This window comes from Lathyrus oleraceus, chromosome 2, assembly GCF_024323335.1.
Source record: "Lathyrus oleraceus cultivar Zhongwan6 chromosome 2, CAAS_Psat_ZW6_1.0, whole genome shotgun sequence".
Taxonomy (NCBI): Eukaryota; Viridiplantae; Streptophyta; class Magnoliopsida; order Fabales; family Fabaceae; genus Lathyrus; species Lathyrus oleraceus.
Window position 1 is genome coordinate 80,545,901 of NC_066580.1, and position 72,089 is coordinate 80,617,989.

A 72,089-nucleotide genomic window follows, 5' to 3' on the forward strand; every position below is an offset into this window, starting at 1 on the left:
TTCAGACGTCCTGAGCCTGAAAGATGCCTTTATCTTCAAAAGAGTTCCTTCTACTAGACTCTCATGGGAAAAATTCATATGGAACAAGGACATTCCCCCTTCCAAATCAATAATAGTCTAGAAATTGATGCTTAGGATGGTCTCCACTAATGAGCGGCTTATGGTGCTAGCAATGCAACTAGATTAAAAAACATCTCTTCTTCTTTCATTAACTGAAGCCTTTAGCCATGAAAATGAAAATCCGGGTTCTGGTGGTCTCTTCAGAGACAGTTATGGAGATCTAATCCTTGTGTTCTCTGAAAATGTAGTGCGCCCCTCATTTTTTCATGCTGAATTCGGAGTTGTCATTAGAGAAATTCAAATTGCCTCTGTTAGATGCAATAAGAATTCAATAGAAAACAACTAACAATACTGAAATGACTTGTTTATTCCTTGTGAAATGCTGTAAAATAAATAGGGAACAAAATGAACGTGTAGTAACAAACTACAATCTACTTCTAACTAGAAATAAGGAAACAAATTTGACTAAATCAATTCAACAAACTATCCTAAAAACTAGGATTCTTATTTGACTAAAGACTTATTATTGCCTCCCTTAAACTAGACTGCATTTGCAGCTAGTTAACATGTGGTAGTTCACACACTCCAACCCTCCTTCTTAGCTCCCGAAATAGCTCCAATTTGATCGGTTTGGTGAAAATGTCGGTTATCTTCTTCCTTGTACCACAAGATTGAAGCTGCACAACTCCATCATTCACTAGCTCTCGTAAGAAATGGTAGCGCACATCAATGTGCTTGCTTCTGTCGTGCATCACCGGATTCCTCGCCCCTTTAATTGTTGAGCTATTGTCACAAAAGATGACAGTACTCTCACTGCCCATGTAGTCAATCTTCTTTAGCACCCGTTGCATCCATATTGCTTGACAACTACTTCCTACAGCTGCAATGAATTCATCTTCGGTTGTGCTTAGTGTTACGATCGGTTGCTTTCGAGAAGACCAAGTCACAGCTGCTCCACTTAGCATAAAAACATAGCCTGAGGTGCTTCTTCTATCTTCCACTGATCCGGCATAATCGCTGTCAGTAAAACCAATCAACTCATTACTTCCTCCCCTTTTGTTACGTTTTTCACAAATTCCAACACTACGGTAGAAAACCCCTTTTATCATGATTGATAAAAGGATACTATCGCGGATTATCAACCGTTGTGAGATTGGTTGTGATTGTATGTGTGGAATTTATGGCAACGTCCTATTGTTTGTTGTAATAAATAGAATAGCGCGCTGCATATAACAACGGTTCTTATAAACAAACATTGTGAAATAATTTATAAGTTTTGGGTTCGATATCCAACAACGTCATTTTTGGCGTTTGTTATTCTGGATAGCGTTATGCTTATAACAACTGTATTATTAAACAATCATGTTGAATTGTTTTTAATATATTTTTATTTTATTTTATAGAATTCTCAATTTTTTAACTTGGATTTTTCTGAATCATATCAAATCAGAAACAACAATACACTCATTTCTGAATTGAATTAAACAAAAAATTATATTATATCAAAGACAAAATTCTATTAAGAACCAACAATTATATATTAAATCAAAACTAAAATGACACAAAACAACGTATGATTTAGACATCATTACATCAATATCATGTGTACATTACGTGGCCATTAAATTTGATTTTGACTAACTGAGTTATCAAAAATGACAAATGTGACTAGGTTTGAAAAAAAAAAACTAATTGATCTTTTTAGAATTTAAGAAGCAAAATAAATCTGGAATTTAAGTTAGACAAAAAATAATAATTACCCAAATTTAAATTATAAAAACTTAAACAAAAAGGTAATATCTAAAGAGATAAATGTAAAGTTAAACCAAGGGGATTGTCATAGACTATTCTTTCCTCTCACAAAGATAATTTTTTGAATCTGTCATTGTTGAAGGCATTTGACTCCCGGTCACATATAACATGAATTATTGCATGTAGATGACAGTCTTTTGATGTCACCGTAATGAAGGGTATGAACAAACACTGCTCTACGTGATAATTCGGAGACACGTGTCAAAATACATCATTATTCATCTTTCAGCAGTAGCCAATAAAACATAAGGTTAGTGGTGTCTTAGGTTTGAGGATGAACATAAGGTTAGTGGTGTCTTAGGTTTGAGGATGATGCCATATTATGAAGGGTAAGTTTATTTCAGCCTCATATAGAGGAATAGTGTTTAGTGCGATGCAATGAAGTGTCATTTTCAAATACATTCGATAGTGTAGTGGCCCAGTGAATTCTTTTCGGTACGCGATTCTTCAATGTCAATAGATGCTCCATAATTATTTATATATCCATTTGTCGCAATAAAAATACTATGTGTTATGTGTATTTTAGCACAAGAAACCTTTGTTATTGTTATATGTATATATGAAACAAATGGAACATAAGGCTTTTATTAAAATTGGAATCCGAGTTAGTTAAAATAGTCTAACGAATGGAACATAAGGCTTTTAATGAAATTGGAAACCTTAATTAAGATAGTATGTCATTTGCAAATCAAAGCTAAGAGTTATTTATATATTATACTTAATCATCTCAATTCAACTAGATTTTTTTAGAAACAAAATCTTGAATATAATCTAAAATAATATATTCTCCTTCTCATAATAAGTGATTTAATTGATTACTTCATATAAATTTTAAAAAAATAATAAATGAAAGATACAATAATAGTTTTATTAAAGTACCTCTTATTAATTACTGAAAAAGATAAAAATAATACTTCATATGATGAAGAAATAAATGAAAGAGACAAAATAATTTTGTTTGAAGAATATAAACTTTTCTAATTTGCTTTTCTGAATCTGGAATGCTTAATTTATAGGTCAAACTGATATTGTTTCATAAAATTGCGACATTTGATAAAACAGATACTTGCAGCAACACTTTTGCTAAATGTTATATTGTTTCGCCTACAACTGCACATTTACCAAATGTTTCACTGTTTCGCCTACAACAATAATTTTCAAAGGTTGCATTGTTTCACATTCTACAACACTTCACAAAGTGCTGCTTATTACTGAATTCAAACATACTGCAACACTTCACAAGTGTTGAATATTTCTGAATTCAAACCTACTGCAACATTTTGTAAGTGTTGTCTATTTCTGAATTCAAAAATTAATCTTCACTTGAATTTTTTTTGGTCATTTTGGAACACACTTAAAATTATTAATTGTCAATAATTTACAATTTCCCAGTTGTTCTAATAATGACAAGATCAATTCCAAAAAAAGAGAAATAAAGAATGTTAATATAGTTAGATATCTTTCGATTTAAAACTTAATCTTAGTAAAGAAAACGCAAAGTCTAATCAGAATGTTAGGTAACAATGCTTTTAAACCATTAATCCATATGATTAGACCGACGTTACCTTACACACATTCTTTAAGGGTTTTCCCCCTACTATCTCGCTTAACAAATCTTTATACTTTATGTGTCTTTACTAATTCTCTGACCATTGTCGATCATATATATATATATATATATATATATATATATATATATATATATATATATATATATATATATATATATATATATATATATATATATATATATATATATATATATATATATATGTGTGTGTGTGTGTGTGTGTGAATGAATGAAATGATTACATCATTAATCAATTTTCTCAGTAAAGAATGTCTAAGTCGTAGTTGTTTGTCTAGACTTTATGTTATACACTTTTTCTATGCTCTAGGTAAAGTGGTTTAACTATCGCAATATATCAACACCTTTGAAATATTGTCTTTAGCCAATGAAACTTCCAACAGAAGGTCCTTCAACCATTCAGCTTCTTCACTAGCGGAAGCAAGAGCCTCGAACTCTGATTCTATGATTATTAAGAGAGTGATCTACCATTGTTTCTTGCTCTTCCAAAAAATTGCACCGCCGACTAGTGTAAATATCCATATAAATGCAGAATTATGATATTCAACACTTGATATCAAACTCGCATAGGTATGTCCTTCTAATATGACAAGAAATCTACCATAATGGAGACCAATTTTTTATTTTTTTTCATAAGATAGCCAAAAATCCTAATGAATGCCTTCTAGTGCTCACCATTTGGATTGCTAGTAAAATCTACTCATTTTGCTAATTACAAATGCTATGTCGGGTCTAGTACATTGCATGCACTTTCATATTCTAATTGAGCCACAACTCTTTCATCACTCTTTTGAAGTTTGACACTAGGATCAAACAGAGTACTCACTTTCTTGAAATATAAGTGTTTGAACTTGTCAAGTACTTTCCCATCATAATGTGTTTGACTAAGTTCATAACCCCACTATTCCACTTTACTTTGATCCCCAAAAGTGTGTCAACTAGTCCAAGATCATTCATCTTGAATGTGAAAGTTAGAAACCTCTTTGTTTCTAAAATTCCATTCATCTCATTTCTAATGATCAATATATAGTCAACATAGAGATAAAGGAATATCACAATATTCTCACACAATTTTGTTTACAAACACTTGTAACAAGAATGAAATGAAGAAGATTTTTAGATAATCATGTATGATGATGCAAGTAGGTTTTTATATGAAGTGATAAATGAAATTATGAGAAATTTCAAGTAGTATAGTATAAATTGCAATGAGCACCTTATTTATGTTCGCTTGTCTCAAATCTTCACTTGAATTTCTATGCTAAACCTTCTTGACCAACTTCATCATTGATGTGCATGAAGCTTTTGAACCTTTTCTTCTTTGATAATCTTTGTCGTCGTCAAAATTGAACTAAATATAAGATGTATTCCTCACAATCTCCCCCTTTTGATGATGACAAACTCTTTGAATTCAAGTTTTGATAGGATTGAAAAGTCTCCTCCTAAGTTGTGTGTCTTCCCATTAATTTACGAATCTTGCAATGACAAAGTCAAATTTTTTATTTCATTTTTTGGTGCTTGTTTTATTCCATACAAAGATTTGACAAGTTTGCACACCTTTTGTTCATTACCAAGAAGCACATAACATTCCAGTTTCTCCATGTAAATCTCCTCATCGACATTTACATTTTGGAATATATTTGATGAACTATAAGGTCATGCAAAAAAAAACTAATGAAAACAATACTCCTAATTGTCGTCGTCCTTGCTAGTGGCGCATATGTGTTGAAATAATCAACACATTCCTTTTGTCTAAAACTCTTGGTCATTAATCTAGACTTGTAGGTGTTTAGTGTACCATCACACTAAGATGCTTAATTCTAAACAAGATGAGTCTCTTGAAACTATTACCTCCTTATAAGTCTTAGGATCATCTTCCACTTGAAGAATAATAGGAATTTTATGAACAAAATTCTTACTATTTTCTTCCATTAGATAAAAGATTTAATCGACTATCAATTTTGTTGGGTCCTAGGTCTTAAGCCTTTCGGATTCTCTTACTTATTCTAAGTTCTAGTTATTTTTCAACAATCGGTGACGAACTTTCGGTTTGTGTTTCAATAATCCGTGGAAAATCTTCCTCATAAGGTTCTTCATTTGTGGGAATCTTTGATTCCTTATCTTTCGTGATAAAGTTTTAAAGAATTCCTCATCTCGGAATTCAATAATTACTTTAGATTCTAAGTTCAAAAGTCTATATAATTTACTATTATGTGCATAGTCTACAAAAACATATTTGACCCCTCAGGACTCAACTTCAAATAAACTATATTGATTATATGACAATTCAGAATACATTAACATGCAATTTATTATTTGTTGATATGTCATGTTGTTTCTATTTGAAAATCACTTCAACATTTCAAATAACAAATTAGTTAAGCAATTAAGAATTAAATTCATTTTAATTGAATCAAAAAAATAATATTTTCAAAATACATATATGATATGTTTTATTTATACACACAGTAAATAAAATGAACCATCATTTTTCAAAATTGTAACATGAGTATACTTTAGTTTTTTTTTTTATTAAAGAAACTAATTGAAGGTCACTATGCATGTATCATTTCAAATATTCATATATCATTTCAAATATGTTAGAAGTAAATACCTTATAGGATTTTGAAATAATATATGAAATATTGTATAACTTTTGAAATATTATATCATTTTAATTTACGCTCATCTCTTTGATGATTTTTATAAGAACCTTTAACATTAATCATAAATAAAAGATCTTCATGACTATTAGGAGGAAGAAGATCTTGTTTTTGGTTCATCACTTAGATACTTGAAACATAATTAGATACTTGAAACATAAGCCTCGATTGTCATTGTTTGACATACTTATAAGATTGTTAGAAAATTAATTTAAATTGAATTGATCGAGGCTAGAATCGTGAACGAAATCAATTTCTTTATAAGCATTTTAAGCACACTCAAATGTTACACTATTTCTGGATCTGGAATGCTCAATTTATAGGTCAAACTGGTGTTGTTTCATAAAGTTGCGACTCTTAATGAAACACTCACTTTCAGCAACACTTTTGATAAATGTCACATTGTTTCGCCTACATCAACACTTTTCAAACGTTACACTATTTCGCCTACAACATCATTTTTGCCAAATGTTGCACTGTTTCGCCTATAACATCATTTTTACCAAATATTGCACTGTTTCGCCTACAACGACAATTTTCAAATGTTGCACTATTTCACATTCTTCAACATTTCACGAATCGTTACCTATTTTTGAATTCAAACATATTGAACATTTCACAAGGGTTGTCTATTTTTGAATTCAAACCTACAGCAACACTTGTGAAGTGTTGCCTAATTTTGAATTCAAAAATTAATCTTCACTTTAATATTTTCTTGTCATTTTAAAACACACTCAAATTATTATTTGTTAATAATTTACAACAATGATTACATAGTTGATCTCAGAGTTATCCCAATAAAATATGGCAACACATTGAGTTTGTCTCTTTATCTAATCAACTAACATACATTTTTACAAAACCTCTTCCTAAGAAAAAAAATTTCTTCATAAAAAATAAATTAGAAATTTTAAATCAAGCATACATGGATGATGTTTCCCCATTCTTCTTTTTCTTACCTTTTTATAGGCATTTTACATGATCTATGTGTTTGTTTCTTCTTTTCCCATCTTTTTTATTATCCTAAAGTGGAATAACTATACTCACAAAAGGAATAGAATATAATTTCTATATTTATGAAGAGTTTAACCACTCCGATCACTTACTCTTATATTAAAATTTAGGTAAAAATGTAAAAAGATGTTCCAAATTTTCAATCTTTAAATATATTTTTCTATATGTTTTAAGGATTGCATATTAGTATATATTAAAAATCTTTTGTTTTTTATATCAAATTCTTATTAATTTGAAAATTTTAAACAAAATATCCTAAAAGCCTATACTAATCCACTTTTCTTTTTCTTTATCAAAAGTAAAATGATATTTTTTCAAAAAAAGTGGAATAAGTGTGCATCACTTATTATAATCCAAGGGTCCCACCCACCTGTTCACATTATTCTATCATAAATAGTACTCATTGGGTGTTAGCCTATCTGTCAGACACATCCAGTAAATCATTTTACTTCTCTTTTTGACATTCAATTGGCAGATATGGTCTCTCTAAGGCCATTCTTTCTCTTTCTCCTAATCTGCTTTCAAATTCATCAAGCATGTTCCAATGATCGCAAGGCAAATATATATTTAACATGTTATTTTACTTTATTGTTTTTTTATCTAACTCATTTTTGTTATAACAGTTCTATCTATCAAGCAACCATTGTTAATAGTTATTTTAATAATATTTATTAGATTGATAACTTCAGAAACATTTAATTAAAAACAAGATTAAATAGTAATTTAATATTATATAAATTTATGGATCCAATGCACCTAAATTAAATACTTAAAAACTTGAGTTTAACATCTTAATTGGATACCGGTTCATGTTTCAATTTGTAGCTATCAACTAAAAAATACAAGTTGGAAGATTGTCATTATATTTCTATTTAAAAATTTCAGATATGTGTGTGAAGGCAAAACTACCCATAGTTTTTTTATATTGGTTCATTTCAATTTTTCAACATACATTACACCAACACTATAGAAATTGCTCAAAAAATTATATTTGGTAATTCAATATCTTTTTCTGAATACAGACTTACATTGTCTACATGGGTGATCATCCAAAGGGCATTGATCCAGCCACTTTACCTTCTCTTCACACCACAATGGCTCAAAATGTCCTTGGCAGGTTCAAATTGTTATTAATATTTGAATCAAATTCAATACTAGAAATTAACTCTACCAAGTAGTGTAACAATGTGATTACAATTTTTTTCTCATAATTTGAATTTGTCCAGTGATTTTGAACCGGGAGCTATACTTCACAGCTACAAGAAGAGTTTTAATGGATTCGTAGTGAAATTGACAGAAGATGAAGCAGAAACTTTGGCCGGTAAAGTTAATTAAATTTTATAATTATGTTAATATCATATAAAATATATAAATTAAACACATTTTTAATCACTTGTTGATATTGCCATAGAAATGGACAATGTGGTGTCCGTTTTTCCAAATACAAAGCATTATCCTTCCACAACAAAATCTTGGGACGTCATAGGCCTCCCACAAAATAGCAAAAGACTGAGTTTGGAGAGTGACATAATTGTTGGAGTATTCGACTCTGGAATTTGGCCGAAGTCGAAGAGCTTCAGTGATGAAGGATTCGGTCCACCACCAAAAAAATGGAAGGGATCATGCCACAACTTCACTTGCAACAAGTAATTCATCACTTAACTTTCGTTGTTTTGCGTCTTCTCTTAAAAAATTATGACAGTAAAAATGATCATACACATTTTATGCAGCAAAATAATTGGTGCGCGATACTTTAATATCGAAGGTTCGTATAGCAAAAAAGACATCAAAGATCCAACAGATGTAAATGGTCATGGGACACATTGTTCGTCCACGGTCGCTGGAAACGTGGTTAATTCTGTGAGCCTACAAGGCTACGCCTCAGGAACAGCGCGCGGAGGAGTTCCCTCAGCACGCGTTGCTATGTACAAAGTATGCTGGGAAACAGGCTGTGATCAAGCTGGTATCCTTGCAGCATTTGATGAAGCAATTCATGACGGAGTTGATGTTATATCTGTTTCTCTTGGATCAACTCAAGTAGTAGTAGTTCCATATTTTCGAAATGGGATCGACATTGGAAGTTTCCATGCAATGAAAAGAGGCATATTTACGTCGAATTCTGCTAATAATCTTGGCCCAAATATTCTCACCATGACAAATTTTGCACCTTGGTTACTTTCTGTTGCTGCAAGCACTTTTGGTAGAAAGTTTGTTACAAAGGTGCAATTGGGAAATGGTGCCATTTATGAGGGAGCCACAATTAACACATTTGATCTCAAAAGAAAAATGTTTCCGATCATTTTCGCAAGAGATATTCCAAATATTGCTGGTGGATTCAACAGTTCTCAATCCAGGTATCACCAATATATGCAACTATATGCATTCTTATGATTATTCTAAAAATAATTTTTTGGTTGGATTTAAATTTCATATACATATTATTTCCTAGATTATGCTCCAAAGACTCTGTCGATAAACAAGGCGTAAAGGGAAAGATAGTCTTATGCGAGGGATTTGTGTCTGCTTCAGATGTAGGGTTTTTCTCGGGAGCAGTTGGTATAATATTTGGAGACACTTATCCACAAGATTCGCCATTTATATTTGCATTGCCAACAACATTGTTGAGTCTGTGGAACTTTAGAGAAATACAATACTACATGAAATCAACAAGGTATTTCTATAGTCTTTTATTACTATATTATGAATATATTGATAATTGAAGTTTATTCAACTCAATGTTCTCCATTAGTTTATCATTTTACATTTTAACAGAAATCCAACTGCCACAATATTTAAGAGTGAAGAAGTCGAAGATTCGTTGTCCCCTTATATAGCTTCGTTTTCATCAAGAGGTCCAAACCCAATTACACTAAATACTCTCAAGGTAACATAAAATGATATATAAATCATGTCAATTTTTTGCCTTCAACATGTAAAACACTTACTAGCTACAATTATTCTTGTTGTTGCAGCCTGATATTGCTGCACCAGGAGTTAACGTTTTAGCTGCATGGACTCCGCTCGACCCAATTTCAGAATTTGAAGAAGACAATAGAAAATTGCCATATCAAATTCTCTCTGGAACTTCAATGGCATGCCCGCATGCAGCTGGAGCAGCTGCATATGTTAAATCATTTCATCCCAATTGGTCTCCTGCCATGATCAAGTCCGCCTTGATGACCACTGGTAAATGACTCAAACACATACACGATCAAAAAAGTTCGTTTTAACTATAGATATGATCAAATCATTTTAAACTAAATCGTTTCGAATTAACAGCTACTCCAATGAGCTCTGATATTAACGCTGAAGCTGAATTCGCATATGGCGCGGGGCTTATTAATCCTGTTAAGGCAACAAATCCAGGACTAGTATATGATATTAGCGAAGCAGATTATGCTGAGTTTTTGTGTGGTGAAGGGTATACATCAAAAGAACTACGAGTTCTTACTCAAGATAAGAGTAATTGCAAGGGAAAAGATAATGAGAAAGCTGTATACAGCTTGAATCTGCCATCATTTGCACTTTATGTAAACGGAACATTTTTCGGATATGTTTATCATAGAACCGTTACAAATGTGGGATCAGCAAAATCTAGTTATAAAGCTAGAGTAATATCACCACCTTTGTTGGAAATTGAAGTGAAACCTGATGTTCTATCTTTCACATCAATAGGACAGAAAAAATCATTCTCGCTTACAATTGAAGGGAGAACCAATGTGGAAGTAATGTCTTCTACTTTGATTTGGGATGATGGCAATCATCAAGTTAGAAGTCCAATTGTAGTGTATGGAGGGGATGGAAGCTAAGCGTGACTTCCCTCTTAGCATAAATGCGCCTTAAATGAGTGTGAACCATGATAATACTATTAATGGTTAGTGAATAAAGTTGTCACACTATGGTAGTTTAAATGTTTGAATGATGTGTGAGTTGCTTGTATGTATTATTTTGGCTTCTAGTTAATATGAGCTTGTGTGGTGAGCTATAAAATTGAATAATTCCAAATTAAACTCTATTATTCTTCCTTAAAGACTTTTGGTGATTGATTAAGTGAATGTTATAAAATCGGGAAAGAAAAATGGGTTATTATGTCTGGTTTAGTGTGTATGATTGAATGAAAGGAAGTCATAGAAAGACAGAGCAAGATGTATAATAATATTAGAATTAGAATAGACCTCCATAAGTAGAAGAGTACTAGTAGTGGAGTTTGTAAATAGTTACCAATTTTTTGTGTGTTCCACTTCCAACATTGTCCTACTTGCGCTCACCACTTTGAGACAAAAAGAAAAACAACAAAAAAAGTATTAATTGTTCAGCTGTTGGATTCCACATTAAGCTCATCACTTCTGAATGATAATCCACTATGACAGACTAGATTCACTATGACACTCAGACTAGATTCACTTGGAAGTACTTTTGTCCTGTGAGAATCCACTATGATAGGGTATTTTCATTTCGATTCGATGATTCTAGGAGACCTTCTAGGGACCACCTTGGAGCATAGTTCATACCTGTGAGGGGGATATGGGTTTTTCTTGCAAGAAACCATAAACTCTACATACCTTGGTTCTCATATTGCGTCGAACCTTTGAACTTACAACCAACGACATATACAGATTATTCATAATGTATCAGAACTTTGAATTTATGTGATTCGTATCATCCCATCATACATTATCATCCATCATAATAAATCTTTTTACATATGCATTTCTTTTCCAGGAATCCAAGAGCCAAGTTTGTTGACTAAGTATCCAAGATGAAGCATGACTTCCGAAAGAAAAAGCTTTCACAGTTACAAGCTCGTGGAGCCACAGTTGAATGTTTTGAGAGGATCAGGGGCACAGCTGCGCCACAACTGTGCACACCCTTGTGCAATTCTATGACCCTCTGCTGAGATGTTTTACCTTTTAGGACTATCAGTTAGCACCTACTTTGGAGGAGTGCTCTCATATTTTGGGTATTGGGATTAAGAACGGAGTTCCTTATGTCTGCACTAAGGAGCTCCCTCAATACCATATCCTCACTGAAGCCCTTCACATAAGGAAGAAGGTAGTGGAGTTGAACTTGAAGCTTAAAGGTGGGATCCATGGTTTTACCTTAAATTTTCTGGTGGATAAGGCTACTAATTTCGCCGATGCTGAAAGTTGGACGACTTTCAACGCCATTCTAGCTCTACTTATCTATGGGATCGTATTGTTTCCAAATCTGAAAGAATTTGTGGACTTGACTGCTATCCATATTTTCCTGACTCAGAATCCCGTACCCACTATTCTTGCTAACACTTACTACTCCATTCACGTAAGGACTCAAAAGAAGAAGGGAGCCATCGTTTTTTGTATTCCTTTGATGTATAGATGATTTATTTCACATCTACCTAACAAAGGTCCTTTCTTGGAGAACAAAGACAATCTGAAGTGGCCCCAAAGGATCATGTCTTTAAACGCCGAAGATATTTCTTGGTATTCTAGAGTTTATGATAATGTCAAGGTTATCCTCAACCGTGGTGACTTCCCTAATGTACCTCTTCTTGGTACAAAAGGAGGAATCAACTACAACCCGAGATTGGCATTACGACAGTTGGGATACCCCATGGTGGACAAGCCTGATTCCAAGAGTGTGGAAGGTTTTGTTTTACACTAAGAGGTTGACAATCCGGAGCTACTCAAGAAGACTATCAAGGCTTAGGGAGAGATATGTCCTCAAGGAAGAGCATAAATGGGTAAGAAGAACTACATATCCAAAGAAGCTTATACCAGATGGGTGAAAGACAGAGTCAAAGAAATATTGTTGCCATTTCCGTCAGAATAATCTATGAGCATCAAGCCTTCTAAACCTACCATCAATCATATTTCTGAAGTCGATGAGCTGAAGGGAATTATCAAGGCAATAGAGAAAGAGAATGCGGATATCAAATCTAGCCTTGGTAAGATATCATTGGAGAAGGAGAACTTGAAGTTTAATCTGAATTAGAAGAGAGATATAACACTTCAAGCAGACAGCAAGGTGCAAGCTGAGTTGTACAAAAGAATAAAAATGGGTGAAGCACTAAAGGGAACTTGTGCTAGTCTGTCAGCAAAGAAGAAACAGCAGCAGAGACTCAATATCAATCTTGTAAAGTGGAGCTTAACTACAAGGAGTAAATCAAGAAACTTCAAGACCATCTGGTAGCTTACAAGAAAGGGCTGAAAGATGAACAAAGCCGTGTCAAACAGCTAGAGGTTATTCTTCATCAGTTCCAAAGTGATTTAAACTAGAGGTTTGAAGAGATTCGCGAGCCAAAGGATCAAGCACACGAAAATCTGGAGAACACCAACCTACTAAAACAAGAGAATGATCACCGGGAAAGGCACAGTGGACATCTTCAAAGGCTCCTAGACCAAAAGGAGACATTTTTGAGAGACCTTCTAGATGGACCTGATCACACTTTATTGCACAACCTTCTTAAGGACGCGCAATATTGGAGGGAAAGGCATGCACGCCTGACCCACTTTGTTGAACATGCCATGGAAGACCTACCAGAAGTGTAAAAAGAAGCTTTTGCTGGAGTGTTTTCGTATAACGTCCCTTAGGCTGTATTTCATTTCATTTATGTTTGTAAGGTGGTGTTTGATAAGCTGAGATTATTGTAGCCCGTCGGGCAGACTCTCGATATATATTTATACTCCACTTTCTAATATTGAATAAAAGAGTTTCTTGGTTATTGACTTCATATACTGTCTCTCTCTTTATGCTTTATGATTCCTTGTGTTGATAAACAAAACTCAAGGATTCCTTGGAAATTTTTCTTTAAAAAAACGAATGTTAAAAAAAACAAATAAATATGCACATGTCAAAACTCTTTGCATGCATTCATGCATTCACACATTTATTTTCTTAAGCCTCCAGAAAACAAAATGCTTACCCTATCAATCTTTCCACAGCAACTATGACGACTCATCATTGCTATTTTACTCAGGCAAACAAATCCAAACTCATGGCTGATCTTGAAATTGAGAACACTATTGTTAAGAAAACCTTGGCTCGGGTCCAAGGAGAGATGAACCTCTTCCGAGGTAACATGGAGTCCATTCTGGAATATATCCAAACTCATAGGGTTGCTACCTCTACAAATCCTTCTTCTACAAATGTCACCAGTGCTGTTGTGGCAACTACTACTGCTGATGTCGTTGCCACCGCCGAAACTCCCGTGTAGACAGTGGTACCGACTACTGTGAATCACCACATGTTCACTTCTTCTTCCAACAGGCTTGTTACTGCCTACCCGTGGGGAATGCCCCCAAACTTCGCCTCTCAATTTGCTAATGGGGGTACCTTTATCCTTCATCAAGCTCTTGTCGCCCCCACTGCTTCTGGGAACTCTACTTTTCCGTGGGGCATGCCCATGGTCCAAACTCCTCAGACGGTTGATGTTGCTAACCCTGAGAACACCCAAGGTCAAGTTCTTGCTGGAACTCCTGGCGACGAAGCTGAGTACCAAGGCCCGCGCCTCCATTTTCAGATTCCTTCCCAGGCCAATCACCCTGCAAACCCGAATCACTTCCAAGGTACTTCATTTGCCTATCCTGGGGAAACTTCAGTTACAATGCTACCATACACACCTATCAACCCTGCACTCCAGTATGTGCAGGCTGGCGCACCTCAGGTCCCTAATGCTCAAGCTGGAGGGCAGTTCCCTCATATGATGAACACTGATTCCCAAACAGTGCCTCCCAGTTTATCTTATTCGCCAAAGATGTTGTTTGCTCCCCAAGTTGTGCCTGTTCAATCATTTTCTCAAGACACCTTTCGACCATCCAGAAGGTCGTCGTTCCTACTCCTAGTCCATCTCGGCCAACAGACTACCAACTGTTGGATGATAGAATAAGGGCTATCGAAGGTTTCTATGCCTTCGACATTGATGCAAGAGATCTCTGTTTGGTTCCAAATGTGATACTCCCTCAGAAGTTCAAGGTACCATATCTATCTAAGTAGAAGGGGTTAAGTTATCCTCGAAGACACATTACAATGTATTGCAGAAAAATGGCATCGTATATTGACAACGATGATTTGCTGATCCACTGTTTCTAATACAGTCTTTTCGGGGCTTCCTTGGATTGGTACATGTGCTTATGGCGTACGAAGATTAGATCCTAGAGAAACTTATCTGATGCGTTTCTAAAGCAGTATAAGTACAACCTCGATATGGCACCGACCAGATTGCAGCTGCAGAATCAGTCGCATAAGTTCAGCGAGACATTCAAAGAGTATGCTCAGTGTTGGTATGAAATGGCTTCTAGGGTCAGGCCATCTTTGTTTGACAACGAGCTCGTTGACATCTTTATAGGTACTATTCAGGGGCTTTAATTTGAAAAGATGATTGGCAGTTCTTCCACCAACTTTGCAGACATTATAACCATCGATGAAAGAATCGAAAATGGGGTTAAATCGGGAAAGATCACAGGTACTGTCGCTCATCCAACTGCGAATACGAAGTCGTATGGGGGGTTTACAAAAAAGAAAGAAGGGGAGATGAGTACTGTAACAGCAAGTGTACACCCTCAGTATCAATTTCCTATGGCTCTCAGGCCGTATTATCCGTATCAGTATGTTGTCATCGCTCAGTATCAACAACCTTTGTGTCAGTATCAACCACAAAATCACAATCAACAACCAACATTGGCTCAGAATGCTCGGAATCAACAAAACACTCATGACTATAGAGGTCAAGGACAAGGCCAGAACAACAGGAATAACTATGGAAAACGTCCTCACATTGATAAGATACTGGTATCATATGCTGAACTGGTACCATATATGATTCATGTGGGGGCCCTCATACCAAAGGAACTTCCTTAGGCTATGCCTCCCTATCATCCTAAGCACAATCTTAATGCCTCGTTGTTGAAATGTATGTTTCGTGTCGGGTTTTTGTTATCGTATCCACAGAGATTGTAAGATATCGCCGTCGTTCGATGGTTGTTTTAATCTTAACTTAATGTAACAATAGGGTTTCGATTTTAATCGAGTTATCTTGCATAAAAAGTAATTAATTGCGGTAAAAGTTATGTTTTGATTAATATGAGAAATATTGTCAAAGTTAGGTTTCAATGATCACTTTGCATGTATTTGCTCGGTCAACAATCTTATAAACTCCTTTAGATGATAAATCATTTCACAAAGTCCTCTCAAAATGTTTCTCTCGAACACATATTGTGAGTTTTGCCATTTTGATCCATTGTTTCTCTCGAACACAATCTATCAAAATGACAACTTTTTGGTTCAACCTTATGGTGAACAAAATCATTCGTTACTATCTCTAGCTAACAAACAAGTTTGGATGAAAACCTAGGTCAAGAGTCGGTAAACATCTCTCGATCATAAACCAACACAAAGAGTTTTAAATAGAAACAAAGTTTTCATCATATATTTACTGTTAAAGAGTTTACATATGAGGATCCTTACATTTACACACAAAGCTAGTAATCACCTACATCTAACCTTGACAAATGGATGACTTAGCTACTCATTTTCATGGTAGCTTGGTCGGCAAGTAAGGAAAGAAGGTTGATCAACATCCAAGTCGGATAATCGAAGTTGGATGGGAATCCACCTTCTTTTTGTGGAAGATGGTTGCTAGATGAAGAGAAATGGAAATTAGGGCATAAAAGCTCCCAAAACAATGCTGCAAAAATATCTAGAAAAAGTACAGAAATGGAAAAGTTGGTAAAAATGAGGTATGGTGCTCAAAAGTGGCACCTGCTACTTATAGACCTCAGCTGGTCTGTCATGTTCGCTAGGCGAGCAGAATAGCTCGCCTAGCGAGGGTCTAAAATGGGCACATAAGGCCCCTGCGCCCAGAGAAATCAGGGTCTTGGTGAACTGTGATGTTCGCCTAGCGAACGTACCTTCGCCTAGCGAAGGACACGCTTCAACCTTCGCCCCAGCGAGGTTGAGAGGTTTTGCTACTGTAATGCTCGCTGGGGACTCGCTAGAGCTTCGCCTAGCGAGTGAGTGCTGGCTGCGTTTTTTCACCAAAACAGAATGAACTCGCTACCACATTCGCCTTGAGCTCGCCTAGCGAATTAATTTGCTAATTTACTGGAGCTTTTCGCCTGGAACTCGCCTAGCGAACCAAAGCTTCGCCACAGCCTCGCCTAGCGAGCAGGCAGATGAAATGCTTGTATTCTTTGGTTCCTTTGCCAATTTCTTTGTGTCTTCATTTTCAATTAGTTCATGTCTTTCCTGCACAATAACACACAAATCAAAGGCACCAAGCTTGTTTATCAATGTAATGCATTCCATGTAAAACAAATGTGGTTTTGACAATTTTAGCAAGGAAAAAGAGTGAAAAATGCCCACATATGATAGCTCAAATAAGCACTTTTGGGCATCTAACAACTCTCCCCAACTAGATTCTTGCTTGTCCTCAAGCAAAGTATGCCTCTTGAAGGACAAGAGGATTTGCTTTAAGAAACGGTTTCTCCGAAGTTGGATAAACGGCTCAAACACAAGCGAAATCAGCAAATACAAGTTCCCAACGGTTCGAATAAAATAATACATAAGAACTAAAACTTAAATAGCAATGCAAAATATTTATCTATCTACAACAATACTATTCTGAATGAATCATCCTATCTCTCCTCTTCGAATAAGGAATGAAGATTTTGCGCGTTTGCAACCGCGGGACTGATCTCACTCACTAACAAATAATGAAGATATCAAATAGATTCATACAATGTCTAACAATTAAAAATGGTATTGTGGAAGCATAAAGATCACTAAGGACTTTTCGGTTGAAGCTTGGTTAGGTTAACAAACAAGGGTCATTTCTAAGGCCATTGAAACGAAAGTGCCGATGCAAAAGAGACATTCACAGTATTATTCACACTACTCGACTTTGTTTCATTTGTTTCTTATTTGTAACCTTCACAACACATATTCCACAACTCCATTTTTATTATTTTTTTTTTCTTCCAAGCAAGCATTCATTTTCATTCTTTTATTTTTGTTCTTTTCTTTCACATCATATATACAAACAGATGTTTCTTTTCTATATTTTCTATACATATATTTTTCTATGCTTGCTCGGTTTTTCTTTTCTTTTTCAAGAGTTGTGGTACTTACCAATTCTTTTTCGTTCTCCCCAACTTATTTCTTCCACACCCTAAGTGAATGCTCTTAACTTTTTACGGCAAAAGAACAATAATCAAGATTTTCCGGGTTGTAAAAAAAGATTTTTGAGATCTCGCTTTATTTCAAGCCGAGATTCAACTATTTAGGCTCAAAGGGGTTAACAAATACTCTCTCTGCTCACAGGTAAGTTGTTTTTGGATGTAGTTGTGCTCAAAAGAAAACAAGTGCCTTGATCATTTCTAATTGCTTCCACAATTTCACAATAATAAAAGACAAAGAATGAATCACATGAATCAACAAAACTTATTAGAATCCAGCATTTAAGTGTACAATGGAGGTTTCCTCACAATTTGTGGTTTTAAGTTCTAGATGAAGCATTCATTCAATTATGTTGCAAAAAGACAATATTCAATTTACCAAAAAGAGTAAAGTTCCTAATGCATTCTAAAATTCTAGCCGACGGTAACCATGTACCTTAGCTTCATTCACTTGTTTATTCTTATCATTGCCATCCAAGCTCGGATGCACCTTCATTGGGTACTTCTTGAGGAGCAACCAATCTAGAAGGGTTTGCCACTCAATCAACCAAAAATTTATTAAACACACAAAATTAAAAACAAAAATAAATAACATTAACTGAAAATATAAATTTGTTCGTGGGGGACAAAACACCCCAATAGTACAACACCATGGTCAAAATACAAAATCCGAAGATACAAATAGAAATAACATAAAAACTGAAAACACACAAAAACTTAACCCACAAAGGGCTCAGGACTCCTCTTCGCTACCGGCCTCAGAACCGGTAGCCTCATCATCAACATCATCATCATCAGCATCAGCGTCCACCCCCTCACCATAGACTGGCCTGTCCACAGGCCAATTAGCGTTAAGCATAAACTGCTCACGCGCTAACAATGCTCGAGCACCGGAGGGGTCATTACCTTGCAGTTCCAACCTCTGCATACTGTTGTGCATATCAATCATAGCTCGCTGGGATGCTGCCATCCACTCAAAACTGTAGTCACACACCGCTCGTAGGTAGGGATCAAGCCCGGGAGTAGAAGCACTAGGACCATCAGTAGCCCTAGTACTTCCTGAGGCTGCACTGCCACCGGTAGTCTTTGGCCTACAATATTTAGCCACATACCTATCATCGATAGGTGCCGGGATCCTAACCTGCCCACGAGACGGAAGTCTCACCCTAGCCTGAACACATAAGCTCATAATCAAACACGGGAAAGCCAAGGGACAATTAACACGAGCCCCTGACTTAAGCCCGCTCTCAACCACAGTCTTCAGCTCATTGGCGATTATCCTCGCCACATCAATCTCAACATTTGTGAGGATGGAATGGACCAAATGTGCCACTGGGATCGGCACAGTAGAGGTGTGTGATTTGGGCTGGATGTTGGTCAAAACCAAGAGCAGTATCAGCTGAGCCATGGGAGCCATGTCCTCCCGGTGATACCGCACTGGAACCCCAGATGGGTTCGGCTCAACCGATTTCCCAGGTAAAAGGAGGTCGGCGGTAATGGCAGGGACATCTCTGTGAAGCCTGAGGTCGGTGTGGTATTGGTCTCTCTGGTCAGCTCCCAGCTGGAGCGGTTCCCCTAGGACTCGGTTGATAGCATCCCGGTCAAATGGAATTGCACGCCCGGCAACTCTAGAGACCCAAGTAAAGGGCTCGTCGTCGTCGGGCAGTGCGTTAGCATAAAACTCCCGCACTGTCGCAATGTCGTAATGCTCTAAGGGACTTATCAACCTATCCCACTTCTTGGCGTCTATCAACCCGGCGAAAGTTCTGTAAGTGCCCTGTGGGTTGATCAGAAAGCGCTTCTCTGGAAGTATTTTTCGCTTCTCCAGAGCTATGTACCGTGCAGCCTGTTTTGGACCGACAAACTTGTCGGTATCGAATTGAATCGGCACAGTCCTGGAAGTAGATGCTCCCTTTCTTTTCTTACCAGCTCCAGATCTAGACTCCATCTGCAAAATATACAAAGAAACAACACACACCAAACAACAGATTAGCCAACAAAGCAAAGTTTAAAATACTGCCTTGCTCGCTGCTGCTTCGCCTAGCGAAGTGGCAGCGAACGCTCGCCCCAGGTTCGCCTAGCGAGTGCTAGCGAACCTTACGGGTTTTGGGGTTTTCTGCATTTTCAAAGATTTTTCCCCCAATACCCATACTCTATTGGTTCCCACATCAGAACCTAATGATTTCTCATGAAAATTAATCGTTCTATGCGATTGGGGATTGCCTAATTGCATGCAAAACCTAAAGTAACACTAAATCCCCAATTTGAAAACCTAAATCTCTCTAAAATTGCAAACTCCAAAATACCACATGCAACCTCAATGTTCCCATTCCACACTCATCCTATTTGTCATACACATTTGGAAATTAAGAGTTCTAACAAAAAGACAAATGTAGTAGGGCAAACCTTAGTTACACGGATTTGGAAATGTGAAGTGAGATGAGTTCGCAATCGACCGAAACGAGCGAGTGTTGGTGATAAAGATGCAAATGAGAGAGTTTGAGAAGCCTAGCACAAAATCCTCAGCAGAGCCGTTCAGAAATTTTTTTTGAAGGTTTGGGGCAAAATGGCCCTGCTGAGATTTAAATAGTAAACAGTACTGCAGCGCTCGCTGCTGCCTCGCCTAGCGAGCAGGTAGCGAGCTTGCTCGCTACTGCCTCGCCTAGCGAGCAGGTAGCGAGCTTGCTCGCTACTGCCTCGCCTAGCGAGCGGCAAGCGAGCATGACAGCAAGTGCAATGGCAAATGCAGCACTTGCAAGTCATCCAGCATGGGTTTAGCACAGTGTACTCAATACAACATAAAACATAAAACAGTAAATACTTACAAAGTTGGGGTGCCTCCCAACTAGCGCTTGTTTAACGTCGGCTAAGCTCGACGGTGCGATGCTCACAGAGGAGCATCGAGCGGCTGAGCACAACTCTCGCGATCCACATGACCGCCGAGATACACTTTCAATCGTTGGCCATTCACGGTCCAACTATCTTTCTTGTCCATGTCTTCAATGACAATGGCCCCGTACTCTTTCACTTCCTTCACCCGAAATGGCCCGGACCATTTTGATTTCAACTTCCCGGGAAACAACTTCAACCGGGAGTTGAACAATAGGACCAATTGTCCGGGCACAAATTCTTTGTTACGGATCTTCTTGTCGTGATACTTCTTTGCTTTTTCCTTGTACAACCAACTTGAGTGGTATGCGGCATTGCGCATCTCCTCCAACTCAAGTAGTTGTACTTTCCTTTTGTTACCGGCCAACTCATGTTCAAAATTTAAAAACTTTAGGGCCCACAAGGCCTTGTGCTCCAATTCAACCGGCAAATGGCAAGTTTTTCCAAATACCAATTGAAACGGAGTTAGGCCAATTGGAGCTTTAAAGGCCGTACGGTAGGCCCATAAAGCTTCGTCCAATTTTTGGGACCACTCTTTTTTAGAATTAGACACGGTTTTTTCTAGGATTCTCTTAATCTCACGATTGGAGACCTCCGCTTGCCCGTTAGCCTGAGGGTGGTACGGAGTTGTCACCCTATGCGACACACCATAATGTTTTAAAATAGTTTCCAAAGGTGCATTGCAAAAGTGTGACCCTCCGTCACTTATCAACACTCGGGGGGTTCCAAAACGGGAAAATATGTTTTTCTTTAAAAATTTTATCACCGTTTTGGCATCCGCCCGAGGTGAGGCAATCGCCTCAACCCACTTAGAGACATAATCAACAGCAACAAGCATGTACTCATTCCCATAAGATGGTGGGAAAGGTCCTACGAAATCTATGCCCCAACAATCGAACACTTCCACTTCTTGGATATTTTGGAGAGGCATCTCATCTCTCTTACCTATCCCACCACTTCTTTGGCAACTGTCACAACTTTGCGCATGGGTATGTGCGTCTTTGAAAATAGTTGGCCAATAAAATCCCGATTGAAGAATTTTAGTGGCCGTTCTTACCCCATTATAATGTCCGCCATAAGGCGAGTTGTGACAATGCCAAAGGATGCTCTGGGCTTCATCACCAGTTACGCATCTCCTTAACAGGTTATCGCTACCCAACTTAAACAAGTATGGGTCATCCCAAACATAATACTTCGCATCCGAAAGGAACTTCCTCTTTTGGTTCGAAGTTAGGTCGGCAGGCACAAAACCACTAGCCTTGTGGTTTGCAAAGTCTGCAAACCACGGCCTAACTTGAACCTTAAACAATTTTTCATCAGGAAATTCTTCCCGGATTTCCTTTTCAGATGCGGTAACCTCGACATTCACTAAGCGGGATAAATGATCCGCTACCAAGTTTTCCGACCCCTTCTTGTCTTTTATTTCGACATCGAATTCTTGTAACAAGAGGATCCAACGGATGAGCCTTTGCTTCGAATCCGGCTTGGTTAGCAGATATTTAATCGCCGCGTGGTCGGTGTACACAACGACTTTAGACCCTATAAGATAGGACCTAAACTTTTCTAGCGCATACACTATTGCGAGTAGTTCTTTTTCCGTTGTGGCATAATTTATTTGAGCCTCGTTAAGAACCTTACTCGCATAATGTATCGCATGAAAAGTTTTGTCTTTTCTTTGGCCAAGTACCGCTCCAACAGCATAGTCACTCGCGTCACACATTAGTTCAAAATTTTCATTCCAATCGGGAGCGACTATTATTGGAGTGGTAACCAATTTTTCTTTTAAAACCTCAAAAGCTTGCAAACAATCTTCGGTGAAGAGAAATACCTGGTCTTTGGCGAGCAAATTGCTCAAAGGTTTAGCCACCTTTGAGAAGTCCTTGATGAAGCGCCGGTAGAACCCTGCGTGCCCCAAAAAGCTACGGATGCCCTTCACATTCACCGGAGGGGGTAATTTTTCAATTACTTCAACCTTAGCTCTATCCACTTCAAGCCCCCTTTTAGAGACTTTGTGGCCTAGCACAATCCCCTCGGTCACCATGAAGTGACACTTTTCCCAATTTAGCACCAAATTGGTCTTCACACACCTTTCCAACACCGTCTTCAAATTTGCCAAGCATAGACTAAACGTCCCACCAAATACCGAGAAGTCATCCATGAAGACTTCCATTGTTTTCTCTATCAGATCGGCAAAAATGGCTTGGACACATCGTTGGAAGGTCGCCGGTGCATTGCACAGCCCAAAGGGCATTTTTCTGTATGCGAACACTCCAAACGGACACGTGAAAGCCGTCTTCTCATGATCAACCGGGTCAACCGCAATTTGGTTGTACCCGGAGTAGCCGTCCAAAAAACAATAGTATTGTTGGCCCGATAGTCTTTCAAGCATTTGATCCATAAATGGGAGTGGGAAATGGTCCTTACGAGTCGCGGTATTCAACCGTCTATAATCTATACACATTCTCCACCCCGTGGCAACTTTAGTCGGGATCAATTCGTCTTTGTCATTTTGGATTACGGTCATTCCACCCTTCTTCGGAACCACGTGCACAGGACTAACCCACGGACTATCCGAGATCGGGTAAATCATTCCCGCATCCAATAGCTTCACCACTTCCTTTCTTACAACCTCCTTCATCGTAGGATTTAAGCGGCGTTGTGGTTGAGCCACCGGCTTAAAATCTTCCTCCATCAAAATCTTGTGCATACAATAGGATGGACTAATTCCTTTTAGATCGGAAAGAGTCCAACCCATAGCTTCTTGATTGGTTTTTAGCACAATGATTAGACGGGCTTCTTCTTCTTTTGTCAAGAGGTTGCTTATGATGACCGGCTTTGCCTCGGTCTCATCTAGAAACACATATTTCAAAGTCGAAGGTAACTCTTTTAATTCAATTGGCGCTTTCTCGTCAATGACCTCCTTCTTCAAATTTTCTTCCTCTACTTCCCACGGTTGTAGGTCTTCCAAACTATCAAGTTCCTTTAAGCATTCCTCAAGAGCTAGCTCCTCTTCAACAGTGAAAACCTCCAATGAGTCGTCAAGAGCTAACTCCATAGGAGATATCTCATGAATATGCTTTGAAACCTCTATAATAGCGTCTTCGATCACATCGATGCGAAAGCTATCATTTCTATCCTTGGAATGCTTCATCGCCTCGAATAGATCAAAGGTGACTTCCTCATTTTGAACTCGCACCTTCATTAAGCCGTCATCAACATCTATCATCATTCTTGCGGTCTTCATGAATGGTCGGCCCAATATGAGCGGAGCATCATCATCTTCCTCCATATCAATTACAATAAAATCCACCGGGAAAAAGAATTTGTCGACCTTCACCAACACATCTTGGGCTACGCCATGAGGATGGGTAGTCGACTTATCCGCCAATTGCAATGTCATTCGGATGGACTTAATCTCGATGTTGCCAAGCCTCTTGATAATTGACAAAGGTATAAGATTAATACTCGACCCCAAGTCAATAAGTCCCTTTCCGACATACACATCACCAATTTTAACCGGCAATGTAACTCTTCCCGGATCAACCTCTTTCTTAGGAAGCGTCCTTTGAATAATGGCACTACAGCTCGCATCAAGGACGATGGTCTCCGGTTCCGTATACCTCCGCTTTTTGGTTAGTATGTCCTTCATGAATTTGGCATACTTTGGCATTTGTTCCAAGGCTTCAGCAAACGGAATGTTGATTTGCAACTGTTTAAAAATATCCATGAACCGGGCGTAATGCCGTTCATTTTCCCTTTTGGAGGGAGCATGAGGGTAAGGAAGATTTTGGACCGGAGTAGCGCTCACTACCTCCTTTCCCTTTGCAATTCTAGCACTTTTCCATCTAGGCTTCTTCACTACCTCCCTTATTACCTCATCACTTTTATTTTCCTCAATCTCCACACCTTTTTCTTTTTCAACTTCACCATTATTTTTACTCTTTTCAACTACTTCCTCATCACTCCACACTCCTACTTCACCATCAACATTTTCCTCCACTATTTCCTCCTCAATCTCCTTCTCTTTCTCTCTTTGTTCACTCTCAACTCTTTTTTCATTCTCACTACCCAACTCCCTCCCACTTCTCGTCATAATCGCCTTACAATGCTCCTTAGGATTTGTTTGCGTATTAGCCGAAAAAGAAGGACCGGTTTGTTGTTCAGCGAGTTGCTTGGCAAGTTGCCCAACTTGAGTTTCAAGATTTTTTATGGCCGCGTCATTACTCTTTTGATTGGCCATTGACATTTGCATGAATTGCGTCAATGTCTCTTCCAATTTAGAATTGCCGACCTGCGGTTGTTGAGGTTGATACGGATTTTGGGGAGGGTTTTGACGGCTAGAAGAACCACCTCCATAACCTTGGTTATGATAATAGTTGCTTCTAGGTTGGAACCCTTGGTTCCCTTGGAATTGTTGTTGTTGTTGTTGTTGTTGAGGGTGCGGTTGATAAGGTTGTTGTTGTCTCGGTTGATAGTCCCGTTGATTGGCCATGTAGTTTACTTCGTCAAAACCGGGAGGTGGACAAAATCCGGTGTCATGTTCACCTTTACAAAGTTCACAACAAGCTATTTGTTTAGCTTTTGACGGTTCTCTTAACTCTTTGATTTGTTGCGTTAAGAGTTCCACTTGTTGTGAGATGAGCTTGTTTTGGGCTAGGATGGCATCATTCGTCCCTAACTCAAGCACTCCCGCCTTCTTCAAAGAATTTCCACGACTTTGACTCTGAAGATCATTCAAAGCCATTCGATTGATAATGTTGGTGGCTTCTTCGGCACTTTTTGACATCAACGAGCCACCCGAGGTGGCATCCAACAACGTTTTGCAGTTTGGTTGAAGTCCATTTCTGAAGATATGGATTTGAGTTAATTCATCAAATCCATGCCCTTTACATTTCCTAAGCATGGACTTGAATCTCTCCCACGCTTCATTCAAAGATTCACTGGTTCCTTGAGAAAACACCGAGATGGCCGTCTTTGATTCCATGAATCGGTTATGGGAGAAAAATCTTTCAATGAATTTCTCTTCTAACACGTTCCAGTCTGTCATTACGGCAGGTGTTTGATCGAGATACCAATCCTTTGCTTTACCGAGCAAAGCGTGGGGAAATAATCGTCTGAACAACGGAAGCTCCTGAGCCTGATCCACTCCGGCAGCCAATGCTATCTCATAAAATTTTGTGAGAAAAGCAAATGGGTCTTCATGGTCCATTCCGGTGAATGGACTCCCATATAATAAATTCAGAGTTCCCGTCTTCATCTCAGCTTGCCTTCCTGTTTGGTTGGCAAACTGAGCGGTGTTCCTTGGACTATTGATACATGGAGTAGAAATAGGTGGTGGTGGTTGTGGCTCCATGTTTGGTATGAATGGGTGTGGATTTGTGGTCGAAGAACTTTCTCCTTGCTCTTGGCGTTGTCTAGCCTGTTGCCTCCTACGTCTCGTTTTGCTATTGAGCCTCCTTGCGGTTCTCTCGATCTCAGGATCAAAAAGAAGTTCGTCCACAGGGATTTGCCCTCGCATAAAACGTAAGTTGCACACTAAACCAAACAAATTACAAGCACAAGTCAAAAATTCACAAGCTAAAACTTAAACAACCATTGCGATGCTCGTAATATCAATTTACAATCCCCGGCAACGGCGCCATTTTGTTGAAATGTATGTTTCGTGTCGGGTTTTTGTTATCGTATCCACAGAGATTGTAAGATATCGCCGCCGTTCGATGGTTGTTTTAATCTTAACTTAATGTAACAATAGGGTTTCGATTTTAATCGAGTTATCTTGCATAAAAAGTAATTAATTGCGGTAAAAGTTATGTTTTGATTAATATGAGAAATATTGTCAAAGTTAGGTTTCAATGATCACTTTGCATGTATTTGCTCGGTCAACAATCTTATAAACTCCTTTAGATGATAAATCATTTCACAAAGTCCTCTCAAAATGTTTCTCTCGAACACATATTGTGAGTTTTGCCATTTTGATCCATTGTTTCTCTCGAACACAATCTATCAAAATGACAACTTTTTGGTTCAACCTTATGGTGAACAAAATCATTCGTTACTATCTCTAGCTAACAAACAAGTTTGGATGAAAACCTAGGTCAAGAGTCGGTAAACATCTCTCGATCATAAACCAACACAAAGAGTTTTAAATAGAAACAAAGTTTTCATCATATATTTACTGTTAAAGAGTTTACATATGAGGATCCTTACATTTACACACAAAGCTAGTAATCACCTACATCTAACCTTGACAAATGGATGACTTAGCTACTCATTTTCATGGTAGCTTGGTCGGCAAGTAAGGAAAGAAGGTTGATCAACATCCAAGTCGGATAATCGAAGTTGGATGGGAATCCACCTTCTTTTTGTGGAAGATGGTTGCTAGATGAAGAGAAATGGAAATTAGGGCATAAAAGCTCCCAAAACAATGCTGCAAAAATATCTAGAAAAAGTACAGAAATGGAAAAGTTGGTAAAAATGAGGTATGGTGCTCAAAAGTGGCACCTGCTACTTATAGACCTTAGCTGGTCTGTCATGTTCGCTAGGCGAGCAGAATAGCTCGCCTAGCGAGGGTCTAAAATGGGCACATAAGGCCCCTGCGCCCAGAGAAATCAAGGTCTTGGTGAACTGTGATGTTCGCCTAGCGAACGTACCTTCGCCTAGCGAAGGACACGCTTCAACCTTCGCCCCAGCGAGGTTGAGAGGTTTTGCTACTGTAATGCTCGCTGGGGACTCGCTAGAGCTTCGCCTAGCGAGTGAGTGCTGGCTGCGTTTTTTCACCAAAACAGAATGAACTCGCTACCACATTCGCCTTGAGCTCGCCTAGCGAATTAATTTGCTAATTTACTGGAGCTTTTCGCCTGGAACTCGCCTAGCGAACCAAAGCTTCGCCACAGCCTCGCCTAGCGAGCAGGCATATGAAATGTTTGTATTCTTTGGTTCCTTTGCCAATTTCTTTGTGTCTTCATTTTCAATTAGTTCATGTCTTTCCTGCACAATAACACACAAATCAAAGACACCAAGCTTGTTTATCAATGTAATGCATTCCATGTAAAACAAATGTGGTTTTGACAATTTTAGCAAGGAAAAAGAGTGAAAAATGCCCACATATGATAGCTCAAATAAGCACTTTTGGGCATCTAACACTCGTGCGCATCCACGCCGGGTATATAAGACACTTTACAAAAGACTATTGGACTCTTAAAAATAAAATCCAAGAGTTGATTAACCAGAAGGTTTTGTCTTTCTCAGAAGAGAAGCCTACTATGAAAACAAACTCTCTGCTTAATCACGGTGGCCCAACAGTCAGTGTTGTAATTGAAGAAGAGACTGCAGAATATGTCAAGAGGGTTGATGAGGTGAAAACTCTGATGTCGGTGGTGTTGAAAAAGCTTGAACAGTTTGGGTTTCTGGTCGGTATTCATGATGATTGTGTCGTGTGTGAATCTGATCCCGATAATTATGACATTCTAAAGGGCTGCGTGCAAGAGTTGATGAATCAAAGGCTGATACAGTTCTCCAGATCCAAGGCAGTTGAAGAGATTGTGGTGATTGAATCTATAACCATTGTGTACAGGAAGAAGAAGAGAGAAGCGCCTCCCAAGAGGATTCAACTTATCCATATCCGTGTTACTGGTCCGTTCCCGTATCAAAATACCAAGGCAGGGCCTTGGAGGTATGAAACGACTATGTACGTGGGTGGAAAGGAAATTCAAATCCCTGACACTGAAATTGTTAACCCCTGACCAAAAAGAAGGAGAAGAATTAAGATTAATAAGTATCTCTAAAAGCGAATCACCTAAAACTAAAGGGTCAACCCCAATCCATAAGCAAAACTTGGTCTATAAGATGTTGGAAAAAGAACAACGGTAAAATAAGTGCTTTGAATCTTCATCTACCGAAAAACATAAAGGACAAACCACATAATGAGCTCCTCTAATAATACCCCTCTTTGCTAATTCCATTCTAGTAGGCAACTTGTTGAGAATTAACCTCTAACCATAAATAAGAATTTTACTATGAATTTTGGTCTTCCATAATTGATCGAGCGCTTTAACTTTAATATGATTCAAAATATGCTCCCTCAAACTAGACTCAAGAATCCTCTTGTAGCAAACTTTCACCGAGAAACCATATTTGTGTCTCCACCAAACAAAACGGTTCTCTTCATTAGGCTTAGGCTTCATGCCTATAAAAATGGAAGACAAGTCATCTAATAACAACAACTTACCATCACCAGAAGTCAACCCATTGAAATCGAAATCCCAAACCTAAGATTCATTGATCCAATGCCCCACCTTGACCACTTTGGAACAAGTCAAAAGGCTCAACCTATGTAACGAAGGAAATAAATCTAAAAAGGAGGATGAACCACACCAATGATGTCTCTAAAAGTCCAAAGTTTTACCGTTCCCAAGCTTACAAGAAATAGAAGAAGAAAACCAATTGGAATGTGAAGCATTAACACTTGGATCCCCTAAAGCACATAAATCCCTCCACCACAATGAAACTTTCTATAGAGATGTCGATCCCCCCAAAACCGCACACTTAACATCCCCATACCGTGACCCAAACAAATCGGCCCACAATGAAGGTTCATCACTTAAGATCCTCCATTTCCACTTAGAACGTAACGCCATATTGAACATATCACAATTTTTAACCCCAAGACCCACTTCCTCCTTAGGCAAACAGATGGTATTCCAACTCACCCAACACACCTTCTTCACATCTTCACCCCCTCCCCACATAAAAAGTTTTTGAATATTGATTATTTCATTTATAATAACATTGAGAGCCTTATAGAAAGAGAAGAAGAAGATTTGAATATTTGATAAAAACAGAAATTAAAAGAACCATTCTATCTCCAATAGATACAAATTTATTATGCCACACTATCAACCTTCCTTTCATCTTGCCAACAATCGGTTCCCAAACCTCTTTTCTTCTAGAATTAATCCCGATTGGAATGTCAAGAAACACAAAAGGAATCAAACCAAAATTACAAGACAAAAAAGAGTCGGTCGCCTGCAAAAAATCGGAATCAAGATTAATACCAAATAAGCGGCTTTTGGATAAATTTATCTGAAGCCCCGACACCAACTCAAAGCCTCTAAATAAAGCTTTAATGGTCCAAAGGTTTGTCCACGAACCCTCTCCAATCAAGATTGTATCATCCACAAATTCAAGCAATTCAAAATGCATATCATCATTAATGTGAAACCCTTTAAAATCCCCTAAAGCAACTGCTTGATGTAATAAACTAGCAAATCCTTCCGCTACCAAAAGAAAAAGAAAGGGGAAAAAGAATCCCCTTGTCTAAGGCCTCTAAACACCTTGAAATCCATCGTTGGGCTCCTATTAACAAGAACAGACATTGAACTAAAACACCAAAGCTTCTAGCCAACCACACCACCTATCTACGTACTCCATCCTTCTTAACATGCTACGAAGAAAATTTCACAACACACAATCGTAAACTTTTTCAAAATCCATTTTAACCAACATATTTGAATAAATATTAAAATATTTTAACTAATAAATAAGTGCAGTTGTTTTGCTTAATTTTCATATCTTCCTTAAATGTTAAATTTGAATGTTTAGTACAACATATTTTAAGATAGAATTAAAGTAAAGAAATATAGGAAAATTGATTCTTGGTGTCGCATTTTAGTTGCCCAATATATGAATATGAATATGTCTACAAGAGAGCAGAAATGAAAACAGGCTGAACAATACTAAATGAAGAAGATACTTACATGTATCATACGTGTCATATATTAAGTTAAAAATCAGATAATGAAGATTGCGAGTTAATTTTTAAAATAAAAAATAAATTATCAAGACATAACTTAAATAAAATGGATGATAAATTTGATTTACATATAACTTGTTTTTTTATATAAAAACTTTATCACTATGTTTCAATTTTATTTTTAAAAGTTATTTTAAATACGTGTTAATCCTTAATATAATAGTAAATTTATAATAGATTAAAAAAAAAATTTACTATTATATTTAACACTTAATTTCACTGATTTAAGTGTGATCAAACTCTACTTTACTAAATAACTATTTTTTGTTATTAATGTTGCTTTAATTTACATTGTATAATTTATATTTGTTAATTGATTAAAATTCTAAATATGTAATTGGCAAGGACAAATAATTATTGTTACTGTTAAGATAAACAAAGCCAAAGATACACCGAAATGAATCTTGTCCTAAAAAATTTATCTCAATATAGATTATTAATATAGGAAATCTATAATTGAAATCACGTGAAATCTATAATTGTACTAGTATCTCATTATGTGACTATGAGAATTTAGAAAAGTAGCCATGGGAAAGTGAAATCTTCTCTAACCAATTTGTCATATAATTTAGTGGTTACAGTTTAGAGAGTGATTTTACATTTTCCCACTTTAACGTTTTTATATAATTTTGAAGATTAATATTCATTATAATTGTTTTAGAGCTTATAATTATTTCAAAAATTAGATTTTATCTTTTTTATTCAGATTTATTTTAAAATTTTAAATAAATTTATCCTAAAAATTATGATACTCTTTTCTTTTTTAAACAAAGAACATGTCTACTTGTGTGATATACATATCGATTATGTATAAAATTATTTTAAATGATTATATTTTTAATATATAACTTAATATAATTTTACGTTTTTATATGAATATTTATTTAAATTTTAAGAGTTTGATCTAATAATTAAAAAAATTGAGATTTGCAAGTAGTAAATTTGAATTCCATTAGTCCTTTTGATAAGAGAGAGATTAATATAAATATTTGTATTTGTAAGTGTGTTATAAAATATAATATTTTATGTCACTTGAAACACCAACTTTCACCTTAAATTTGTTTGTGATTAAATCTTAAGAATGGATAAACAATGACTTTTTAAAATTGTATATTATCTAAAGCTAATTTATAAATTCACAAGTTCAAACATCGCCAATCTTTTAAAATATGATATGGAAATTAATTTCATCCATTTAGTATAGTATAATTGTATTTATAATTTATTAATATATTTACCAAATTAAATTTTAGTTAAAATTACTATAATTCAATGCTTAAGGTATGTAAAATTATGTCATATATGCATTACGTGAACTACTTATAAACCAAATTTGATATTTTAAATGTAACAAATAGCAAATTTAATCATTAAAACTACTATTTATTTCATAAAATAATATAAATTCTAAATATCATTGATATTTTAAAAGATTAATTGAATATTTGACTACCTAAAAAAAACATAAAATAAACAAGGTAGAGGAGAAATGAAATTGTAAAATTAGAATAGATTATTTTATATATAATAGAATATAAAAGATTAGATTTCTATAGTTCGTTTGTGTGGTAAGCATATATAATAAAAAATATTAGAAAAAAATTATTAATTGTAAATTTTATTTAATAAGAAAATACATACTTGTCAACATGGTCGCTATGTATGACATATCAATGTAAGAAGAGATATACAAATTTATTTTAAAAATTAATATTAATAAATTTAGTTTTAACAAAGTATTTGTGCTTTAAAATTATATATATGTATGTGAGAGTTATTAAAATAAATAAAGCTATGTTATCTCTTATGTTTAAATAATAATTAAAATCAAATGATTAAAATATAAAATGAAATTGTATTTTAAATACTATTAAATAATTAAAATATTGAAATAAATAAAAAATGAATAAAAAATTTCATATCTCATAAAAAATGATTTTAAATATTATTATATTATTAGAATATATAAAATAAATATGTTGAATATAAATTATTAAAATAAATATTTTATAGAAAAATGGAGTCGATTCGAAAATAAAATGAATTAGAGGCTGTGTTAATATTTTTAGATGATGATAAAGTTGAATAAACATGTGCCATTTATTGTTACCCTTCTGTTCAGCCAGGTTCACATTCTTCCCATTTATTGACCCTGCCACGTTACCTTCTCTTCATTCTACAATGGCACAAAATGTCCCTGGCAGCTTCAAATTATTATGTTTCTTCTCTAATTATTATGTTTCTTTCTCTAAATATTCATTGATTTTCAGACTTTTTCATTACTATATCTTACAAGGATTGGTTTACTTTCACTATTTTTTTTGTCTTCATTTAAAAAAATCACGATGGTATATAAATTAAATATTTTTTATTGTTTTCTAATACAAAAGATGGTTGTCTAATCAACAACTGAAACAAAGTATATTATCCTCACTAAAACTTCAAGGTCAATTTATCAATATTAAATGTGATAGGAAAAATATAATATATCTATCGAAGAATTCAACTTATCATGAGCGAACCAAACACATCGATGTGAGACTGCTTTTCGTGTGATAATCGAGTGTGGAGAAGTCAAATTGCTGAATCTTTTAATTGATGACAATGTTGCTGATATGATCATCAAGACATTGTCAAGTCGCAAGTTTTTCCACTGTATGCAGCTGATAGGGCCGCATGATGACAGTTAGTTGGTTTCGTGGTTCAAAGTTTGTTCCAGGGTGGAGATTTATAGCTTATTGGTTATAAACTAGTGTTGTACCAAACTATGTCGACGTTGAATAGCTAGTGTAGTTGTCGAAATATGTTAGTTTATTATTTAAAAGCTTAATTCATATTTGATCCCTTAACTTAATTTATTGTTTTTCTTTGGTCTCTTAGTTAAAAATTGTTACATTATAGTCCCTTAAAACGGTTCCGTTAGTCAAATTAATCCATTACGTTAAATTTTGAGGAAAAAAACGTTAAACTGTGCATATATGGTAGTCTACTTGACCGTGTATTATCTTACATGGCTTTTTATTTTATTTATTTTCAATTTATTATTATTTGTTATTAAACATGTGAAACAGTCTAACCCTAATTTTATTCTCTTACTACATTGAACCACATGTTGTATTTAATCTAACAAGGGTTGCCTTTCACCGACAAACGTACAAAGACTCCTAGATCTCATGGAAAGAAGTTTCATGTTTCAGTGGAAGAAGAAGTCACTAAATTATTGGTAAGCAAAGCAACACAAAGTTTAATTTTGTTTTAAATCTGGATAAATTGAAACTGAATAATAATTGAATTTATTTGCAGAAAAATGGAGTTTGCGGTAGTAAAAGCTTTGAAACCGAGTTTAAGAAGGGAGTTTGTTTATCAACAAATGCTCGACGAGGAACTTTTAAGCTTTAACTCGAATACGGTGATTGCCGGTGAAGATTTCTCCATTGACGAACTCCTTGACTTCTCCAACAGCGATGAACAACACCACGAGGAAGATGAAGAAGAAAAATATGGTTTATTTTCACAACTAAGTTGCTAGTTCCGGTGAGTCTTTGTCTTTGTAAAATCTATCTTCTTCTCTGCCTTGTAACTGAAACTGAAATTAGGAATTTTGTTTACAGGATGATGACGTGGCAAACCTTGAATGAGTTTCTAACACAATGTTTCTACATAAATTTTGAATTGGAGTCATGATTTTTCAAGAAGATTTGTGTTGTTGATTAATTTTGTTACCAATAGTGTTTGATTCTTCTTATTTGGTGCATCACGTGAGTTATATATTATATAGACGAAAACTGCATATAATAATAGATCGTCGTTTCTTGAACTGCTCAAATTTGTTTAGTTTAATCAGAGGTTCTTCAATTGCTCAAATTTGTTTTGTTTAGTGGCAGGGATGGAAGACTTAAGGTGATCGGCGGTGATAAGCTTCTATACAAATGTGAATTATCAAAATGTTTATATTATGTGAATTATCAAAATCAAAATGTTAGCTAGCTAAGCTTTTATATGAATGTGATGTTGATGTTTGGATTCTTTGCCATTTGCCACTCCTACAAAATCAAGGGCATTTAGTTGGGATCTTAAATGATAATGATATCCAAGTATCTTTACTTTTCTTAAATTTTATTTTCTGGCTTTTGTGAATCTCATTTTCTAATATTTTTAGTTTTATTTTAATTATTGAAAAGAGATGAGATCATTGAAGAGCAGAGGAAGAATGTTTAGTACTAAACACGATACTTTAGTGCATGTAAGAGGTAATTTTAGTGTTCATGTAATTAGTATGTGAATTACTGTGATGCAAAATCTGTAATTTTAATGTTGGGTAATCAATTTTGCAGCTATTGACACCCAATTGAGACCATTACTAAAAAAATGACTGCTGAAATAACCAAATTTATTTGCAAAGATCAAGGAACGAAGTTCATCCAGAATTAATGAAGATTGACATATGCGTTTTTTAGGAAGTAATAAATTTAGATTTGAGGAAAGATTAGTTCAGTATTTAGAATTAAAACATAAGATTATGTTTATTTATGTATAGGATCATATTTTTGGTTTGAATCAAATAATTTAACAAGATTATGATTTAATATCATTAAATTTAAGATTATGTTAATATCAAAAAATTTATTAATCCAAACTACTATGAAATTGTTAGAAATCCGTTGTAGTCGTAGTTTGATTATCTTTCATGATTTGGTTCTTAAATAATTATAAGGTTTCGATTTAATCCGTGGATAAAATTACTGACTCACTACATTGACTTTTGTGACACTGTCATGCCACGTGTGCACAACTTTACGTTTTTATTATAAAATTTAACAGAAAGAACCAACTTGACCAACAAAACAGTTTAGATAAAGAACTAAAGTGAAACATTAAATTAAATTAAAGAACTTCGTGACTAATTATGCCTTATTTAAATTAGCATGTCGAATTTGGTCTGTCTGTTGTACCAATTATTTAATATGTTATTTGAAAGTTATGAATTAGTTTTTCTATAAATAATATATTAGTCATCACTTCTCTATAAATCTCTGATAATTCTAATCAGACGGAGAAAATTATGTGGTTCAAATTCAATCATAAACATTGTTCCATAATATATAATTGAATCAATAATCCAATTTTTTAATCACTTTGAATTATCTTTCTTTTCGCTTCTCTCTATCTTTTTAATCATCGTTTCATAGCAATTATCAAATTCGTCACTTTCTCCATTTCTCAACACTTCCCCCCTTGAACAGGGAACTCATTCTCCATCTCTTATTTGAAAACCAATAGTGAAAGATATAGCTAACACTTTATCTTCTAATCATTGTAAAATTGGCAACACGACTGACCCGATAGTGAAAGATATTGCTATTGTGGAGCCTGGCTTTGACGTGGAGATGGTAAGTGTCGCTTGCAAATGGGCTCACAAGACGACCAAAATATTCCAAGTCCACCCTTGTTTTTTTTACAATATAGTATTATGCTTATATGAATGTGACAAGGTTAACTTTTAAAAAGTAATTATGGAAAAACAAAATATTCTTACTCTTTGTTAAATAATTTAGTCATGAAAATTTAGAGTGATTTAAATTTTCTCCTTATTTCATTTTAATAGGCTTTCAATGGCTATCTTTAAATCAAAATTGTCTTTTTTTTTCACCCGAATTTTGATTTATTTTAAAATTTTAAATGTTTTTCTTAAAAAAATATAATAGACTTTTATTTTCTAAAATTTTGTTTTTTATAAGATTATCTTTATATTTTAAAAATATATTAATTACTTTTTTATTATGTTGTATCTTATCTATGTACTACACAAACATTAAATAAGTTTATTTTTTAAAAATATTTATAAATATATAACTAATTTTATAAAATGAATACCCTAATTATTGTTATTTACTAGGATAAATGTCGTTTGCAGGATGGACCCACGAGAAGACTGAAAAATTTCTAAGTCTTTGCAATTAACGTGTTCTTCTTTTGTGAATGGGAGAAGAACAAGACAACCTTAAAATAATAGAGGGAAGAACTATTTTAATCTCTTATAAAAATTGGAGAATCCAAATTAATTAATTTTTTAAAAAAAATCTTATTTAATTCTTACAAAAGTTAACCGAGTCATATCAGTTTTTCTATTAATATTGTTTTTAAACGAGTTATTTTTCCTACTTATTAATCGTGATTGAACTACCATATATATTATTTTGTTAACGTGAATTTATTATATTTTATTTTCAATTATTTTTAAATTAGCAATGTAATATTAATTTTCTTTTTTATTTATTTTAATTTTATTTTGTTATCAAAGAAAGATGAAAAAAAATTAAAATTTTCAAGCAAACAAAGGTTGAACCAAATACTCCTTAGTCAATGGACGATCTACTCTACCACTAAACCTATATATTTGTCGTGTTTTGACTTATAAATAACACTTATATTAATATATTTTCTTATTATTTTTTAATTATTTGAAATATTTAATACATTTTGATAAAATCACATTTAAATATTTTTCAAACTCATTTTATACAAATTAATATTAATTTCTAATAACATCTAAAATAAAATTCATATGTTTAAATAAATTATACCCAATAAAATCACATTTAAATATATTTCAAACTCATTCTTATTAAATGTATGTTTATATATAAGTATGTTAATTTAAAGAAATAATGATGCATTTTGATAATAAATCTTTAAATATAATCCAGACCTATTAAAATCACATTTAAGTGATAAGAAAATATATTGATATAAATATTATTTGTAAGTTATTTGTATTGATATAAGTGTTGATAATTAAAAAATAATAAGTGTTGATAAACATGTTTTGATATAAGTGTTGTTAATTAAAAAATAATAAGAACATATATTGATATAAGTGTTGATAATTAAAAAAGAATAAGAAAATGTATATTGATATAAGTGTTGATAATAAAAAAAAAATGTATTGATATAAGTGATATTTGTAAGTTAAAGTATGGAAAATACACTGTGGTAGAGTAGGTTGTTTATTGACTAAGGTGTTCTTGGTTCAACCCTTGGTGGAAAATTGATTTTTTTTATCATCTTTTTGTGATAATTAAATAAAATTTTAAAAAATTAAAAATATAAAGTAGATATTATGTGAATTTAAAAATAATTGAAAATAAAAAATAATAAGTCCATGTCAACAAAATAATACACATGACAATTTAATAATGATTCAAAAATAGGAAAAATAACCGATTTAAAAAGATATATTAAAAGAGGGATTAACAAAATTCAATTAAATTTACAAGGCATTAAATAGAGACTCTTTTTTTAGGGATTAATTTAGACTCTTAATTTTTGTGAGAGATTAAAATAGATCTTAAAAAATATATAATTGTGGACAAAATGAAACTCTCCCTTCCTTTTCCTTTATTTTAGTGGTGAGAATTTAGAGAGAGGTTTCAGGTTTTTTTTACTCTAATTTTTTCTTAGTTTAATTTTTAGTGTTACATTTTTTTTTTCTATTATCTTTAGTTTGGAGTTTATAATAATTTTAAAATTATTAAAAAGTTATATTGATCTTTTAATTTGTTTGAAAAGTGTTTCTAACATAAATCAAAACAAAATAAAATAAGATAATATCAGTAAAAAAAAATTGTTGAGGTTCGGTTGCAACTATTATGATTATATGTGTTGATATATCTAATTGACGTCTTTTTATAGGCAACATGTGGAGTCATATGTCATGACATTGTGCGAGACATTTTGTCTCTTTGTGAGTTTAAACTTGGAAGCAACATGTGGAGTATAATATCCTATAGATTGTGAGACATTTTATCTCTGTCAAAAGTTGTTGTGCATTGAGTGAATCTTGTGCTGATTCGAGATTTGTTTCCATATTCGTTTAATCATGCTTAAATGTTTTGTGTGTTTTTTAGAATATGGAAGTTTTCTCAAAAGATCATTTACCAAGATTAAAAATGAAAAAATCTGATATGTTAAAGATTCAACAAATCAATTACTGCAAATCAATTTAATGAAGATTTGCCTCTTGTGCTTATGGACTTGTTCAAATGTGTTCTAAGATGTAAATTCTAATGGACCTTGAAGCTTGACCTTATTTCTATCTACAAAGGAGTTCTCCATTGTAAAGACTCGTGCCTTGGTAATCAAGCAAGATGTGTTTATTTGTCTGAGCCATTTTGTTTTGTTTTGTGTTGTTATACTCTATTCATAAGTCATATTCCTATGTCAAGGAATACAATATTTTGAGTTGTAATTTGTTTCATATTTTTTAATCTATTGTAATTGTCTAAATACTTGGGGTGTCCTGAGTAGAAATTCATGTTTAATACTAGGAAAAGAGACATTCAAATATGAGAGTTCAAATCCGACCAATTTATACTTTTGACTATAAATAGTGAATTTTCTTTATTGGGTTAACACCCTCTAGATCTAGGCGAGTTTAAACCGAACTAGGTTAACAATTAAATACTAATCTTGTCTTTACTATTTTACTAATTAGATACTAATCTTGTCATACACATTGTTACAATATTGTTTCTAACATCTTGTCATTCAACAAACATTGATTCGATGACCTAAAAAGGATCTGAATACGGGAATCATAAGTTGTTTCCACAGACGACATCACTGTTCCGTTATGAATCCAGAAATGGAATGACGATAAGAGATAAAGGAAGATCTGAGTTTCTGATGCGGCAGAGAGGGGGTTAACCTGCAAGATTAACACATAAATGCTCTAGTCTGTATATAAGGGAGACGTGAGAATTAAAATTAAATTTAAAATTGAGTACCCGAATTAGTGCACTCTCTATAAAAAATGGAGAGGAAATAATAACCTGCTATTTGTTAGGCGTGAATTGCAGAGAGTCTTTATATATATCTGGATTTTGAATTTCTTGTACTTATCGGCAAGGCAGTTCTCGCGTGCTGAGAAGTTTCTAGAAGAATTGTAGCTCCTCTAGAGTGGTCGACTAGGAATCAATATGGTTGGCCCAAAATATATATTAATGTTTTATCCTCTAGTCACTACAAGAAAACTTCTATCCAGCCACGTGATATAGTGACGTGAAAATCACGTGGCAAAAAACGGGAATTACAACGTGATAATCGCGTCGCTACATATTTTTATTATTAAAAAATTGAGAGTCAGACTTGCACATGGGAAAGGATGATTTTTAAAAAAAAAATGTTGTGACGTGGTAATCACGTCGCAACTTGAAAACTAAAATAAAAAAAATAAAAAACTCAGGCGTGCACAGGTCGGTAGATGGGAGAAATTTGAAAATTTGAAAATTTAAAATGTGATATAAAAATCACTTCGTAACGTTAAATTAAAAAAAAAATGTTTAAGATGAAAAGTTGTGAAGTGAAAATTATGTGGCAAAATTATGAAGTGAAATCACATTGCAAATGTCTATTTTTACTTCAAAACTAGTTTTGAGAAATTTGGCAATGTCTATTCTATACATTTTTGACAAAAGTATAGTATTTTTTTAATATTTAATTTAATATTTAGATGATTGTTGATTATGAAAGTTGACCAAAAAAAGTGAGCTTGATCTGATTTTACATGCGACTGCTGAAATAAAAATCAGATCTCCACAAAAAAAATATATTTAAATTTAATCATTGTTTTAAGTTTGATAAGGATTAAAAATGTAGAGTGAGTTTTACTCCAAAAAAGTAACATTTGTAAGTTTCATTAGAAATAAACATTATAATTTGTAGATATTTCAATTAAAATTAAATAATCACATTTTTAAAAAATATACAAATTGTAAAATAATGTTTTGAAACAAAATCCATAGCTTTAAGGATAAGGCAAGGCTTGGAAGACGTTGTTGTATGTTTATTTTCAAATTGGCCAACTCAAAATTTTTCTTTAAACCTTGCTAGTAAACAATTTACCAACATGATCGACTCGATGATAGTGAAAGATAGCTATTGCGCACATGGTTAGTTTTGTTTGTAAATGGACTTAATTAGGAGACGACTAAAAAAAATATTCCAAGTCCACCTTTGTCTTGTTTGAAATATATTCTAGCCATAGAAAAATGAAATATTCTCTAAGTCATATGTGATATAGTTTAGTGGTTACCATTTAGAAAGAGATTTTATATTTTTACACTTTAATTTTTTTATACAATTTTGAAGATTAATTATTTAAAAAATTAGAATTTATCTTTTTTTATTCTAATTTATTTAAAAAATTTAAATAAATTTTTCCTAAAAAATTATGATACACTTTTTTTTTAACAATGAACATGTCTAGTTGTGGGATATACATATCAATTCTATATAGTTATTTTAAATGATTATTATTTTAATAAACAACTTAATATAATTTTACATTCTTATATCAATATTTATTTAAATTTTAAGAGCTTGATCTAATAATTAAAAAAATTGAGATTTCCAAAGTTGTAAGTTTGAATTTCATTAGTCCCTTTCATAAGAGAGATTAGTATAATTATATATTTGTATTTGTAAGTATGTTATAAAATATAATATTTTATGTCACTTGAGACATCAACCTTCATTGTAATTTTTCAACGCCATTAACAACAATTGTGGGAATGAAATGACCATTTTTAACAGCATCTCATATTTCTTCTCCTTGTGCTTTTAGATATAATTGCATGCAGATTTTTCAAAAGTCGTAATATTCACGGAGGTTGTTATTACTATCACCATATATAAAAATAAAGTTTGCAAAAAATTTGAGTGTGCCTAAGTGGGGAGGGGTGAATTAGGTTTTCATACTTTTTCGATTATTTTATAGATGTTATAGTTCCTTTTATTTTTTCGGAAAATATGATGAATGAATGGACGATATTGCTAGAAAAATAAAGTGCAGTAAAGAAAATTGACACAAAAATATATACTAGTTTCCCTTATCAACCAAGGTTACATCTAGTCCCCTAACACCCTGTGAGATATTTTCACTATTATTAGATCTTTGTATAAGTCTCACACTAAGACTTATCCTACAATCTTCAAACAACAACAAAGAAGTAAACCATTTCTTTGATTTCCAACAACACCAACAACTATGATAGACTTTGAATCACCTGGATTCAAAGAACTTTTCCAACAAATAGAAAGACAACCCTTCCTATTTGCAAACATCTGTAGAAAATACAACCATTTTCTATCAAACAAAAATCATCACACACTTGGTGAAAAATGAAACAAACTGATGAAATATTACACATACAAACTTTGTAGCAAATTTGATCAAATTGAGATTTTGCTACTTTTGTGATATATGAAAATTTAATCTTCTCCTTCAATGAACAAATCAAGATGATATAAATATTTAAGTTCTCAATGTTAAATTGTAATTCCTTGTGTCGAAACAGTTTGCTCGACAAGAACAAAGAAATGTCGAAAAGCTATATGTGTCGGTTTGTGATTATTGTTGAAATGTCGAAAGGAGTGTACCTTCAACAAGTTCATTAGACTTAGATTTATTTATTATATTTTAGCCGAGTTAGTTAGCTTGTTAGGTTAGTTGGATATTTCTTGGTGTGCAAGCAATATAAAACCTATAAATAGGGCATAAACCTATTATTGATTGTAATCTTGAGAAGTGAATAATTGTCTTTTGCAAAATTTGAGAGCAGAGAGTTAGTCTGCAGAAAAGCCTCAATGAAGAATATGGTGAAATTTGAAAGTGACAATATTCTAGCAGTTGAAGGTATTGGTGACGTTCTAATTATGAGGAAGGATGGCAAGAGGTCAGTAATTTCCAATGTATTGTATATACCAGACATGAAAAGTAATTTGTGGAAGTTGGTTGAAAAGAACTACAAAGTCTTGATTAAAGACAAGATGATAAGAGTTCTCAACCTAAATAGAAGTTTAATCTCGAAGGCACCTATGTATCACAATAGAACCTTCAGGATTGAACTTAATATGTTAGAGCACAAATGCCTTGCAACTGCAGCTAGCATGGATGAATGGATATGAAACTATAGACTTGGCCGTCTCAATTTCAAAGACATCAGATATATGAAAAAAAAGACATATGATTTCAGGGTTACCATAAATCGACATTCCAAATGAATTGTGTGAGGAATGTGTGCATTCAAAGCAACACAAGAATAACTTCAGCAAGGATGCATGAAGCAAGTTAAAGACAATCTTTAAAGTCATATAATATGATGTGTGTGGACCTATCCAGGTGGATCCGGTTGGAGGTAACAAATACTTTGTCACATTCATAGATGATTTTAGTTGAAAACTATGGACTTACATGATCAAGAAGAAAAGTGAAGTGATCCAGGTATTTTCGAAGATTAAATCTTTGGTCAAAAGACAAAATGATTGAAAGCTTAAGATTTTGAGGATAAATGGTAGTGGAGAATATGTGTTGAAAGACTTCGACACATTATGTTAGAAAGAAGGGACTGTGCATGTGGTGGTGCCACCCTACACTCCACATCAGAATAGAATTGCAGAAAGGAAGAATAAAACCATCATGAATATGGCGAGAAGTATGTTAAAAGGAAAGCATCTATCCAAATATTTATGGGGAGAATTTTTGACGAGTGCAACATATATCTTGAATAAATGCCCGACGAAAAGTGTAGAAGGAATCATGCCAGAAGAAAGTTGATCTGGTATCAAGTCTAGCATGGGTCATCTGAAGGTATTTGGATCTATATCACATAGACATGTGCCAGATCAGTTGAGAAGAAAACTTGATGACAAGTCGAGTCAGATGATCCTAATAGGATATTATTCGACTAGAGGATACAAGTTGTGCAACCCAGTGAACAAGAAAGTAGTGATCAACAGAGACATGATCATTGACGAGCTTAAGGAATGGGATTGGACTAAAAATGTCAAGAAAGATCCAGTGAGAATCTTATGTGAAGAACCATCAAGTGAAGTCGAAAGAAAACTTTGACAGGAAGAAGTAAGAGGTAAAGCAAGCACAAGTAGACCTCAAAGAACAAGAATGTGTGATTACATCAAGTGTTGTGTTTGATGATGAATGTGAGGTGGTACATTATGATTTCTATGAACCAGTCAATGCAGGTGAGGTATTGAAGGATTCAAAGTGGGTGAAAGCAATTAATGAGGAACTAGAGTCCATCGAAGTCAACAACACATGTCCACTTATTGAATTCCCATAAGGCAAGAAGGAAACTGATGTGAAGTGGGTATACAAGGTGAAGTTGAATCCAAATGGTGAAGTAACTCGACACATGGAAAGGCTTGTGGCAAAAGGATTTATTTAGAAGGAAGCAACCAACTTGGATGAAGTTTTGCACCTGTTACTAGGATCGAAACAATCAGGTTGGTTGTTGGTCTAGTAAGCATGAACAACTGGAACATATGTTAGATAGATGTGAAATGTTCATTCTTGAATGACCCCTTAGATGAATAAGTTTATGTTGCACAACCAGTTGGGTTTGTGAAACATGGCGAAGAAAGCACGTTATACAGGCTTCATAAAGCCATGTATGGATTTAAGCAAGCTCCAAGAGCTTGGAATAAGAAGATAAACAATTTTCTAAGGTAGAAGGAATTTGTAAAATGCACAACTGAGTATGGAGTATATGTAAGAAAAAGAAATAGTGAATTGCTTATACTATGTCTCTATTGTTAGAACAAGATTCTGGGTCAACAATTCATCTCTAAAGTTTTGATGATAACAAAGGATGAAACAAATTGGTACCCTAACAAATTTATCTAAGTGTGCAGGACTCTAACAGAAAATGGATCTGATAGACAACATCTGGTATCACGCAAGTCCAGAACAACTGACTTAGAGTCAAATAAAGCACTCGCTCTGACTCTGAAGACAATGGTGCTCACAACGTCTGAAGGTTGAAAACTCCGATACTCTGAATCTGAAGGATTCCACACAGTTACTCTGCTGATTGGTACATCTGAAGAAGGTTCTACAGAATACATATCAAGAACTTTTGAAGAAAATCAATTATATACAACTATCTGAAAAATACATGTTGAACAAGAAGATCTGGATTCCACGCACTCTGATTCAAGTCAAGCAGATCAACCACAAGACTTAATAACGAAGTATTCCATATTTGGTATGAATCTTTATTTGGAAAAGAATAAACACTCTCCAAAATTGCTATGGAAAGGACAACGAACTTAATGCCAATTAAGTTCCATCATTGTCAAGATACTACATCAATGCCTCAACCAACGGTCTCATATTCAAACCACTATATAAAGGCAGAATCATCATCATACTAAGAACGAAGAAATCACACAAGAATACTGCCAACTCAATTCTCTATTTTTCATTCATTCTTGTTCAAAATCTGTTCACGCGAGTTTGCTCTAAGTGTGAATTCGAATTGTTTTTATTGTGTTAATATTGCTTACATAGAAGCACTAAACACTTCCTTATAATTCTAAAATAGTTGTCTAATATTTCCTCAAGTGACTTGTGAAGTCTGTAGACTTGAGAGGGCTAAGAGATATTTATTCTCTAGGAAATTTTGTTGTAATCTTTCTAGATTATTGGATTAAGTCCTTGTTGAAGGAGAAATCACCTTGTCCGGATGGACTGGAGTAGCTTTGAATTTCAAACGAACCAAGATAAACTTCTGTGTTGTTTGTTTTATCTTTCGTGTGTGAGGTGTTTGCAAAAGTTTTTATCTTCAGCGAAAATAATTCAAACCCCCATTTCTTGTTTTTCTCTACATTCATCTATGTCGATGACTTGTTGATAATAGTAAGTTGCAAGAAGGAGATCAAAAATTTCAAACATGAGAAATATCTCATACTTCCTTGGTATCTAAGTGAGGAGTTTGAAATTCCAGACTTGGGAAATATCTCATACTTGCTTGGTATCTAATTCTACAAGATTAGTAGAGGATTGATGATGCACTAAAGAAGATATGCAAGCGAAATACTTAAGAGATTTGAGATGCAAGATTGCAATCAAACTTCGACTCCAGTTGAACCCAAATTACAACTGTCAAAAGACATGAATGAAGATGATGTCGATCTAACGCAGTATAGAAAACTTATTGGATCACTTTGATACCTTTTTAACACAAGGCTAGATCTAGCATACAGTGTAGGTATGGTGAGTAGAATCATGCAGAAGCCAAAGGTATCACACCTAGCTGAAAGGTATATCAAAGAGGATACTAAGGTATCTTAAAGGAACTCTCGACTACGACATTTTAGTGGGATACATCGACTCAAGTTGGTGTAATGATGTCGAGGATAGAAAATCCACAGTTGGCTGTGTGTTTATGCTAGGTGGTGCACCGGTTGCTTAGATTTCAAGAAAGGAACTAGTAGTGGTAATGTCGTCATGTGAAACAGAATACATAGTTACTTCCCTCTGTGCATGTCAAGCAACTCAGATAGTAAATTTGGTCGAAGAGATTACAGAGAGTAATCATGGAGCAATTACCAAGAAGATCGACAACATGTCTGCTATCAATCTGGCAAAGAATTTGACATACCATGGTTGAAGCAAGCACATCTAAATGATATTCCATTATATTCGAGAGCAAGTAGAAGAAGCAAAGTTGAACCTGGAAAACTGCAGAACTAAGAAATATATTGCAGATATTATGATGAATGGAGTGCAACTCGAAGTATTCAAGAGGTTAAGATCTATGATGAATGTAGATACATTAGACACAATGAATTATGTGGTGTGTTGAATTGTAATTCCTTGTGTCTAAGCAGGTTGCTCGACAAGAACAAGGAAATGTCAAAAAGCTATATGTGTCAGTTTGTTATTATAGTCGAAATGTCGAAAGGAGTGTACCTTCGACAGGTTCGTTAGACTTAGCTTTATTTGTTACATTTTAGCCGAGTTAGTTAGTTAGTTAGGTTAGTTGGAGATTGTTTGGTGTGCAAGTAATCTAAAACCTATAAACATGGAGCAAACCTATTATTTATTGTAATCTTGAAAAGTGAACAATTACAATTTGCAAAGTTTGAGAGCAAAGAGTTAATCTGCATAAATTCTTCTTCTTCTTCTTTTTCCTTCTCTCGAAAACCCTAATTTCTTTCTTCCCCAATTTAATTTTCTTTTTTAATTATCAATTGTGCAACGATATAATCTTGCAACCAAGATTGGTTGATTTACTCGAGTGAAGAGTGAAGAACAAAAGGGAATTAGATCGATGTGATTGAATCTTGTTCATTATTGCTGCAAAATTTTCCATAGATTTTGGTGAATTTCCAACACTCAAGTGTTTTCTACAAACTTTTTCACATATGAATGAAAATTATACAGGAAAAAGTTTTTCTGTTAAATATTACAGACACTTGAAAAAAAATCAAGAAGAAGGTGATTTTGAATTTGAAAAACTGTTCTATTTATAATGCACCAAATACCTCTTGAAACACAGAAAGAAAGTTGAAAAATAATCATGAAATCATGCAATAATATGGATTGGTTTCATGACCATTTGAGATGAAGAGGGATGGTAATGATTCAACATTGTTTCAAAATATACAGATGACAATCGATTGGTGTATCATTACAATCGATTGCTCATTTCCATAACATTCAAAAATATTGAAAAATATCTATATGAGATATGATTTTCTTTTGTTTAATGAATAATAATTTTTTTAGATAATGTGAATATACATCTTTTGAGAAATTTTATATTTATTAACTAATAATATGGTTTTTATTTTTTTAGAATAAACATGTTGAAAAGAGAAATGCTTAATCATAAAAATATTTTTTATTTATACATCTAAGGATTTATTTTTGTTTAATAAATAATAATATTTATTGAATAGTGTGTTTATATGTTTTTAGATTTAATGTTTTATCATCTAATATTGAGAAATTTTGGCAATGTCTATTTTGTATTTTTTTTATAAAAGAAAGTATGTTATATATATATATATATATATATATATATATATATATATATATATATATATATATATATATATATATATATATATATATATATATATATATATAATTTATATTTTTGTATGTTTGCTAATTATAGAAGTGAACTCCTTACTAACTAACATTTTAGAAACAATAAATTTAAAGATATGAAGTGAGTTTGATACGATGTTATATGTGATTGCGAGAATAAAAATTGAATTTTTATTAGGTTTGTAATGTTTTTTTCTTATAATAAAGAGCCTAGGCTCAATTAAATTTGTAATTTAATTTAAGGTAAATTAAAATATTTAAATTTGATTATTTATTTAAATGTGACGTGGACTAAAAATATGAAGTAAGTTTTCATTCCGCTAAAAAATGAAAATATTAAATTTCATTAGCAGTGAAACTTATAATTAAAAATAAATAATCACATATTTTTAAGTAAATCTAAAAATTTAAAATAATACTTTAGTTCAAAATCCAAAACATTACAGAGAAGGCAAGGCTTGGAAGGATTAGTTGTTGTTGTTGTATGGCTATTAGTTCAAAATCCAAAACATTTTTCTTTAAACTATGGACGACTTGATAGTGAAAGATATCTATTTGTTTCATGACTTCTCTATACCTACCTCTTTGGACGTGTAGAAGACTTAAAAAATTTCAAGTCCACCTTTGTCATGTTTGCAATATATTCTATTTATGTAATAATTTAGAGAGATTTTATGTTTTTATTTAATTTCTATCCTTTTTAAGATTAATATTCATTATAACATTTTTTAGACTTATAATTATAAATATTTAAATTTCTTCTTGTATTGTTATCCATTGGTTGAGCCATGTTCACATTCTTCTACTATAAATAGTGTTGATTGGGGGAATATGTGACACAAATCTAGTAAAGCATCTTACTTCACATTTTGATATTCAATGGCAAACAAGTTCACTCCAAGGATATTCCTTCTTTTCCTTTTAACCTTAATTCAAATTCATCATGCATGTTCCAAACAACGCAAGGCAATTTTATATATCACATGTTATTTTACTTTATTTCGTTTTTATGCTTGTTTAGTTCATCTTTAAAGAATCATTTTCAAAAATAAAGATGTCATTCTTTATAAATTTATTTCATATTTTTTTACAGACTTACATTGTCTACATGGGTGATCGTCCTAAGGGCATTGACCCTACCACGTTACCTTCTCTTCATTCAACAATGGCACAAAATGTTCTTGGCAGGTTCAAATTATTATGTTTCTTCTCTAATGCTCGATTTTAACACTTCTTCCTTATCCAAACTTTTTAAGATTAACAATCCAAGTATGCATCTATTCAGTGATTTTGAGCCAGGAGCTGTACTACACAGTTACAAGAAGAGTTTTAATGGATTCGTTTTGAAATTGACTGAAGATGAAGCAGAAACATTGGCTGGTAATTATTAATAAATTTTCTATATACCATAAAATATATTTAACTATGATTTTTTATATTCAAATGTGAATTTTTTAAGACCTAACATCCTAAAATTTATAAAAAAATATGACCTATAATTGTAATGCCTTGTATTTTAAATGGATAGGTGGTCTTTGTCTCTCTTATGGTTATAGAATATTAATCATGTTTTTGCCTCTTAACATCGGGAAAACGGTGTATCTGTGTCAATATCGATGTCTGAAATAGTCAACATTTATAATCATATTTATTTTAAACTTATTATCGGTGTGGACATATTGCTGTCGTGTTTTGAAATTATATGCTTACATGTTTTTGCTCTCCCACATTCATATCATAGTTACAAAATATAATATAAATTAAACATAAATTAATATCTATATATATATATTGCAATAGAAATGGACAATGTGGTGTCTGTTTTTCCAAACACAAAGCACTATCCTTGCACAACAAAATCGTGGGACTTCATAGGGCTTCCACACAATAGCAAAAGAATGAATTTGGAAAGTGACATAATTGTTGGAGTAATCGACTCTGGAATTTGGCCGAAATCGAAGAGCTTCAGTGATGAAGGATTTGGTCCACCACCAAAAAAATGGAAGGGATCATGCCACAACTTCACTTGCAACAAGTAATTTATCACTCCAGTTTCTATACAAGGATCGGTTTACTTTCACTATTTCTTCTCTTCATTTAAAAAATTAAGATGGTACATATAACAAAAGTATTATTTGATCATTGACATTGACATTCCCATGTTACATGCAGTAAAATAATTGGTGCACAATACTTTAATATCAAACGTTTCTATAGTAAAAAAGACATCGAAGGTCCAACCGATGTAAATGGGCACGGAACACACTGTGCGTCAACAGCGGCTGGAAACATGGTTCATTCTGTGAGCTTGCAGGGGTATGCTTCAGGGACTGCTCGCGGAGGAGTTCCATCGGCCCGCATTGCTGTCTACAAAGTGTGTTGGGAAGAAATTGGTTGCAATGATGCCGATATCCTTTCAGCATTTGATTCGGCAATTCATGACGGCGTTGATGTTCTTTCCGTCTCTCTTGGATCAAAGAAGGTAGTAATAACACCATATTTTAAAAATGTTTTCGATATTGGAAGTTTCCATGCAATGAAAAGAGGTATATTTACTGTGAATGCCGCTAATAATCTTGGCCCAAATCCTTCCACCATGACAAGTTATCCACCTTGGATACTTTCCGTAGCTGCTAGCACTTTTGGTAGAAAGTTTTCTACAAAAGTGCAATTGGGAAATGGTGCCATTTATGAGGGAGCCACAATTAACACATTTGATCTCAAAAGAAAAATGTTTCCGATCATTTTCGCAAGAGATATTCCAAATGTTGCTGGTGGATTCAACAGTTCTCAATCCAGGTATCACCAATATATGCAACTATATGCATTCTTATGATTACTCTAAAAATAATTTTTTGGTTGGATTTAAATTTCATATACATATTATTTCCTAGGCTATGCTCCACAGACTCGGTAGATAAACAAGCCGTAAAGGGAAAGATAGTCTTATGCGAGGGCTTTGCGTCTGCTTCAGATGTAGGGTTTTTCTCGGGAGCAGTTGGTATAATATTTGGAGATAATTATCCACAAGATTCGCCATTTATATTTGCATTGCCAACAACATTGTTGAGTCTGTGGAACTTTAGAGAAATACAATACTACATGAAATCAACAAGGTATTTCTATAGTCTTTTATTACTATATTATGAATATATTGATAATTGAAGTTTATTCAACTCAATGTTCTCCATTAATTTATCATTTTACCTATTAACAGAAATCCAACTGCCACAATATTTAAGAGTGAAGAAGTCGAAGATTCGTTGTCCCCTTATATAGCTTCGTTTTCTTCAAGAGGTCCAAACCCAATTACTCCAAATATTCTCAAGGTAACACAAAATTAAGGTTATGTAGAAAATAAATCATGTCAATATTTTGATCTTCATTTATTTTATGATGTTCTAGCCTGATATAGCTGCACCGGGAGTTAATGTTATTGCTGCATGGACTCCACTCAACCCAATTTCAGAATTTGAAGATGACAAAAGAAGATTACCATATAATATTATCTCTGGAACATCAATGGCATGCCCTCATGCAGCTGCAGTAGCTGCCTATGTTAAATCATTTCATCCCAATTGGTCTCCCGCTATGATCAAGTCTGCAATCATGACTACTGGTAATCACTATTGCCTCTCTCTTACACACTCATTAAATTGTTTTATGCTTTACTCTTATCTCTTTGTTTTAATACCAAATTAACAGCTACACCAATGAGTCATGCGTTAAATCCCGAAGCTGAATTCGCATATGGCGCGGGGCAGATAAATCCTGTTAAGGCAACAAATCCAGGTTTAGTATATGATATCACCGAAGCAGATTATGCGGATTTCTTATGCGGAGAAGGGTACACAGCTAAACAACTACAAGTTCTTACTCAAGATAAAAGTAACTGCAAGGTGAAAGCTAATGAGAAAGCTGTATACAACTTGAATCTCCCATCATTTGCTCTTAAAATAAACCTTACAATTTTCAGTCATGTTTACCATAGAACGGTAACAAATGTGGGATCAGCAACATCTACTTATAAAGCAAGAATAATATCTCCACCTTTGTTGGAGATTCAAGTGAAACCTAATGTTCTGTCTTTCACATCTATAGGACAGAAAAAATCATTCTCGCTTACAATTGAAGCGGCAATCAATGTTGAAGTAATGTCAGCTTCTTTGATTTGGGACGATGGTAGTCATCAAGTTAGAAGCCCAATTGTTGTGTATGGGAAGTAAGAATGAGTTCTCTGAGCCTATATGCATGTGATACAAGAAAATAATAATGGCTTGTAAAAGAAGTTTTCATATCACATTGTTATGCATATGGAACTTTACAAATTTGTATGTTGTGTAAGTTGCTGGTTGTGTACGTCTGTACTTGTCTTCAATAAATTAAAGTTAATGCAAAAAACTGTCTTTTGAAACTCAACTCTCACCCCGAAAGTTGATGCATTAAATTAGATGTAAAGATTATTTCAGATTTTGCTTATCATGTTTTACTTGCCTACAATGTCTCAACTCAATAGTAAGAATCTGATCTTACAAAAAAATCTAAAATCCTGCATATGATGAAGAGTTATCACAGTCTTAAAATTAAAATGTTGCTTGTTTTAAGATTTTTTTTTTCCACAAGCAAAATTTCCTTTATAACACATTATCATGCTCAATAATCATTACATCTCAAAATATTGCAACTCAATATCGTTTATCCAGTTCAGCAATCTCCATTTTGGAGCACGACCTTCCTGGTTCAAATTTTCAATCTATCGCTTCGGGTGGTGACAATCATATGTGTCGGACCTCATATCCTGTGGAACTTGCACAATTAGATTCAATTAGTTGTTGCTAAACTAAACTAAAGATAATATGAAGAGTTCAATTGACTTGTCGAGCAAGCAATTGCCTTAACCATCATTCACCTTCATGCTTAACATCTCACACTGGCCAATTCATTCTGGATGATCTTTGACTGATCAATGTAAAAGTGTTAATGGAACACCTTTTATAATTGATTCCAATTACATATAGAATTTGAAAGTAAGGTGGTGAACACGTAAAGATATTCTTTGTCAAAGAATTAAGGAAGTATTTTATCTTCAAATTTTTATTATTGGCCAAGTCTCCTGCCTCTGACTTGTATCGAGCTATGTGCTCAACCGTAAACTCATTAGTATCGTCGGCAAATTCAATTAACTTAGGGATTTTTCAATCCCTTGGAAGTTCAGTCTGCAACACATACTCAAGCAAGGCAGAAATAACGTTTGGTCTGTGAAGGTCTCACTATTACGAAAAACACATATAATGACGGTTTCATGTCCGTTGTTAGGTAGTTTGTGATTGTATGTATGGTGGTTTCCACAACGGGCGTGTGACCGTTGTTATAAGTAAGGTAACACACTACCTATCAAAACGATTTTATTAAACAACCGTTGTTATTTATATTAAGGTCATGGGTTCGAAACGCAACAACAACAATTTATTTGGAAATAATTAATATTTCACCATGGTTATAGAATATAACCGTTGTGAAAAGTACCCTGAGTTTATTATCAAATATGTAAATTGCTTGTTTTTCCTTACACCTCACTAAACATATACAACCATAAAATTTGATGTAGAAGACAATAATTTGAAATTTTTAATTATTCTTGAAAAATAACTTAAACGAACCACTGCTTTTCAAATTGCATTCATATTATAATTCATCGTTTGCTTCTTAACACATAGTATTTGATTCAATGTCCCAAATTATTCAAAACAACGGTGCATTCCTACTTTGTTTTGCAAAGCATCAATAACTAATTTTAAATCATTATCATCTCTATCATCATCCTTACTTTGATCAATGATGATGATTTTTATGATGACATCGATGAGGATGATTTAATTTCTCAACACATTTGATGTTTTGCAATATAAATTAATAGAGAATGACTCATTGCTTTGAAGAATTTGGGGTATTAAACCAAGTTCTACGTGTTAAAGAGTGATATAGATGAATAACGAGATGGATGCAATTCAAAAATCATGTTTGATATAACTTACATTTCAAATATAACTTAATCTTACTATTATTTTCTATGAAGGGAGTGAACCAAACAATCTATATACATTATAATAAACTCAACAACAACATATATATCAAAAAATAGAAACAACATACCTTTTATTGAAAAGATTCTTGGAATGATCTGAAATTGATCTACTTTGTGTTGCCATGAAGAAAAAGTACAAGGTGGGTGAAACTTCCAAAATTGGTTGATACTCCTTGTATTGTTTCTTCATAAAAAAAAATCATTTATGAACCACACTCATGATATGAGTTAACATGTTTTGAAAACATAAACTAACATTAATATTATAACATAACAAACCATAACAAAGCATTAGGGAAGTAAATAATGCCACAACAAAAAGCGGCATATTAACATATAAATAAACAGTACATTATAACACAACAAGCCTTTTAGAAATATGATTGTCTAACAATTATTTGTTACGGAGACTATATCCTAATAAGGATCCATGACTATGGGAGCCTACCACCTTAGAGCCTACCCTTGGGGATTCTAGTAATCAAAGACACATGTACTTCCTCCTACTATTACATTGGCTTACATGATATACTTGTGATCCTAAATCATGCATGTACATTGCATTATCATTATCATAACATTTAGCATTTTCATTTTTCCAGGGAGTTTATAGATGTGACAGTTGTTATGAGCATTCAGAGGTATGGGTTCAGAAAGAAAGACTACCTACTCATTGAAGTACAAGACTCCTAAGCTAGAGGGGTTGAAAGAACTAAGTTCCAGATTAACCCATATCATCAGAGATAATTTCAAGGTCGATTATGAAAATGTTTTGGCTTAGCTCAACACATAAATTGATCATTTGACTCTTTTAATTCTATCCCAGTTTTATGATCTCCATTGAGATGTATTACCTTCCAAGATATCTAGTTGGCTCCAACACGGGAAGAAGTTGTGCACATCATGGGTCTCCCTATGAAAGACAATCCTATATTCACTGGTTTGGGAGAGGTTCTGAAACCGTGTCGTTGATCTCTACATGACAAAGCAAGATGTGTTGGCCAATATAGGACCTAAGCGAAACACTTTGGGGTTCACTAGAAAATTCTTGATGGAAAAAGCATAAACCTTCGCAAATGAAGAAAAGTTGGATGCCTTTAAGGCAGTACTGGCATTACTCATTTATGGGATTGTTCTTTTTCCTAACATGTATGGATTCATCGAAACGTCATCCATTTGTTTGTTTCTGACTTGGAATTCGGCATCAACACTACCAGCATACATTTATTATTACCTTACCCTTAGACATGAAAAAAAGGGTGGGACAATTTTGTGTTGTGCTTCATTGCTACACAAATGGTTCCTATCCCATTTACCAAATAAGGGGATTTCATGGAGAACAAGGTTTAACTCAAATGGTCTCAAAGGGTGATGTCCCTCACAACTAACAATGTTTCCTGGTATTCTCACGAGTACGATGTTGTTGAGATTTTCCTTAGTTATGGCAACTTCCCGAATGTTCCACTCATAGGAACTAGGGGGTACATCAACTACAATCTAACTTTGGCACTCCAACAACTTGGGTATCCCATGGAAGACAAACAAGATAAAAGTTTGGTAAAGGGTTTCATATGCGAAGGGGATGAAGATTCTAACATGATAAAGATGGTTAGATACCAAATGTTAGAGTAAAAGACCCCAATATCAATCTCATGAGAATTTGTCCGACCACCTTTTTTTACCTAACACCCCCCATTTTTGTGCTTTTACCATCATATCCTCACACAATTTTCACTATTCAAATTATATTTTTTAAACTTCTACGAATATATACAAATAAGTGTTATTTTCTATTAAACTTTCGTATTTATACCAATTTTTTCACGGAAGTTTTGTTTTTTACCAGAATTTTTGAAATATTTGATATAAACCAATTCTTTACATGCATTTTTAGCTGCAGTTTCAAAAAATGTGATATGCTACATGTATTTTTATCAACGTTATTAATGAAAAATGAAAAGTATGTTTTTGATATTGCAAAAACTGGAGACATCATATAAAACTTAAAGAGTGTTAGGATAATCCTCAATCTCATTAAGGGCGGGATCTTGTATGAACCCAAAGTCATTACATAGGAGTCCTGTTACTAAACATAACTTCATTTATTTTTTGGGTCAAAACATAACTTCATTTATTTGCTAGCAATTATTATTTCCTTGTATCTCTTATAAAAACTTGGAAGAAGAATAAATTATTATTATTTATGATAGCACAAACCTTAGGGACATTTTCTTGTGTCCCATACACACACACACGCAGACCTTATTAGGCTTAACAACTCATACTTAGTTCCCATACACTATAATTGGGCTTCTAACTTGATGCTTGCCATCATCCCATATCAAAGAAGAAGACATTATTCCCACATTGATGGTTCCTTCTATTGTGAGCCAGAATGATTTTTTCTGTCCTATAGATGTAAATGACAGAACATCAGGCTTCACTTGAATTTCCAATAAAGGAGAAGATATTACTCTTGCTTTATAACTAGACTTTGCTGATCCCACATTTGTAACTGTTCTATGTTAAACATATCCGAAAAATGTGTCGTTTACACTAAGCGCAAATGATGGCAGATTCAAGCTATATACACCTTTCTCATTATCTTTTCCCTTGCAATTACTCTTATCTTGAGTAAGAATTCCTAGTTCTTTTGCTGTATATCCTTCTCCACACAAAAACTCAGCATAATCTGCTTCGCTAATATCACATAAAGATTATTTAACATACCTCATACACTTTACCATTTCCCAATTTCACCTTTGTAACGAATTTTCTACCAAAAGTGCTAGCAGCAACAGAAAGTAACCAAGGTGGGTAGTTTGTCATTGTGAAAAGATCAGGGCCCAAATTACTAGCCGAATTCGACGTAAACACGCCTCTTTGCATTGCATGAAAACTTCCAATGTTGATTGAGCCTTGAAAATATTGATTTACTGGTGTTACTTGACCTGATCCAAGAGAAACAGAAACAACATCAACTCCGTCAGCGATTGCTGAATCAAAGGCTGCGAGGATATCAGCCTCCTCGCAACCAGCTTCTTCCCAACACACTTTGTATACAGCAATGCGAGCGGAAGGAACGGCTCCACGCGCTGTCCCTGCAGCATACCCTTCTAGGCTTACAGAACTAACGATGTTTCCAGCAATCGTGGATGCGCAATGTGATCCATGCCCGATTACATCTCTCGAAGATTTCTTATCCCTTTTACCATATTTTCCTTCAATATTGAAGTATCTTGCACCAATTATTTTACTGCAGATGTAAATGTAAATGATTATTCTTGTAAACAAAAAGCTATGGATTTAAGTGATTAATTACTTGTTGCAAGTGAAGTTGTGACATGTTCCCTTCCATTTTTTTGGTGGTGGACCAAATCCTTCATCACTGAAGCTCTTTGAATCTGGCCAAATTCCTGTGTCTAATACTCCTACAATTATGTCACTCTCAAAATTCTTTCTTCTGATATTCTGCAGGAGGCCTGTGAAGTCCCACGATTTTGTCGTGTAAAGACGATTCTTTGTGTTTGGAAAAACCGATACTATGTCGTCCATTTCTATTGCAGTAAAAATGAAATAACTAAATGTAAGGGACTAGTCAAAAATAAAACATACACTTTTTATTAAACATAAGATCAGAAATATAAAATACCTGCCAATGTTTCTGCCTAATCTTCGGTTAACTTCACAACGAATCCATTAAAGCTCTTTTTGTAGCTCTGAAGTACAGCTCCTGGTTCAAAATTACTAGATAGATGCACATTTGAATTGTTAATCTTAACAATATCATAACAAATCTACTTGTTCAAACATGAGTGACTTTAGTCTGTTAATCAAACGTGAATAATTATATAAGAGATAATCATTTGAACCTGCCAAGGATATTTTGAGCTATTTTGGAGTGAAGAGAAGGTAAGGTGGTGGGATCCATGCCCTTAGGATGAGCACCCATGTAGACAATGTAAGTCTGTATTCAGAAAATATAATTCAATATGAAATGTCCAATTGGATGGATGTGGAATACTTCAAATCACATAAATGTGGAGAATATATGCATGTATTAGTCTCGTTAACACAATTCAGTTCGTAGTTGGAGAGGAACATCAGATCCAGAGACACGAACTGAACCCGTGACATCGCATTTATTCACTTTTACAGGTGAAATTTCAATTACTAAGTAAGAAGAAATATATGTGTGTGTATATATTTACCTTGCGATCTTTATTGGAACATGCTTGTTGGATGAAAATGCATGTGAGAAGGAAAAGAAAGAATGGCCTTAAAGAGTTCATATTTGCAACTAATGAGAAGAAAAGAAGGTTTAGAGTACTAAACCATTTCCCCTTCAATGAGTATAAATGGTAGAAGAATGTGAACCCCGCCTACCAAGGGACCAATGGGTTACAAAAGAATGAAATTTTATTTAACTTTTTTTAAAGAACATTTGAAAGAAAAAACAAGAGAGAAACCAGATTTTAGTACTAATGACAAGATTTAGAAAGTTTAGCTTTTAAGGAGCAAACAATATTTTTGAAAGTTTACTAAAGCACAATGTGTGTTGGAACTATTACTAATAAGACTAGCCAATGATAAGATGTGCATATAGTGTGGTGAGAATGTTATTAGTAAAAGTAAACCCAAGCACACTATTACTAGACCCTAGCACTAATGCTGAAATAGAATAACAGTGCAAAACCTGATTTAAGAAATGACAAAAAGTACTTATATCAAGAGTGTCTTTTATAAAAATAAAGTGTTCATGTTTTATTGACACCTCTTTTTTTTTTTTAAAGAGTATGCTTTCCTTTTTTGCTCTAAATATTTCTCTCTCAACCTATTTGTATTTATGCATTCAAAGAAGTTAAGAATACACCGAACTACACAAAACAACACACAACTACAATGGAAAGGGTAAGAGTGGTGCTATGTTTGACACCTTATTAACTTACACTTAAAATTTAAAATGACACAAAAACCAAAGCATGGCAAAAATTATTTAAAAAAAAAGGTACATCTAATAATATTTATACGATGTTGATGTAATTCTAGGTATCAAATTAGAATTTCTCAATGGTAAATGGTGATGATTAGTTGTCACAATATTTATTTTTTTATTTTTCTGAATATGTTTAGCTCCATTTCTCAATCTTCATTTTTCATAGGTTTTTATTGTTTTCAACTTTAACTGTCACGTAAATATGTTACGCTTCATATTTTTTAGTTATTTGCCATGTAAGTTCACAATATATATTATACATAAATGTTTAGATGTTTAGGTCATTCTTATGTAATAAAGTATATATTGTTTAAGTTATTGTTATGTAAGTTTAGAATGTACTCTTATACATATATTTTTTAAGTTACGTTAAGAGTTCATAATATTTTGATGGTTATAACTGTTGGAAATTGTTTTGCAATATTAGTTCCAAAATGACAAAAGAGTTAAATAGCATTTAATGATTTGAATTCAATTTTTTAGTTATTGTTTTGTTTGAATTTTGAATTCAATTTTCATATCTTTTCATGAAATAGTGTCATATATGAAACATTGTGTTTTATGGTGAAATGGTGTTGTTTCATCAAAGGTTGCAAACTTTTGAAACAACATCCATATCTCCTATAAATATATGATTCTATTCAGAAAAATAACACAAGAACTAAAAACGAATTTCTCTTCCAAATTCCAGAAAACCTTCCTTGCATTTCGGGTTCTTCACTTGTCTTGTGCAGACTCGAAATTAAGGCTGATATTATCCTGAGTGTTCTTGCATTTTCCAACTCTAAGACATAATAAAAGAGTGCTTGAAATACTTTTAAGGAAAGTGATTCTCAATCACGATTCAGTCCTGGATCCATTTAATTTTACCGAATTTTCTAACAATCTTAAAAGTAGTAGTAACATAATGGCTTCAGACGCTGCTGTTTCAAGCATCAAAGTGATGAACCAGGATCTTGTCAAGTTAGATCGATTTGATGGAACAAATTACACAAGATGGCAAGACAAGATGACATTCCTATTGACTGCCCTGAAGATTCACTATGTTCTTGATCCCGACCTACAACCAATACCTGAACCAACAGAAAATGATCCGGAAGAACTCAAGAAGGAGCGCAAGAAACGCAAGGAGGACGAACTGCTTTGCCGTGGACACATTCTGAATACTTTATCTGATCGTCTCTACGACCTCTACACAGACAATCCATCGGCAACAGAAATATGGAAGGCACTAGAATTCAAGTTCAAGGCTGAAGAGGAAGGTACGAAGAAGTTCTTAATATCTAAATATTTCGATTTTAAATTCTTAGATTCTAAGCCCATTCTTCCCCAAGTGCATGAATTGCAAGTTCTGGTCAATAAAATAAAGGCAGTAAAAATAGACATCCCTGAGACCTTCCAAGTCGGTGCAATTATTGCAAAATTACCACCTTCATGGAAAGGCTACCGAAAGAAATTGTTGCACAGTTCCGAGGACTTCTCCTTGGAGAAAATTCAGAAACATCTTCGAATCGAGGAGGAATCGAAGGAGAGGGAGAAATCAGAACCCCCTACTCATTTCAAAACAAACGCTGTGACCAACAAGGGAAAGAAGAGACATGATGGCATAAAGAGTCATCTTGGACCAAAGAAAGAACATAACAAGTTCAAGAACTCTGGCGGTCATAAAGGTCCAAAGAACGGATGTTTCGTATGCGGTAAACCTGGACACTATGCTCGAGATTGCAGACAAAATAAAGCAAAAAATGAGATCAATGCAATTCGATCAGATGATGACATAATTGCTACAGTGAGCGAAATTATGGCAATCAAAGGAAAAGTTCAAGGTTGGTGGTATGACACTTGTGCTACAGTGCATGTTACTTATGACAAGGCTGCATTCAAAACCTATTCTGAAGCAATTGATGGACAAGAGGTACAAATGGGAAATGAAGTCCGCTCTAAAGTTGTTGGAACCGGTTCGGTCGAACTTAACTTCACTTCTGGAAAGAAAGTTACACTTGTAAATGTGCTTCATGTTCCAGACATGAATAGGAATCTTGTTAGTGGGGATTTATTGGGAAAACCGGGTATTAAATCTGTATATGAATCGGGCAAACTTATTTTGACCCGTAATGGTGTATTCATTGGAAAAGGATATTCCGCAGAGGGAATGATCAAACTATGTACTAATGATAATATTATTAATGAAATTTCTAATTCCGTTTACATGCTTGATTCCGTTTCTTTATGGCATAATAGATTAGCACATTGTGGTATTAGTTCTATGAAGAGACTAATTAAATCTGGACTAATTTCATGTAATATAAAGGATTTCAAAAAATGTGAATTATGTGTTGAATCAAAAATGATTAAGAAGCCTTTCAAAAGTGTTGAAAGGAAAACAAAATTACTTGATCTTGTGCACTCAGATTTGTGCGAATTTAATGGCATGTTGACACGTGGAGGGAATAGATACTTTATTACATTCATAGACGATTCCTCTAGATACACTCATGTATATCTCTTAAAGCATAAAGATGATGCATTTAATGCCTTTAAGACTTATAAAGCAGAAGTCGAAAATCAATTAAATAAAAGTATAAAGGTCCTTAGAAGTGATAGGGGCGGCGAATACTTTTCAATTGATTTTGATGCATTCTGTGAAGAGCACGGTATAATACATGAATGTTCGGCACCACGAACACCGCAACAAAATGGCATGGCAGAAAGAAAGAATCGAACATATCAAGAGATGATGAATGCCATGTTGATGCATTCTAAATTACCCCTTAACTTGTGGGGTGAGGCATTATTGTCCGCCTGTCATATAATCAATAGAATTCCGTTAAAGAAAACTGGTATATCTCCATATGAGTCATGGAAAGGCAGAGCGCCAAATATCGGTTACTTTAAAGTGTGGGGGTGTGTGGCATACTACAAAAACATGGACCCTAAAAGAACCAAGTTGGGTCCTCGAGGAATAAGATGTGCTTTTGTAGGATATGCACAACACAGTAAAGCATATAGACTCTTAAATCTAGAATCTAATGTAATTGTTGAATCCCGGGATGTAGAATTTTTTGAAAACCTTATCACAAAGGATAAAGGATCGGAGTCGGCCACTAATAAAGAATCTCATGAAGATAACTCTTCTCGGATTGTAGAAATACAAACTGAAGGCACTCCTATAATCATTGAACCACAACCCGAGCCTAGGATAAGCAAGAGAATTCGGAAAACAAGGAATCTAGGACCAGATGAGATTGATTCTCAATCTATTTCCTTTTATCTTGTTGAGGGAAATTGTAAGAACTTTGTTCAACGCATTCCGATTATTCTTCAAGTGGAAGATGATCCAAAAACTTATAAGGAAACAATAACTTCAAGGGACTTCACTTTTTGGAAAGATGCTATCCAAGAAGAAATGGATTCAATTGTATCAAACCACACTTGGGAACTTGTTGACTTACCTAAGGGATCAAGGCCCATTGGATGCAAGTGGGTGTTTAAGAAGAAATACCATAGCGATGGTACTCTAAACACTTATAAAGCCAGATTAGTGGCAAAGGGATTTAGACAGAAAGAAGGCATAGATTACTTCGACACATACGCACCAGTAGCAAGAACAACTACTATTAGATTGTTGTTTGCCTTAGCATCTTTGAATGATCTTATAATCCATCAGATGGATGTTAAAACAGCGTTCCTAAATGGAGATCTCGATGAGGAAATCTACATGGAACAACCGGAAGGCTACCTGCTTCCTGGAAATGAACAAAAGGTGTGTAAACTTGTCAAATCCTTATACGGACTAAAACAAGCACCAAAACAGTGGCATCAAAAATTTGACTCTGTAATACTCTCAAATGGATTTATTCCTAATTCTTGTGACAAGTGTTTATACACAAAGACGTGCAAAACCACTGTAATATTCCTTTGTCTCTATGTCGACGATATGTTGATCATTAGTAATGATTTAAAAGGAATCTTAGAAACAAAGAAGTTTCTAACATCCACTTTCAAGATGAAAGATCTTGGACTTGTTGACACAATTTTAGGGATTAAGGTTAAGCGAAATAGTGGGGGTTATGAACTTAGTCAAACCCACTATATTGAGAAAATGCTTGATAAGTTTAAACATCTAAACTTTAAGGAAGTAACCACTCCATTTGATCATGCCAACAAACTTCAAAAGAATAATGGAAGATCAGTGGCTCAATTGGAATATGCAAGTGCAATAGGGTGTCTAATGTACCTAATGCAATGTACCAGACCCGACATATCATTTGCAGTCAGTAAAATGAGTCGATTTACTAGTAATCCAAGTAATGAACATTGGAAGGCAATTACAAGGATTTTTGGCTATCTACTGAAAACCAAGGACATTGGTCTTCACTATGGAAGGTTCCCTGCCATATTAGAAGGATACACTGATGCGAGTTGGATATCTAATATTGGAGACCATAAATCTACAACTGGATGGATATTTACACTTGCTGGTGGAGCAATTTCTTGGAAGAGCAAGAAGCAAACATGCATTACACTTTCGACCATGGAATCAGAGTTTGTGGCTCTCGCTTCCGCCGGTCAAGAAGCGGAATGGTTGAGGGATCTTCTGTTGGAAGTTCCATTGGCTAAAGACAATGTCTCAAAAGTGATGATACATTGCGATAGCCAAGCCACATTAGCAAGAGCATTCAGCGAAGTGTATAATGGAAAGTCTAGACATATAGGACTTAGACATTCGTTCGTAAGAAAATTGATTAAGGATGGAATCATTTCACTCACCTACATACGAACATGCTATAACTTAGCAGATCCGTTTACTAAGCCACTGGCCAGAGACTTAGTACGAACAACCTCGAGAGGAATGGGGTTGAAACTCCTTAAATAAAGGTTCCGACAGCGGCAGCAACCCAATCTTATGTTAACAAAACATTAACTTCAAGATTCAATGGGTAACAACAAGTCGTTGAATTGGATGTAAGTCAAGAATTTGGGAAATAAGGTTGACTGTGTTGAATTGAGGGTTGAGGTTTCCAAAACCTCTTAATGAAGTTCATTAACAAAGAAGAGTATCTATTGGAAAGGATGCTATATGAACCTCACCTATGTGAATTTTGAGATGGTGCCGTCTCAAAGTGAGAGTTGGAGTTTCTCTCATGAAAAATTCATGAAAAGGATAGCATATGGCCATAAATAAGTGCTAAGCGAGATATGTAAAGGAAGAACCTTTAAAGAGTGTGTGTAAGGTAACGTCGGTCTGATCCCATGGATTAATGGTTTAAAAGCTTTGCTACCAAACATTCCGATTAAACTTTGCGTTATCCTCACTAAGGTTAAGTTTAAAATCGAAAGATACCTAACTGTATTAACACTTTTTATATTTCACTATCTGGAATGAGTTTTGTCATTATTAGAACTAGTGGGGGATTGTTGGAAATTGTTTTGCAATATTAGTTCCAAAATGACAAAAGAGTTAAATAGCATTTAATGATTTGAATTCAATTTTTTAGTTATTGTTTTGTTTGAATTTTGAATTCAATTTTCATATCTTTTCATGAAATAGTGTCATATATGAAACATTGTGTTTTATGGTGAAATGGTGTTGTTTCATCAAAGGTTGCAAACTTTTGAAACAACATCCATATCTCCTATAAATATATGATTCTATTCAGAAAAATAACACAAGAACTAAAAACGAATTTCTCTTCCAAATTCCAGAAAACCTTCCTTGCATTTCGGGTTCTTCACTTGTCTTGTGCAGACTCGAAATTAAGGCTGATATTATCCTGAGTGTTCTTGCATTTTCCAACTCTAAGACATAATAAAAGAGTGCTTGAAATACTTTTAATGAAAGTGATTCTCAATCACGATTCAGTCCTGGATCCATTTAATTTTACCGAATTTTCTAACAATAACATTGTAAAAAAATAGTAAGTTTAAATGTGTTTTTGGTCATTTTATTTTGAAAGTTTTAAATAATTGATTCCTTTATTATAAAATCAATTATTTTGATCCCTTAATTTTGATTGCGTTTGGATTTCTATAATTCCCCTTCAACTTTACTTATGTGTCAACTTTATTAATGAGGTGACAGATTTCGTTTCGATCCATGTCAACGATTCATAATATTTTAATTTCCAAATTGATATTTTTATTAAGAAGTTAAAAACATCTTTTAAATTAAAAAAAAACAATTTCTAATTGTTATAAAATGCTAAAAACAGAAATAAAAGGTTAAAAGCCCTAATTCCCCCGATTCACATCCATCGTTCTTCAGAAGTGAAAAAACCCTACTCCCCCATTGACACCCATCCTTCAGAAGAAGTTCAAAATCCCTAATCTCCCATTCACACCCATCGTTACATCCTTCATTCACCACAGTCCAAATCGTTCAAATGTGTGTATCGTCCAAATTGTTCTTGTAAAATTGTGTTTCAGAGTTTTGTGATTTGACAAAGATGACGAACTCAAGAACTCAAAAGGAGAGAAATGAAGGGGTCAAATACAATGTAAGGTTTGTATCTTTGTCCATATGGTCCCAGTAATTTAGTTTTGTTTATGTATACTTGTGTTCCCTATTATTAGTTTATGTTAGTTTGATTCCATTTTTGTTAATTTTTTCTTAGGCAAACTAAGACTAATAAGATTAGGTTGAGAATACATCATAAGGGAAAATTAGTTGAGACACTTGTTAAGTGGTATGTAAATGGGGAAGTTATTGAGATGAATTGGAGTTGTGATGTTGATTATATGTCGTACATGAAAATAAAGGATATGATTAAGAGTGAGGGTTACGTATATATAAACTGTTTGTGGTATTGGAACCCTGCATATAACTTTCCTCGTGGTCTTAGATCCTTGAACAATGATTAGGATGTATAGTAATTTTCAATAGATGTTGTAGGCTATGATGTAATAGATATATATGTGGAGCATAATGTGGGACTTCTTGAGATTGTTGATTATAGTGAATTAGATGCTAACATTGAGGATGATGGTGAAGATGATGTACAATGCACTGCATTTAAAAGTGCAAATGGTGTTGCTGAAGATGTTACTAATGATCCTAATGGTGTTGCTGAAGATGTTACTAATGATCTCAATGTTGTTGCTGAAGATGTGACTAATGATCCTAATGTTGATGTTGTAGCTACCGGGTTTTACACGATAACGACAAATCGTATTGACTGTTTAAAAGAAATAGAAGAGTTGCCACCTAATTTTATTGGATTTCCTCTATGGGTGAAGAGAGGGAACATAGTCGATAAAATCGTCGGGAAAAAAGAATGCACACAGGAAGTGCAATAGGATACAAATAAAGAATCGGTCTTGCAATCAAGACTTGAGTTCAGAAGTCGATTACGCAAGGGAAAGATATTAGCACCCCCCCCCCCACACACACACACGCGCGTCCATGGTACTCCATGGGAACCATTTAGGTTGTCTGCGTCTGTGGGTATTTATCTTGTTTATTTCAATTTTACTTTAAAATAGCATGAAAGAAATGGGTTTTGTTTTTTTTATTATTGTGTTCGCCAATGATTGTGACCCTTGTGCCTACGTATCATTCATCGGGTGATAAAGAATCAAAGCTTCGTAGTTTGGAGTAAAAAATATTTGTGTGTTGGTTGATTTTACCTTTGAGAAAAGGGTATGAGAGTGGTGCCCTAAGGCACAAAAATGAATTTTCATGGGTTGTGTTGATTTTACCTTGAATAAGGGTTTATAAAAGACTGTTTGTGATTAGATTGCACTAAAGTCTATGGACGGAGGTGAAAATTCTAGACAAAACAAGTCAAGCATCTTGGATGAAGCTGAAGTAAAAGATGAAAACTTGTGTGATAGACCTACAATGACATTCATTCAAATTTAACACAAGTTTGTAGATTTCTCCTTAATTTCACTGTACAAGTTTGTCTTAATTTTGCAGGAACAGTTAGTTATCAAGTTCTTCCAATATATATTATTTAATTGATGTTTTTGTTGAAAAATGTTGTTATTGAGTTTGTTATATCATATGTGATTGCTTGTTTCACTAACCCCTCATTGAACTCGCATTCATTTAAATTGATGTTTGAGATAATAATCAGAAATATTAAATTATCTTGAAAAACAACTTATACGATCCAATATTTTTCGAATTGCATGCATCTTGTAATTCATGATTATTTCGCCCATAGAATTTGACTCAAGGACATCCATTCATCATCTTTACTTTGAAGAGTTTGGGGTAAAATCAAATTATATGGGATAACGAGTAAATTATGAATTACAAAATGTATGCAATTTGAAAAAGTTTGGACCGTTTAAGTTGTTTTTCAAGAATAATTTATTTATTTTGATTATCATCTCAAAAATCTATTTGAATGGTTGTATATGGTTAGTAAGGGGCAGGGAAAAACAAGCAATCTTGTCATTATGTGCTTCACAACCGTCATTATATGTGTTTTCCGTAGTAGCACGCACACACACAAACACACACACACGCACAAACACACACACAGGCACACACGCACAAGCATACACACACAAACATTTTTAAAAAAAATCCCTTTAACTAACAAATGACCTAAAAATGTTTTTAAGCCTTAGACAGTTGATTAGGAAATTGTTAGCTTGTTTAAAAGAATTTTTTTGAACTACCTTATCGATTATATTCTAAAGCTAATCGATGATATGAAGAAAAATAGATTACATGATCGATTATGATATTGTCTTAATGATTGGTAATGACTCTCTATCCAAACCTTCCAAATTGGTCTTAAATAATCAATTATTTGTGATATCTAATCTATTAGGCTTAAGACATAATCGATTAGGTGAGTTAATTATCCCATTGATCATTTTCTTTTTGAGCCAGGTCTTCTCCTGCATAAAGAATTCGAGATTTATCTAATTATTTGCAATTTCTCCTATATAAAGAATTTTGAGTCAGTTAATCTATTAGGCTTAAGACATAATCGATTAGGTGAGTTAATTGACTCTCTCATCCTCTTTTCATACTAGAATTCAAGATTTCTATAATTCTTTGCAATTTATCTCTCTTGTTTCTTTCTCTCTCTCTCTCTCTCTCTCTCTCTCTCTCTCTCTCTCTCTCTCTCTCACACACACACACACACACACACACACACACACACACACACACACACACACACACACACACACATACACACACACACTAAATATTTTCTTTTCACCAAAGTTGCCTTAGTGCCTTGTGAGTGAAAATTGCATGTGAAGAAAGAGTTATACTGGTGTCAAGCCATTGTTATTATTTTCAAGAGTGTGATTCTCTTGAAAAATTTATTTTGGTTCCTAAGATTAACCAATCTTAAAATCTCTATTTGGTTCTAGAACTTAGATTGGAGACATTTTGTGTGGTTATTGAGATCAACCTCTAAAATATCTAATAGGTTTGTTAGCTTATATTATGGAAAATCATTCTTTTGGTTAGGGATAAGCCACTTAAAAAATTTAATCTGGTTTTATCAAAAGTTCATGGGCATAACCTATAAAAGTTCAAGTTTATAGTCAAATCTCAAGAAGATCTCTCAGGGACAGGAGTAGGCCAACATTCATCCAAACTTAGATAGTTATTTGGTGTCATCTCTCTTACTGTTATCTTTATTTTTTTCTATTTACTTTATTGATGTTACTTTATACTGCTTTTTATTATGACCTTTAAAAACACTAACACAAACTTTATTCTTAAGTAACAAAAACTTTCACGAATTTTAAATACCATAACTCACTCTCTCTTGTGCTTGAAGTCACTTGTCCAATAGTCCAATATATTATGCACGTGCTTAACATGTTCCTCAGGGTCTCCAGTCCTGTCATAGTCAGATAGCTTTAGAGGCTTCTCTAAGGACCTCTAAATTCTACTATCAAACATGGTCTTAGACAAAGAGTTCCTTTTCTGTTATACAATCAGTGCATATGCGTCATGCATTTCCATCCTCCAAAGATGGTGCATCAGCGAGAGACGAGGATGGTGAGCTTCAGGTCGAAATTTACTCCCACTTCTTCCCTCATATCTGAGAGGACGAGTCTAGTTCTTATCACTTCTATAATGGTTTATAGATCATGGAGCTTCCTCATGGTGTGTGGTTATTCTGAAAGAGACAGACTCTGGTGATGCAGTGGGATTTATGCGAGAAGCAGCCTCTCGTACAGTGTTGTCTCTTAGAGGGGTATATTGCAAGTTTTCTTTAATTCTTAAGATTCAGCCAAGAATTAGGAGTTTTCTTGGTGCACCAAATTGTACACACTGTTTAACACGTTAGTGGATCCATTTATGTCAAGATTGGCTTGCAAATTGCAAAGGTCATAAAGTTGGAATAGCTTGGAACGCTCGTTGATCGACTCTTGTGTTGGAACAAGTTTGGTTCTACATCAATAATCCTTGAGTTTTGATAATAACAAAGTATAACGAATAATGTTGTGCTCGAATAGTTTGTTAAGTGTGCATAATCAGAATAAGACATATACTAGATAAAGCAGACTCTGAACAAGCCATGTGCGGGATAAAGCAAACTCTGAACAAGTTAGATGCTGAACAAAGCTAAACAAAACAGACTATGAACTCTGGATGGAAAGACTCTGGACTCTAGATAGAGAGACTCTGGACTCTTGACTCTGGATAGAGAGACTATGGACTCTGGACGTCATCAGATTTTGAACCAAAGTTAGAATACTAAGAAATGCTTAGCTAAAGTCAACTCTGGATATCCTAGTCAAATCTTCTGAAGCATACAATCCATATCTACTCTAATAAGTTCAAGTCTCATTTTCACTAGACTTTGAAGTCTAATCTTCAAGGCTCTGAACTCTAATTAAGCTTCAAAACATCTCATATACGAAAACCAATGATTTAGAGAACAATGATTGAAAGTATATTCCAGATAATAGTACAAATTGAGCAGCGAAATCAAAAGTACAAATACACTGATATTCTCAAGGACCGTACTACCAACGACTATCAAATTTTTTATCTCCACTATCCACGATTTACGGCTCATCCTCGTATCACTATTACAGTTGTGGAATTGAAGAAGTTTACAATTTTATCCTTCAACGATATTATTCATCATCTATATAAAGAGGACAAAGGAATTGTGAAAGTAGTAACGCAACACACGACAATAGTGACAAACAACATCGAAAATAAAATAACAACACTCACTAAACTTAGAGCTTTTCATCTGTAGATTTTCTTAAATGTTAAACTTTGAATTTCATTGTGTGTATCTGCTTGTTAAGAAGCATTATTGTAAACAAAAATCTTGTATTTAATAGTTGCATCTAACATCCAGTATGACGGTGTGGGAGTGGATCTACAAGGTTAGCGCTCCAACGCCCAAGTCAATGAAAAATAAAAGGCGATATGAGAGTGAAGATGGATTTGAATACTTGAAGTTTCGCGTTTTCTCCGGCACGAGCAGTTAAAATCATCTGTGAGCGGCGTGGTGTGCAGGTAGTCGTCTGAAAGATTTGAACTTTGAACTGGGAGTAATACATTTAAATGGTGTACTTGGCTTGTCTCTAGTGCGAGCAAGGGTCCATCTGCTCTGCGCGTTCGATATTCTACTTGGTGTTCGCTGTTAACCCTCTCACTATGGATCTTTCAAACGGCCCAAAACAAAATTGTTAACACGTTTTTCCATACTTCACATTTATTTAATCCTACAATATGAGTTTTTCTTTTTCGCAACAGTTTCTTTTCATCAATTTATATTCTTAAGTACGAACTAAAAATTAAACATTTTAGGATCATTTTCCAACCAAGCTTTTTATGGACATTTAATTTTCTCTATGTCTATAAAATCTATTAATCACATGTAAAATTGTTGCTAGTTTTGTTAAGTAGATGTTAGTTTAGATTTCACTGAAAATTATAAAATTAAGATTAATTATATAATTACGTTAGTCATAATTTTAATCATAATATGAATAATTGTAAAGTTCTAAAATTTCGTCAAGTCTCACAATCACATTACTTCATCTATTCCATTGTTGACTAGAAAGCTACAAGCATAAACTCAATTATTTGTGGGACAAATTAAATTATTGTTCTATCCAAAATGCATACAAATGGATAATGTTTAACATCTGCAAATTGACCCAACAAATTGCTATTAGATTCTAGACATTCACTAGTGGGACAAACGATAGAGATACATAACTATAAATGCGTCTTGCATGTGTGCAAGTTGCATCTCGAATATTGACAATCTAAGTGTACATATATACTTTTTTTTAATGACGAGAATAATATATAAATCAATGAGTATCACGGATATTCAAACAATCTACAAGATCAGAAGAACAAATATAGCGAATCAAAAGAAGGAAGAAAAAAAAAAAAAAGTAGAAACACGGTAAGAGTATCTCTTATAAGAAACACGGTAAGAGTATCTCTTATACTGATTATAGTTTGACGAAAATCACTTTAAAGTTAAAGAAATAGAACATGTATTATAGATGTAATCGGTTACTACTAAAAGAATATGTTTTTATAATGGTTGTAATCGATTATAAGTTTAGTGTAACCGGTTACATGTTCGTAAATTTTGTTTCTTCTATTATATAATTGTGTAACTTGTGTCTCAATCATTTTGCAATATATATATATATATATATATATATATATATATATATATATATATATATATATATATATATATATATATATATATATATATGCTTTGGAGACATCTTCATCAATGTTAATAGAAAATACTTTCTCACCCTCAATTATCTCTCTCAATTCCTCTCTCTCTCCACGCTCTAATTTTCTCCATTATTCATCAATCTTGTGGTTCCATGTTCTAACATTTAGTATTAGAGACAGGTTCTTATCCACAAACACCTAGTCTGTAAAATGAATTTTATCTCCAATGAAAGAATCTCTGCAAACATTCTCATCCTTGATGCGAAGAATTACGACAAATGATACAAACAAATGAAAGTGTTGTTTGGCTACCAAAATGTTCTTGAAGTGATCAAGAACTGGGTGAATCCTCATGTCTAAGGTGCAACAGATGCACAACGAGCAACACATAAGGAAGAGAAGATGAAAGATTTCAAGGCGCGGTTTTTGATCCATCAAT

General features: G+C 34.1%; 1 protein-coding gene, 1 long non-coding RNA gene and 1 pseudogene across 4 annotated transcripts; 2 read left to right on the forward strand and 1 right to left on the reverse strand.

The window, feature by feature from the left end:
* Window positions 1-7,562: 7,562 nt before the first annotated feature.
* LOC127118227 (cucumisin) lies at window positions 7,563-52,327 on the forward strand. 3 transcript variants are annotated; one of them, XM_051048387.1, is made up of 10 exons: window positions 7,565-7,692; window positions 8,160-8,254; window positions 8,364-8,458; window positions 8,549-8,783; window positions 8,868-9,491; window positions 9,587-9,808; window positions 9,910-10,021; window positions 10,110-10,323; window positions 10,417-10,761; window positions 51,959-52,327. In XM_051048387.1, exons 1-10 carry the CDS (start codon window positions 7,615-7,617, stop codon window positions 52,132-52,134), a joined length of 2,196 nt encoding a protein of 731 aa, XP_050904344.1. In that variant the 5' UTR covers window positions 7,565-7,614; the 3' UTR covers window positions 52,135-52,327. The 3 variants fall into 3 exon arrangements, with proteins under 3 accessions (XP_050904343.1, XP_050904344.1, XP_050904342.1); XM_051048386.1 differs by lacking the exon at window positions 51,959-52,327 and having other exon boundaries at window positions 7,563-7,692; window positions 10,417-11,147; XM_051048385.1 differs by lacking the exons at window positions 7,565-7,692; window positions 8,160-8,254; window positions 8,364-8,458; ... (4 more) ...; window positions 10,110-10,323; window positions 10,417-10,761 and adding exons at window positions 48,697-48,874; window positions 49,002-49,096; window positions 49,194-49,288; ... (3 more) ...; window positions 51,126-51,237; window positions 51,314-51,527 and having other exon boundaries at window positions 51,614-52,327.
* Window positions 34,067-35,470, forward strand: LOC127118228 (uncharacterized). The gene is made up of 4 exons (XR_007802132.1): window positions 34,067-34,213; window positions 34,294-34,524; window positions 34,602-35,240; window positions 35,325-35,470. It is a non-coding gene; the product is annotated as an uncharacterized LOC127118228 (long non-coding RNA).
* A 3,841-nt stretch (window positions 52,328-56,168) lies between the features above and the next one.
* On the reverse strand, window positions 56,169-58,412 carry LOC127118229 (cucumisin-like; annotated as a pseudogene).
* Between the last annotated feature and the right edge of the window lie 13,677 nt (window positions 58,413-72,089).

Coding starts and splice junctions, on each gene's coding strand:
- LOC127118227 (XM_051048385.1), top strand. CDS start 48,788: ATGGCAAACAAGTTCACTCCAAGGATATTCCTTCTTTTCCTTTTAACC. Junction 48,875..49,001: donor CATGTTCCAAACAACGCAAG/GCAATTTTATAT, acceptor ATTTTTTTACAG/ACTTACATTGTCTACATGGG. Junction 50,708..50,802: donor TTCAACAGTTCTCAATCCAG/GTATCACCAATA, acceptor ATTATTTCCTAG/GCTATGCTCCACAGACTCGG.